This window comes from Akebia trifoliata, chromosome 15, assembly GCF_017979445.1.
Source record: "Akebia trifoliata isolate Shusen 1 chromosome 15, ASM1797944v1, whole genome shotgun sequence".
NCBI classification, from domain to species: Eukaryota; Viridiplantae; Streptophyta; class Magnoliopsida; order Ranunculales; family Lardizabalaceae; genus Akebia; species Akebia trifoliata.
Window position 1 is genome coordinate 481615 of NC_141389.1, and position 70631 is coordinate 552245.

Consider the following 70631-nt stretch of genomic DNA (forward strand, 5'->3'; position numbering starts at 1 on the left):
TATATATATGGGTCCCGTTCAGCACCCTAAGCTTTACCACACACTTTAACAAACGTGTTTTGTCTTACATAGGTTAGAAGTTTTGGAATGGGCTGATTTTTGGTGAGGATGATCTCTATGGTGAGGAGATCATCCTCACCAAAAATCAGCTCATTCCAAAACTTCTAACCCCATCAAAAATGGTTTACAAAAAATAGACGGTCCACAATTTTTCAACGTGTAAACATGGGGCTAAACATTTTGGAATGGGCTGATTTTTGGGGAGGAAGATCTTCTAACCATAGAGATCATCCTCACCAAAAATCAGCCAATTCCAAAACTTCTAACCCATGTAGGACAAAAAACGTTTGTTAAAGTGTGTGGTAAAACTTAGGGTGCTGAACATTTCCCTATATTTATATATATAGATATGTATTTTTTTTTTAAGTTTTGATTTTGGACCTTAAAGGAAAATGTTGTGGGTCCAATGTACGGCTCAGATTTGAAGTTATTCTTGGGTAATTGTTAGAAAATTATTGAACTCGAGTAATATAAGGTCGAGTTCCTATATTTGAAGTCCCTATCCTTCTATTTCCAGGTCTTGGTGCTGGAACAGAGGAGCTAATTGACACACTATTAGAATTAGAAAAGTCAAAATGTATTTTACTTGTGAAACAGTTTTACCAATATGAACATTTCAATTTTTTTTTTTTTTTGACACGTGGAAGAACATGAATTGGTACGGAAGTAGATAGAAGCCATTAATATTGTCTAGTTGACTCCAACTTCAACAAATGTGATCACGAATTGTTTGATTTTATTGATGATTATGGACTATGGTACAACCCACATAATTTATAGGGCTTGACTTGAAGCAATTTTAATGGAGTGTATGAATGATCTAGATTGGTTGGATTCTATTCGGTGAAGATTCAATTTGAGAAATTTTCGTAAAAAATTTGGTAAAACTTCAGATATTATATATAAAATATTTCTACCAAAACTTATCATCTTCAACCTGGGAGGAGTTAGGATTTTTCCCATATGGGGACAATTAAGACTAGAAAATAATTTTGTACGAGCAATAATGACGGATTGTTTTATTCGTTTGCTAAAATTTATCTTAATAGCTCATAAATTTATAGGGTTTGAAAATTCTTTAGGGGCAACTACCCCCACAATCCTCAATGTAAATCCACCCTGATCTTTAACCTCTCTTTAAATCCTATCTTCTTCTTAATGTTTGAATGTAAAAGAAAAAAATTGGGGGTGAAAGGAAATTTTTTTATTGTATTTTATGATTAATTGAGGGTAAAAAATTAAGAGGGCAATTAGCAGTGGAAATGTTTTTTTTTTTTTTTTTTTTTTTGGTGTGGAGGTAATAATGACAGATTTTTTTATTCGTCGCTAAAATCTGTCGTAGTAGCTCACAAATTCATAGACTTTAAAAATTCTTTTAAGGGCAAGTGCCCCCAATGTAAATCCACCCCTGTCCTTCAACCTCTCTTTAAATCCTATCTTCTTTTTAATGTTTGAATGTAGAAAGAAAAATTAGGGGGTGAAAGGTAAAAATGTTATTATATTTCATGATTAATTGAAAGTAAAAAATTAGGGAGGTAATTAAGAGTGAAATTTTTTTTTTTTGTGTGGAGATAATAGTGGCAGATTTTTTTATCTGTCACAGTAACTCACAAATTCATAGACTTTGAAAATTCTTCTAAGGACAAGTGCCACCACAACCCCCAATGTAAATCCATCCATAATCTTTAACCTCTCTTTAAATCCTATCGTCTTCTTGATGTTTGAATGTTGAAAAAAAAATTGGGGGTGAAGGGTAAAAATGTTACTATATTTCATGATTAATTGAGGAATTGTCGATTAATTCATCAAATTAATCGATAAACTCTTATTTCAAAGAATTTTACGAATATTTTAAAAAATTTGGAGAATTTTGTGAGTATGGCTTGTAGAGCGCACATTAACAAAACACATATATAATTATTAAAATTCTACGCGTCGATTTGTCGTCTTAAGATAGAAATTTCTTTGTCACATATATGGCACCTAAGTGGAAGTTGGAAGGTTGAATGTGTATTGCGTTTGGCAATTTGCAATATTATTGGCGATGACTCTTTCTCTCCATAATTACATTTACGTGTTGAATGCGTCACACAATAATAATTAATAACAATAACATGTTGAGTGAAGAATTTAACTTAGAAAGACTTTGTTTCGTGTATCTTTATTTAGAGACTAATGGACGCGTTTACTTAGACTTCTTTGGTTGAAATGTTGCACAATAGTCCTTTTAAATCCCTTTCATTCCCCATAGAGACTTAACGCATTTCAATTTTTCTTAGAAATAAATAGACTAAAAACCTTTTCATGTCTCTCCTAAATAGACTAAAAACCTTTTCATGTCTCTCCTCCTTTTTTTTTTTTTTTTTCGAATCGTGATAATCTGACTATCTCACGTGACAAATTCAATCGACTATCCTGATGTGACAAGTTCGAAACCGTAGATCTACGCTCCTTGAGATACATGGCTGAACTTCCCCACAAGAAAAGTATATCCCAAGTTCTTGAACTTGACACATTAGGTAGTCGATTGAGTATGTCATGTAGGGTAGTTAGATTATCATGATTTTTTTTTTTTTAAATCTCCAAAGATAAAATATTTATTCTTTAATTACCAAGTCATGAAATTACATAACATAATATTGTAGCTTATAAACCGTTCAATCATACAATTTGATTCAGAGTCGTGTTTTTCTGACTCGAAAATTTTTACTCGATTTGTGCACGAATAATGTTGCAAGGGCACAAAACTATAGATATTTTTCTTCGGGATAGACAAGGAAAAGATCAACGATTTTGTACCCTTGCAACATCAGCTGAGTACAGATTGATGAAAATTTTCGAGTAAAAAAATCATTAGTATTTGAAAATGAGTCGTGCTGGAGTAACATTGAAATTGACATCGTTTCACACTTTGGTGTGCACAAAAGCATAAATGCTTCTCACTTGTATCTCAACAGAAAACATTTATGGTTCCATACACACATCCATGTCAACAATGTGTGAAACTATGTCAATTTCAATGTAACTTCACCGTTTTTCCTTTTAAAATACATGTGAAACTCACATGACTTGAGCAAGTCATACCAACCTTAGAGGCAATTGGGAGAGATGGTCAATGTGAATCGTCCAATGGATTTATTCGAGACTCGAGACAACATATGATATTTTTAAAATATCAACCAAATCAATCTTGTTTTGTTTCTTTTGATATAATATGATTAATTTATTAATAATTTAAATCTTGGTTATATATATTGGAGAGTGGCACGTGAAAATGCACATCATAAGGACCAAATTGTAATTAAAATATTAATTAAAAGGCGATTTGATTAAATTGATCTTGATTATATTAAATTTAGATGTAAAGGTAGGGGCATTATAATAGTAAAGATATGTAAAATAAAATTTTGAAAGAAAAATAATTATATTTTTTAAATTATAATTATATGTTAATAAATAATTTTAAATTCATTTAAACAATTTAATAATATGATACTAGTTGATTTCATCAAGTCAACTCAATATCCATGGATCTAAGTCAACTTCTGATATTGAATAAAGGGCCAAGATCCCTTGACTCCTAAGAATGACTCGAAAAAAACACATGATCCAAACCCTTTTAATGCAAAATCCAATGGTTGAGATTTATTCTAGGGATAAGTATCTCTGAGATTTGTGTTCTCAAGATACACATAAATCTCAACCACTAGATTTTGTGGTTAAAAGGTTGGGATCATGTGTTTTTTTTTCATAAATCTTTCTTAGGAGTCATGATCAAAATTTTAGACTATTTTAACAAAATAACTTTCAGAATTTTTTAGTCTCTAAAAGCACTTTAGTTTTTAAATTTCAGTTTTGTAATATAGTTGGTTATTTTTTTATTTTTATTTTTTATAATTAAACGTATAAGTTGAAAATAGAATTAAAGTAAAAATTATCTAAATAATATTTTTTAGCATTTGTGAGAATCTGATAGAATTTTAAGTTACAATTTTTCCTATTAACAATGCCCTTATTTATGATTAAAATATCTTTAGAATGTTGCTTGGATAATTATCTCAATGATCAAAAATCCAAAAATTTTAATATAATTACCAACATGTCCGAAAAAGTGATTTTCTAGAAAGCACTTTTTAAATACATATCACCAATTGATTAAAACATGCAACCATGGTTCGAATGGAAGTGCACCTAATCAAAGTGTCATAAGGCCTAATTGTTTCGCAATCCTTTTAAGGGAAATATTGAATTTATTGGTATTTTAATAAGATTTCTAAATTCTAATAGAAAAGAATGGGTCATGGAACCCTATTTCATTTCATATGTCATTATTATTAGACTTGTGACTTTCTAATGCCCCCTCTGATACACAATTGATGATTTTCTAACTCTCTATTTCCTTGGGATACACAATTGTACATCCCCATAAATGTGTAGTTGTGTATCCCAAAAAAAAGAATCTATGATTCTAACACATGCCATGTTAGGGGGCATATGGTGTGTGTGTGTGTGTGTGTGTGTGTGTGTGTGTGTCATAGGGAGTTTTAGAAAATCATTATTATTATTATTATTATTATTATTATTATTATTTTGATAACCGGTTATATCGCTATAGATAGTGGACTGAGTCTTATCTGGATTCTGCCTAATCCATAGATCATGGTCTTGTCCAAGGATTAGTCTTGGGGAACGTGCAATCCCTACACATCACACACACCAGGTAAGTGAGGGTGCACCCTTGTCGGTGGCCCCTGAAGAATTAATGTTTATTATTATTATTATTATTATTGTTATTATTATTAAAGTAATTTGAAAACTAAGAACATGTAAGTTTTCAAAGGGGCAGAATGAATGTGAAAACTTAGTTTAGAAGAAAGGGAAAGAGTGGAACCTAGCTAACTTTTCTTTCCTAGTCAAAATAAAAATACTCACCAAATGAACGGCTAAGATTTAAATGTATTAAAAGAGATTTTAAAAATACATAGATCCATATAAAACTCATGTTGATCCCTAGGAATCCAATACTAATCTCTAAGAAACCCGTGTTTTTACAATCAACTTACACCACCACGAAAATCACATAAGGGTTGGTGAGATGGCCAAGAACACACCTTAGGAAGCCGGGTCTTGAGTTTGAATCCCCCTCAGGATCCACACTCAAGGATTTATCCCAAAAATTAACTGGTCGACGGAGAGGAGATTGCACGTTTCCCAAGGGAAATTGGTTAGACAAGTCCCTAAAATAAATCTCAATAGAAAAAGCAAAAAAATTAAAAGTTTTTTTAAAATAAAAAAAATTAATTATATTATTATTTCCCATCATACAAAAGTGACAAACATTATAATACAAGAGAGATCTCCCAACTTTTCTTCCATGAAAAGGAAACTATGATGGAGTCAATGAAGTTAGAGTTGATTGGAATTTTAAAATAGACTTCCAACAAAAAAAAGTAAATTATATTATACATATGGAAGAAAGTATGAGTGTTCATTCCAAGGACCCCATAGATGCTATAGAAACTACTCCACACTTTATAACCCTTAAACTAATCTAAAAGAAATGGATTAGATACTGAAATGATGAGAATCCCTTGTTAAAGTTCTTCTAATTTTAAAGTGAGGAAGAAATTTGATGATTTAGATATACCCCTCCACATTTTGATGAATACTTGAGATACCCTTGTGTTTTCTAGTTGATGAAATGCCCCTGGACCTCGTCTTCCTCTAATATTTTAATAAAATAATCTAAATATCCTCATTTTCAACCTATCACGAAAAAATTCTTGTTTTTTTATTCAATCCTAATATTTTACCAATTCAACCTTTAAACATTAAGAATATGATAGAATTTTTGGAGAAGTAAACAGACAATGAAATTTTGGATAAGAAAATTAAGGGTTTTTGGCAAGAAGTAGAAGATGAGGATATTTAAGTCATTTTTCATTAGTCTATAAGATAAGATTGAGATTGGAAGATATGAAATCAAGAGGTATTCGCAATGACACATTTACAATATACTTTGAAAATACTAACTTAAAGTAATAATAAAAAGTTTAGAAGAAAATTATCGTGATAGATTAACTAAAAACATTTTCTACATTTTATGCTAAAAATAAATAAAAAATTCTACTCTTGAGAAAGTTAAAAAAAATATGAAGAACATGCTTATTTATATATATATTTCACCTACTTTATAAATGTTTTTTTTAACTTTCCTCTTGACTCCAACCTTTCTTCACCCACTAACTCGTAAGTGGGAATCATATTTTTATTAGTTATTTGGGTGATTTAATCATGGCCCTTCATGTTTTAGTCAATATTATTGACTTAGGTTTTCTTGAGACTAATTAAAAATGAATTAAAGGCTCTTATCTTTAATCTCTTGTTGGAATCCCTGACTTTTCTTCGAGAAAAAATTATTTTCAAGTTATAAATCTCTATTTTAACTAGTTCATCATCTTCTTCAATCTCTGGTAGAAAACCTTCTATTTTTCTATCAAAATCCGCCCTACTCCAAAAATTAGAACTTGTTATTAAGATTTGAAGATTGAAAGAGATAGAATTTTAAAATTGAAACGAGTAATGTCTTACAGAAATTCTTAATTTTTTTACACAAAAATACATCCTATTTCTCCCAAGTCTTATTTCTTATTCAAGAGATGTGAAGGTAGAATGAGATAATATCTTAAGGTTGAATAGAGGGCAAAAAACTTTAATCTAGGGTTGAAGAGAACTCTGGGTTTTAGGAAGAAAATCAAGAAGTTTTTAGTTAGAGGTAGGCATTTAAGTCATTTATGTTAATCTTTCAGACAAGACCTAGTTCAATTCTCCGAATTTTTCAAAACAATCATAAAATTCTCCAAATTAGGGGTTGGCTGATTAATTCAAAAAATTGATGAATTAGTCAAAGACTCCTTAATCCATCATGGAATGTGATAACATTATTAGCTTTCATCTCAAAAATTTGTAGTTTTTCCAATATTCAAACATCAAGAAGAAGGCAAGATTTATTGAGAGATTGAAGATGATAAGTTTCGATAAATAAATAAAAATCCAATAAAATAATTTGTATAAGAGTCGGGATAATCTGACTTAGGCAAGTGGCATACTCAATCGACTTACCTGACATGATAGGCTCAAAAACTGTTAATTTGCTCTCTTCGAGACACAAAACTGCACCTTTTCAAGAAACTGTGGTTCTATATCCTGAGGAGAGCATATCTACGATTCCCGAGCCTATCACGTCAAGTAAGTCGATTAAGTTGCCATGTGCTTAAGTCAAATTATCAACACTCTTTGTATAATCTTCGAAATTTTGCCAAATTTTTAACGAAACTTTTCCAATTTTAGCCGAATTGAAGCCCGACCGAAAAATTATCGAATCCAAACTTTGGTACTATGAACAAAGGAGAGTATCTCTAAACAGAGGGAAGAATTAATATATGGTTTATTATCAGGGAGGTAAGTCTAAAAAACTCACAACAACAAGGTTTTTTTTGTGAAAAAACTCACATCTACCGTTACGTGCACCACCACATCTTTGTGTCACCTTTGCGTGTCCGTTGGTGTCATTCCAGCATTTTCCTTAAACAAAAAGGTTTTCCTGTGTAAATATCAAAGGCAAATTAGTCTTATTTTAGAAGAAAAGGAGAATGACATTGAATCGAACATCGTTTCACACATTGCTGATGTGAAGTGCATGTATGTTTGGAACCATAGATTCATTTCATCGAGATACGAATGAAAAACATGTATGGTTCTGCTCTAATTATTGTGTGAAACGATGCCAATTGTAATGTCACTCCAGCACGACTCAGAAGAGAAGATAAAGTGGTCCTTGTGGAAAAAGAAAGACAGAGGGTACTCCTCAGGACGACAACATCATCTTCCTAGTATATAAGTTTCTTTTTCGTCTCGCTCTCTCTCTCTCTCAAATCCATGCCTATCTTTTCACTCGTCATTCGGTTGTTTCTCTCTCTAAGTCTGGGCCGGCAGTGAGTCTCTCTCTCTTTCGTCCGTACGAGAGTCAAATTGGATCGATTGATCTGATCGTCTTTTGAGGCTTGAGGAATCGTAATTGTGAAGTTTCGATCTATCAACTGTTCATCGATTCGCTCAATTTAATTTTCTTTTTATGCGAATTATCGATTTCTGATCAGTTAAAGCTCGAATCCTGATAGATCTTTCAGTTTCGATTGAACAAAATCGAGGTTTTGGAATTTGGAACGCGTTTTAGATCTGTTGATTTGGCTTTGAGTAATCAAAGCTTGATCTGATCGGCTTGCTGAAGGTTTTGCGAGCAGGTTCTCATCAGATCCCTTCTTTTGATTGTGTTTAGTGATCGGATCAGGAGATCTGCTGGCGATGTTATGATCGAGGTTTTGAAGTTTTATGTCTTTGAATTGGTGGAGAGATCAGTTTTGGTCGCGAGATCTGTTTTTTAATTTGCTGAATTTTGATTATTATTACTTCATGATTGATTTGGATAGAAACTGAGGTCAAAATTAGTTTTTAGCAAATCTGCGATTTATATAATTCGCGTACTTTCGATTTCTTGTTTTAACATACAATTTGATTGCGGTTTTGGATTGAGTGATCGAGAATTTTGAATAACAGGATCTCATATTTGCTCAAATTATAGATCAAGTTCGATCTATTACCAGTTGAGTGCTCGAGAATTTCGAATAAGTCCTCTTATTTACTCAGATTTTATCAAGTTGTTGATTTGCAAAAGAATTAGAATCTCGGATTATTCTGAAGAAATTACCTTACTGTGGATTCGTTTGCCGACAATTTCAATGGTTGATTGCCGGAGTTTAATTGAGTTCTGCAGAGCTTTCGAGCAACACAAGAACACAGCGAATTCATCGGTCATGTCGGATCAACGAAACAATCACAATCAGTCTCGTAGTAAGAAACATATCAATTCCTTAAACCCCTTATCGTATCCGTTTTGCGACCACTCACCATTCGCTGCTATCGACATCATCCTATTATTTATGGCACTCGGTGCATTGGGGGTTCTAACTGTTCCCTACTTTGAATTCATCTTTCGTGAAGCTTCCGAGCTTCTTCCCGCAGCTTCTGTCCTCATCGGCGATGTTATATCCACCGCACCTATTGCTTACATGGTTGGAGTAATCGTAGCATTTGTTACTGTAATTGTTACTTGGGAGATTGTGAATCACAAAGCTAGAAAGTGTGGGAATCCTTACTGTAAGGGTCTTCGTAAGGCCGTGGAGTTTGATATTCAGCTTGAATCAGAAGAATGTGTGAAGTACTTGCCGCCTACACCAGAGGATATATATGGGGCACAGCCGCTTGAATTAGGGCAAGATCACAAGGAATTGGAAGCAGAGTTGAAACGAATGGCACCGCTCAATGGCCGTACGGTTCTTATCTTTCGAGCCCCTTGTGGATGCCCTGCAGGTAGAATGGAGGTTTGGGGGTCTAGGAAAATTCGTAGAATTAAAAAGTAGATTAGTGTATGTTTTGTTGCCAACTTTTTTTTTTCTTTATATTAATAAGGTATAATTATGAAGTATTTAGATGGTTCATCGACTAGTTTTTCCCCAATTTCATAATAAATGACTTTAAAAGTATGTTCTAGGTCATATCTGATGGGGAATCTTCTATCTTTGCTACATTTCATGATATAGAAGGACCATAATTAGCACAAATTCAGTTTCAAATGGTTATTATTGTATAAGAAGTTAATTTTAGTTATGTATAGTTGGAGTATTAAAATGACTTTTATGCTTGTTATAGTTCCATCTTTGTTTACATTTTAGATGTTTTGTGCTTAATCATGTTAGTAAAAGCAAATCATTTGACCTGATTTTATTGCGTTTTGGAGATTTTAGGTTTTTATATCAACTTTTGCTATTGTCTGATTCAGTAACCTTGAACTTGGCTATCAATAATCCCTTTTAAAGAATTTGATTGTTATATTGGTAAGTACTGATTTAGTTATCTATAAGTTTTATTAATCAATAGTAATCTTTTTAATTTCTAGAAGAGCGAGGAAATCTTAAAAAAATGTGGATTGAGATTTTGAAAGTAGATATGAACACACTTAGCAATAATAGAAGACTTCGGCTCTAGACAAGATTGAACAGAGGAATAGGATTCGTTCAGTCAACCCAAATTTTAAAACTTACAAGTCCTCCTTCATTCATTTTAAATGTTGTTCGTTTGAATTCTATACTCTCTTATCATTGGCTTCCTTGTGTCGAGTCTTGAATTATTATTGAATAGGGAACTATCTTTATTATTTATATGTTCAAGCAAATGTTTTCTTTCACTTATCAAGTTCTATTCCCAAGTTCTTCTCTGATTTTTTTTTTTTAAACAAACACCTTTGTTCAGTAACTCTCAATAGAAATGGCAATAAATAGCTCGTAAAACCTAATAAAGATTAATCACATTGTTTTCCCCCCTTTTCCTATCATTCTTTCGATTTGAAAAGGAGATCTTAGGATAGGGTGAACCTTAACTATTTACTGAAATTGAAGGAGCTTCTTTTTCGTCTTAGAGGGTCAAATTTAATTTCTTCCATCATTGACTTCTCTCATTTTTATAATTACACCGAGTTTTACTTTTCTGTTTTTTACAATTGATTTTTTTTATCTAAAAATTCTATTGTATATACTACTTTTTGGGGACTCTTTTAAAACATCCTAATTCCTACGGGCTTTAACTCGACTTTTTTGAATGTTTAATGTTTTAGATTTGATGTAATTTAGTAAACTATAACATTTTACTGGTGTTTCTGTGTCAGATTAGTGTTTTGAAACAACTTCATTACTCGTAATCTAGATCTCGACCTAACTTATTGAGAAGTGTTCCCTTGCAATTATCTCTACTATTTATTTTTATATGTAAACCCAATGATACTCACTCCATTTATTCTTTCTTAATCTTACCTCATTTTCATTTTTATCGAATCTCTTCTTCTTCACCATGTATATATATATATATTTGCCTTCTTTCTCATTTACTATGTAGCTTCTTAGCTTCATCTAATACCATTCAAGTCAAATTGTTTGCAACTTGACACATCTTCATTTTATTTCATCATCTTCTTTGTGTCTCCTCATTGAAGGAGGAAACCTTTTCTTCTTATTCAAGGTCTCTAAACCATGTTAGTTCAATATAGGGTGTTCTAGAAAACTGTTCTCAAGAACTTGAAGTTCCATTGGAAACAAGGATGATTTTAAACATTATGAGTTTTTTATTTCTTGACTTAAATGCATATTAACAAAATGTATAATTTATGGATGTTATATACAAAAACATATACCCATTAAAGATACTCTCTGTTGTAGTTTTTCATCATGTTAAGGGGTTATTTACATTATAGTATGTCAAGTCAAGTTATAAAGAACTCTAGACTCTTGCATAGTTTTTTTTGCAATAAGTTTCTAATTCTCATAGTAGTTTGGGTTTTGTGAAGTTATGAAGATCTCAAGATTTTCAGTATACAATTTCATATTTTCATATTGTCCTTCACCACAAACTGTTCATCTAGCCTTCCCTGCACTTCGATTTGTAAGTTTGTTATTGCTTTTTTCGATGACTTTTTTATGCTTTGAGCCGGAAAAGCATGTTTGTTGGTAACGACTTCTACAACAATAGCTTTCGCGGAAATCCAAAATTGCATTTTTGATAAGTCTTGTTGATGTTGCTTTCCCACGCGAGCTACTATGAGAAGCCAACACTGAAAAAATACTTGTTCGCGCGCGAGCCACCATGACAATTTCACCCCTCATTCTTCTTAACTCGTCAATCAATCAAATAACATAATCAATTAGATCTCTCTCTACTACTACATCAACTTTTGTAACAAACAAGATTCTCCCGGACGCAGTTTCCCAGTTTTTGGGCTTATGCTTCTCCCAAATACAAAATCTTGAAGTAAATGCTGGAATTTGTAACAAACAGATCCTTAGTTTTCGTAGCATATAATGGCCGAAGCTTTTGACTGAGATTTTGGGAAGCTTTGTAATGTATCTAAAGATGGTATAAACTCTTTACTCCATGCTTTGAGGCAATGTTTGGGTCATCTCGATCTAGACATTTTGAAACATTCAATGTTTGGGATCAATGTTTTGTACATATTTCAAGATTATGCGAAACTTCAAACCATTATTTAGATTATAAAAACTTAGTTACTCTACAGTCAAGTAAATTCCAAAGTCCTAATTATTGAACACTTTCCATACTTTGGACAACACTTGTTATCATTGTCAAAGCCTTATCTTGAAAATTTGGGGTCAAATCATTCTCGGACTGAACCCCAAATTTAAAATCCCCTGTACAACTTTTTTAAACACATCACATTGCAATTTGATTCAAGAATAGATCCAAAAGAGCTTTAACGATCTCTCATTTTGGATCAAGAACCTTATTTCCTAACGGAATATAAGAATTTTTTGCTAACCAAGTGCAGATGCCTTTCACACTGCATTGATGTGAATGTGTGCACGGAACCATAGATACTTATCAATGATTCCATTCACACATCCACGTATGTGCAGTGTGAAATGCAATGTCTTAGACAGTCACCCTACCATGACTCTAGAATATTCTACTAACACCCCCACCACACCACCACCCAAAATTGACTGTTAGATTCCATTATCGATCTAACATGCATGGTGTGCATAGATTTCTAGATGTATGCATGTGTAAAGGACCAATGCAAATCTTTTGAAAATCAATTAAAAAGAAAAAAAAATTTAAGTGTCCCAGAGGGATGGTTTTGATTTGAAAATCAAACTCAGTTGAAAATATTTCTTTTGAAAACTTTCTCCCAAAAGATTTTCAATTTGATAATAGGGGTGTCCAGACTTACGTTCAATTAGGGGGATCAAATGAGTCAGGACCGGAACTAACGCCTACATGGGACCCTCCCCCCACCATGTGCATCAGGTAAGTGAGGGAACGCCCTAACAGGTGGCCCCGAGGAAATAGTGCTCATATATGGTTTTTTTTTTTTTTTAATACTCTCTTGCAGGACCTTAGGATCTGTATGATTGCATAAATGAAAATTGACATAAATAAAATTTCCCCATAAAAATTTTAGGTGTATAATTACACATTTTCTCAGGAAAATCATATCCACGTCCCAAACAATTTCTCTCCTCTTTGCAAGAAAATGCTTCTGACCCAACCCCCCAAGGGAGAATAATTTTCCCATCTCTTGATGCCAATCTCTCACAAATACCATACCCCAAAATAAAAATCCAATTCTCTTTTTGACATTTTTGTATATTTGGTTAAATATCGCCCAATTCATTTTTCGATGATTATTTTTGGAGAATTTTTCTTTTTAAATGTTTTCTTTACAATCATACAAAACCTTATATAAAAATTTTAGTGAATAAAAAGGAGCCTAAATGATAAAGCTATCAATGTCAAGATACGAATATTATATACTTCAAATTTTGCCTTATGAATTTCAAGACCCAAACCCAATTCCTATTGATTTAAACGAACCAAATTAAAATCGATTCCAAATAAAGTAAGTGAGCTACTATTGGAACCCCAACTTTTACTTAGTATAATAAAAGTAAAAAAAATAATAATAATAAAGAAAATAAGTGAATGGTTGGGAATAAGTAAAAGTTGAGGTGCTAATAGAAGCTTTATCATTTTATTTTGTTAGATTTTTACTTTTTGGATTTAAGATTTTATATGAGCCTAATCATAATTGTAAACAACTACTAAAATTGTTTGAACGAGTATTATAATATCTTGTAATGTTGAGATTATAATTTGAGCCAAACCTTCGTAATGTTTGAAGAGTTCTAATATTTACTTGGGGTGTGATAACTAATTTAACAAACCAATATCCATTAAACCCAAGCATAGGGCTTGGCAATGATCTGATTTTATTCTGGTATCCCATCCAAAAAAAGAAGGATCCGAATATAGAATTTGAGCTTTTGGAACGAATTCATATCAAAACATGGAAATCTGATGAAATCTTGGATTGGCTCTGAATATTTTCAAATCAATCCAATTTTTTTTTTGTTTTGTTTTGTTTTGTTTTTGTTTTCGATGAAACACATTCGTTCTCTCTCTCTCTCTTTAAAAAAATAAAAAATAAAAATCCCGGGTGGGGGCCACATGAGAGGTTAGGAAGTCTGCAACTTGATTTTTAAAGACTTTGCCCCTATAATTTTTTAAGTTGTGTTGGGAGGGACATAGGATTTACTGTGATTCTCACAATTCTGACATGGACATGCATACATAACCATAGATGATTTTTACTCGTATCACGAGAAAACACATTTATGGTTATGTGCACATCCCAAGTCATACTTGTGAGAATCGCACTAAATACTTTTTGTCATTTCGGCATTTTCCTAAAATTTTTAACTTTGAAGGACTTTTTCATAAATTTAAATTTCTTAGGATCTTGAAAGGACCTTGCCCCCACAAAATTTTGTAAATTTTGAAGGAGTTACTTATAAATTAAAAAAAATAAGATCATCAACGAATTTACCCCGCCTCACAAAATGTTTTTAAATTTTGAAAGAGTTAATAGTAATTTTAATTTTTTTTTTATAATAACAACGCATCATATTAGAATTTTACCCCCACGAAGACAAAATCCTGGCCCCACCCTACAAAGAACCATCCCAAAATCCTAAAACCATCTTCAAACTCCTCCGCAACGAGAGCTCACTGTGACGGTTGGATGGTGAAGACTCCACCTCTCTCTTAAATCGGATTTGGGTTGAGGAAATTCTTAACCAGATCGGATTCGGTTTGAAAATTTATTGATCAGATCGACCTGGATCATAGGCTAAGGATTTCAAATCGATAGCGGATGGGTATTGATCCGGTATTGAACCGATCCATTGCCAACTCATCCATGCATGCTAGGGCGTTGGATGAGAGGCATTACATTACACGTGGTAAATCAGACCCGAATTTTGGGCTACCTTTGACCACTACATATAGTGTGGTTTTCTGGAGTGACACCACTAATCTCTTTACTGTATTAACACAAAGTTGCATCCCAGGCCCATTAAGAATCTAATATCCAATATATTTTGCTACTTATAATCATCCCTCCACATGGCAATTTAAGGGCATGAAACTTAATTACATCATCATCCACGTGGCAAGAAGTACCTACTAATTCCAAAACAAAAACAACAATTTATAAGCGACCCTCCAGAGTCCGGACTCCAGAAAACTCCTTTTTTATATCGGCCAGTGCCACAATACAACATGGCTTGTAGAGAAGAGGACTGAGGAGGGGTTTATAAAGGGTTTTTCAGAGAGGGTTGCAACAGAGGAAGGTTTCTTTGCTTTGGTTTAATGGAAAATTCAAAGCCTCCTTCTCCAAGATGTCCTCACTGTGCTGGTCCTCTTTCCAAAGAAATAGTACCCATCTCTCTCTCTCTCTCGCTCGCTCGCTCTCTTTCTCGCTCTTTTCTTCTCTGTGTTAACTTTGTCGATTAAATTGCAGGAAACAAGTAGTTGGACTGTTGCCCCATTTATCAGAGACAGTTTTTCTATGGTAATATCTCTCTGTCTCAAATTCCTTTGTTGGGTTTGATTCTGAATTTCGATATTAGATTCTGTAATATTGTTAATCTCTCTTTTCTTAGTTAATCTGAAACTGGGTCTTTAAGATTTCTTCTAATTATAATACACGATATTTTACTTTATTTGTAGATTTTTTAGATTTTCACCTTGTATTTTATTCTAAAAGTTAGAATTTTATTGCAATTTAGATTGGTTCTGCTGTGGGCGGTACTGCAAGCGCATTCTATGGATTCAACCATGGTATGTTGATGCTTTGTGTTATTCTCTCTCTCTTTGTTTAATTATGATGGAATAATTATTATTGTTAATTGGACAATTTGGTATGTCAATCTACTGGTTTGATGTGATTTTTTTTATATTATAGATTAATCACTAATTCGATATTGTTCTATAAAACCCATTGTTAACTATCCCGTTATTCAAGATTTTTATTCACTAATTCTTTGCATGGGTTCAAAGGGATAACAATGGAAATTGGAGCGTGGCTTGAAAAATTGATTTGGAAATTCTTCGGAGTGTTAAGGATGGAAATCAAATAATTTGCTTTGTTTGATGAAAATCGATTTGCAAGCCAAAGATTCAAGGGGTTTGGAAATCAGGGAATTTAGAATTATGAGTGCAACGCTATAAGGAAAATGGTTTTGGAGATTTGGGCTTGATCATTCTAGCTTTTGGAGGAAGGTTATTTTGTCTCAATATTCAAAATTTTCTTTTGGATGAGAAAGTGGGGCTTTGAGAAATTTTTTTGGTGGTGGGGTGTGAGAAGTTTTTTCCAAATTTCTTCCTAACATCCGTAAAATTGGCCTTCCAGTTAGGTTTGGGGTCCAAGGTTAGATTTTGAGAGGATCAATGGCATGGAACTGTTGTCCCCTTGAAGAGAAATTTCCAACTCTATTTTTTCAATCTCAAGGAAGAAACTAAGGCGGCCCATTGCTGATTTCTTGACTTGGGTAAGGGATGAGATATGATGGGATTTTTTATTTAGCAGGAATTTCAATGATTAGGTGATCAAGTCTATAGCTAGTTTCATTGGTTTGCTATCTAGTAGTCCCATCTTTCTTGAGGAAGAAGATTAAAGGTCTTGGACTTGTTATTGTGGTGCATGATTTTCAGTTAAGTCATTCTATCATTCCCCGAGTCTTCGTCAATTCTCCTTGTTGGAATTTCTTGGAGCATCTAGTTAGGATGCAAAAGTTTCATCGAATGTGTTTTTTTTTTTTAACATGTGTTGTCACTTTGAACATAATTTTATGGTCAATGTCAGTGCCTAGAAAGTTATCTCTATCAATCATAGTTCTCTTTGCCTTTAGTGTGGAAAGTTCATCAATCATTGTATTTTGCATTATAGATTTGGGCACATTTCTTGTCTCTATTTTGTTATTCAGGTTTTTTTTCCGTCTTTGATTGTTTTGCTGTTTCAATCTTGGAATCGTAGGGTGTTCCTAGGTAGATAGATGATGGAGTGTGGTCCCTTCAATTGTGTGTTGGGGCATTTGAAAGGAGACAAACTGCATGTTCTTCTAAGGAAGTGAGCATTCTTTGCAAGAAGTCATTATTAGTTATAGTTTTGGTATATATGAAGGAATTTAAGCAATTTTTTTTGAAAGAATTTTTGTTTCGGTGGGAGGCTTTTTGTAAAGATTATGTTTTGTATTTTTTGTTTTTGTATTGTGGAGATCATCTCAACCTGTTTAGTTTTTTCTCTTTCAATAAATTTTGCTTTGTCTATCCCCTAAAATAGAAAAAAAGAAAAAAAAAAAGAAATCTAACTTCATGAAAGTATCCCAAATTCAATATGTCTACGGGAGAATACTAATTTCAATCGCACAATAACCTAAGAGGAGACACTCTCGAGCATGAACTTTCTATGGAGTTAGATGAAAACCATAATTTTTTTTTTTTAGCAAGATCAATAACCAGGTGATGATGGGAATTAAACCCAGATCTATGGTATCATCACCCATACATTTAACCAACTAAAGAGCCTAGCATCTTCGTGATAAGAGCAGTAATTAACTACACCAATATCTGAATTTTCTGTTCACTAAATCTTTTCATAGATTTGAAGGATTGAATCTTTGATGAATTCTAACTTCATGGAAGTATGCAAGGGTAGTCTGCAATTTTTTATGGGCCACATAAATAAAAAGAAGAAAGAAAACATGAACTTCAAAGGGGTGTGCAATTGCCACCCTTTTGGCAATTGTAAGCTAATATTATCATTTCTCTTAGTACTTTCCTGCCTACCTAGGTTTAGTTATCCAATTGCAGTGCTACACACTTGAGTTACTATAGCATCTAAAAAATTATGCTCAAGAGTTTTGAATGTCATGTCCCAATGGAAATTTATTAGTAGTTTGGAGATTTTAGGACATTAATGCACATTCTTCTTAAACTAATTTATGCTGATTTGTATTGACCATTCTTACATGATGTGGGAATTATTGATAACGTACAAGGCTGCTAATGTTTCTCTCCTTCCCTTGTCCTGTAAGTTGCATGATCTTCTAGGTTACATGTCATTAACAGGGATCAAATGCAAAAATGGAAAAATGATCTTCCAAGCACAAAATAGTGAAAAATGTATAAGGGTTACTCCAATGTTAATTTTTAGAGAAAAATAGTTTAGACCTTTAAGTTTCTTTGCAAAGTCATACTTAACTTAGGGAAAGGATTAGGTTTAAAATGGCATAGTGGTAAGTGTAAGATGTTAGTAGGCTTTATCCTTTTGTAGCTGCAAACATGCATTTGTGGGAGAGACATCTTAGCTAGTGATTGTTATTTTAACTAGGATGGGAAGGTTACTTGAGGTCTTTTTGTTTTGGGAGTAATCATGGAGAAGACAAGATTCAAAAGTGTTGAATTGCAAACGTCCGTATCTTTTTGGGTCATTCATCATTACCTTATTCCAACTATTTGGGGTCGGCAACGTGAATCTTGTTCCACCATGCAATTTTATACATACAAACTTCAACATCCTAGCAAGAGTTTGAATGGGTGGCTCAAATACTCTTGTTCTTAGTGTTCATTATATATTGTATATAAATGTATTGGGATTGGGGGACAACTATTTGTTACAACATTTTTTACATTGGTTGGATGTCATACATTTTACAAGATCCAATGGAATTTGGCGGTGTTGTAAAAGAAATTGAAGAAATGGACGGCATCCGGATGGTGTTGTGAAAATCAATTTAAAATACATTTTTCCCCTGATCCTAACACTACATATAATTTATTAGTTCTATAATAATAATATCATTATTGCATTTTTTTTTAACAAATCTTGCATTTTGTTTGTTATGATCATATAGACTGATTGGAGAACATGGACTAAATTCAATATTTGAGTGGTTCTGACTTTGTTTCCTCTTTTCTTTTTCATTTATTTGCAGCGATGCCAATTGTTCAAAGGTGGATAAAGGGGCCAATGTGGTTGCATTTCCTAGTTGGTGTAAGTATTCAATCCATTCGATTCTGTTGAGTTATCAATATGCTTGGGATAATCTTTCTTTACCACATTGTAGTTCTCTTTCGATCTCCATTCAATGGTCACTTATCAGATTTCAGAATTCCTATATTGGATAGAAAAATATTGATATTTGGCTATATCCTTGCTGGAAATTAAAATGACTACACCCTTTGGACGACTATATTACCAAGTTCTGTAGTTATTTTCGATATGAAGTAGTGAATATTTCTATAAAGCTTTATGTCATAGCATTCTTCTTATGAGTATGAAAATTTTGGTATTAGCAATTCAATTCTGTCAAAAGATTTGATAATCATTTTAGTACTTATCCGAAAGATTTGGGCTTGGCTATGCAATTCTTGTTCTTCCATTCAAAACTGTCGAGGGCTACATCTTCTGTTATTGAAAATGTGGTTATATTCGCTTTCACTAGCTTAATCCACGTTCTTTTGAGACTTCCTTTTGCTCTTTTGGAATCTTCAACTTGTATATGCCTTTTACTAGAGCTGTAATCAGCCTTCGTCGAACGTCAAACCATCTCAATTGAATTTTCTTTGTTTATCTCTAATTAGAGTTACTCTTACATTTTCTCAAATGCGTTCATTTTTAATTTTATCTTTCCCAATCTTTCCACTCATATATCTTAACATCCTCATTTTTGCTCAATCTATAAACATGGTGCTTCTTGACTGCTCAACAATCAGCCCAGTTATAGAATTTTCATTTTAATTTGATTATAGTTCACTTATACCGATTGTAGGAAGTTATATGTATTTTATGTCAATTATTATTATTAAAGGGTTATCCCAACATCATTCATAATTATAGACTCTTCAATTATTAAAATAAAAAATAAAAAAATAAATGTTTTAGGACTGTTTCGTTGTGGTCCACCACTTGGAAATTGAAGTATTTCAATATGTTGTAGAGTTCTCGGGAATTTGGATGGATATGTGAATGATAAAATCTACAAATCACTTTAAAATCCCAGTGTGTTCGTGCATGGTCTAGGAGGTCTGTTCCTTTTTATCCATTAGGGATTTGAAGTATTTCAATTGTACGGAAATTTGTCAAAATTTAATAACACTTCGCATTGTAGCTGGAGATATTTTCATATTTGAATGATAAAAGTCATAATGGGTTTTTGCATGGTGTTGGAGGGAAGTATAATATATCTTTCCATTAGAAGACAAGTAGATGGCACAATTTTTATACATTCATCATCTATACTTATATCACCTCCAACTTTAGTTGAATACAATTTGATACCTTATTTTTTTACCATCGTTTCCCAAATAAGTTGTCTTATTTTATTAGAATACAATTTCATTGTCTTGTTTCATGGTCTATGGGGTTTTTCTAAATGTGAAAATTTTGCAAATGCTTTCTGGATGGAAAAATAAGTTCACCATTTCTGTTACTTCATAAGATTATGTTTTAATATGTGGACTTCATATGGCATATCTTGACGTGAATGTAGATAGGGACCATAGGTGCTTTTTCACTTGTATCTTGAGGAAAGCATCAATGGTTCCCATACGCTTTCACGTCAGGGTGTGCGATTTGAGGTCAGCATTATTCTTAATATATTGTGGTAGGCTTACTTTAAGAATTTGTAGATATAGTCAGCATTTCCAATGGTGACAATTTGTTCTTCTTTCCCCATTGTGAATGCAGGCTCCTCCTGTTATAGTATTCTCTTCAGCTTGCGCTGGGTTGACAGGTTAGAGATTTTTTTCCACGCATATTTATATTTTGGAATTCTATTCTCTTTGGTCAATATCTACTCTTCGTTTGTAGCAAATTGATATATAAATTCGATTTTTTATTTTTTATTTTTGGCTGGCCCGCCTACAATTTTACATTTAAGTGAACTCAATTTATGGTTCTCACACATTTGCATTAATTGGTCGGGATCCGGAGACTCATGAAAAATGAACCCATATGTGCACACACAATCCCCACCGTCTATGTATGAGATCCAACAGTTGGGATAACAGATGTATCCCAAGAATGAACTACGGGTCTCTAATATAAATCTCAACCGTTGGATCTCACTTATGCACAGTCGAGATTGTGTGTGGACAAATTATAATAATTAGTGTGGCAATATCAATCTCTAACAATATCTCTACGCTTGGTATTCTATAGGTGGTGCTATTCCGGCTCTAGCCCAACTCATGTCATCATCTTATCATGCGGCGATCTCATCTTCATCACAGCCACCATCCACTTCACAGAATGATAAAATCCACAAATCAACCACCTCTTCTATCTTGTGAGTGCTACAACATATAGTTTCTTAATGCTTTATAAGAGTCTCAGCTTATGAATCAATCAAACCAGTCTGGGTATGTAAGTGCTCAACACACGAACTACTCTGCTCAGTATCTCGATGTGAATTTTTCTTCACCATAATTTCATTTTATTTTTCAATAACGTTCTTTTCATAGCTTATTATTCGTCGCACATCAAGTCTTAATATTGAGATTTTGTTATTTTGAGCAAAGTTATTTTTGCAATATTGAGTGCAAATGATTGGACTTCGGATGCATGCAGTATATTTGTGATTAACGAGCTCGGTTTTAAAAGGCTGAGGTAGGGTCGTGCTGGAGTGACCTCAAGTTTGTACCTCATATTGCACATCCTGACATGAAAAGTGGAACCATAGATGCTTTTTCCCATGTATCTCGATGAAAGCATCTATGGTTCCTATACACTTTCACGTCAGGATGTGCCGTGTGAGGTACAATCTTGAGGTCACTTCAACATTATTGAAAACTAAATAAATGGCTTTCTAAAATCGAACAAATATTTTGAAACAAGGGTTGGGATTCGTTCTACTCGTGAAATTATACAAATCCAATGGTGGGGACTTCCCTAGTATATGTGTTGTTACAAGCATTGGATTTTATTTTTTTTAATTGTTGAGTATTGTTGATGCAAATTCACATTAATTAATTTTTTAAAATTACAAAAATAATTCATGAATTATTATTATTATTATTATAAGAGAAGGTCAAATATGCCCCTCTATCCCATCACATAATCGTAGATCATTTGCCTTAGGATATGTAGAATCATAAATCTTTTCTTGTGTATCCCGAGATATATGATTTACGATTTTGTGATGGTGGGTCAAATTATCACGACTCTATAATTAAATCCCACCAACTCTAATAACACTTAAAACTTTTTAGCTTTTTAAGATTATATAAAGCATCCCTTTTATTATTTTATCTTCAAAATAAAATAAAAAAGCTTTTTAATGTATTAAATGATATTAAATTATTTTATTTGTTTAAATTTTTTTAAGTGATTATTAAAAATTGAATCATGTATAGATTCCCATTTTTGTAGTACATGTGCATTTGCACATGCCACCTACTAGTTATATTAATAGACACAAATTGTGAATATTTTCTATTTGAAAATTAATATCTGACATTAATTAATAAGATAGTTCCAATCTTACACTAATTTTTCATTATTAAAAGCCAGGAACAACAGAGAAAGTGAAAACAAGTGTGATTAAGACGGACGGACACAGCTAGATTTGGGTCAATATTTGAGATACCCATGTTCTCAAGTTGATGATACCTCAGTCCTCTCTGTGAGACCAACAGAAAATAATGTGGATGCACTCATCTAAAGCTTCTCGACGATGATTGTTGAATTTTTTTTCCCCGAAAATGTCATCTTTGGCCTCCACGGTCACATTTTTTACACTCGATCTCCAACCTCAAGATTTTATCTCCCAACAATTTCAAAGCTCAAAAACATAGGATGTTAAGGTTGAAAGATGGATTGAGAGGTTCCATAAGAATTGTTTCTAAAAGAAACAATTTCAAGAACCCATTCAAAGGGTAGTAGAGTAGTAGTGTTGTAAGAAAAGTTAAAAAGATGTACAACAAGATAAAATTAATTGGAACTAAGATTCATGAAGTTGGCCCCAACATTTGGAGTTAAGAGATCGATGATTATGAGGCTATTCCCATGGCAAACAAATATATAAGTCCATATGCATATATGCTAATAAAAATGAAACCAACTCTCATGCCCTCCCAAGTCAAAAGAAGATAAATAAAAAACATCAGATATTAACAGGCCATGAGAATATTTAAAAGTTTTTCTATTGTTTAAACACCATTTGTTGCGAGGTAGGCAATGAGAAGGTCTTGTGACATATGGGATATGGTAAAAAATCTCAAGGAATGTGTCAAACTTCAAATGTACGAAAATTTCAACCAAAAAACAAGACTCCTTCCAATAACCTTAAAATATGAGTCATCATTTTCCGACACCCCTCTGACATACACCCCCATAAGATTTCTGATGCCCCCATAAATATGTGCAGTTATGTGTCCCAAGGAAAAAGATCTATGGTTCTAGCACATGCCATGTCGAGGGATGTATGGGGGCATATGTCAGGGGGCATAAAAAAATCATTATTCTTAAAGAGCACCACATCTCGAGCTCGTGTGTTAGAAAGGGGCGACCCAAGAAAGGGCAACCTTTTTTTTTCGATGGGGTAAGCTGGACTTGAACCCATGACCTCAAAGTTGCTTTGCAATGTGTCAAACCAACTGAGCTATAGGTCTAAGCCCAGGACCCAATAAGGGTAATAGAGTGAAAGCGTCGCAAAAAGTCCTAGGAAAAGACCACCTCAAGGACCGAAAAGAAAGGTATACTAGAATGAAAGCTACCAAAGAGTGGTAGTGGGATGCTATGGACGTTGTTTGTGGAGGGTCATGGTGTGTAACTCTTCTCACCATGTATTTTAGGTGTAAGGATTATATTTTTCGTATCAGAACTCCGCCTGTGTAGTGTCCCCTTTTACATTTTGTCCATCCGATGCCCAAATAAATGAGAGGGTTGTGTCAGTTTGGCATCGTATGTAAAAATTCACCACCCCCTCGCATGAATTTTGATCAAACATTTCATTTCATTCACGCTAGCATATGACCTAGTGATAGCAAACACATATTTCAAAATGAGGAAACAATATTTAATTACTTTTATGAGTAAACCCAATAAAAGCCAGATATAACTTTTTTATAAAAGAGAAATAAACGATCAATGTGCAAAGACTGTAAGGTCATCCCAAGAGATGGTCCAACTTTTTACATTAAAATATAGAAGAGAAGGGATTAAAACAAGAGATGTTGAAGAACAATGTGGTGTAACCTAAAATGAGAAAAATGTTGGTTTTTCTTACAAATAAAATGATAAAAGAATAAATATGAAACTTAGAACCATATAACAGAGTGATAGCGATGAAGTAGCTAAAGGCATTAAGAAAATAATGTCAGGAGTTCCTTGAAGAATCTATGTGAAAAATCAGACATATAAGGAAGAGTCGTGCTAGAGTGACCATAGCGGGGGGGCACACAGGAGACACCTTGACGTGGTGGCACGCACATGTTTGTAGATGCGTTTTACTTATATATCGGAGAAACACATTTATGGGCATGAGCGCGCCACCGTGTCAAGATGTCCCCCACTGAGATCACTCCAGCATTAATCTATAAGGAAATGTGTAATGCTGACGTTCAAGAGATCATTAGGGGAAAAAAAATTATTATAAATGTAAAAATGTAAAATAAAAAAAAAAGAAGTGAAGCGAAACATATGGCACACGATGAAATATACAAGTGATTGGGTACCAAAGAAGGTGAGAAAGATGTTGAAAATTTCGTGCAAATTAGGAAAATAAATTTTAAGATTTAAATAACATTAGGTTGGGTGCATTAAAGATGAAGATGAGTGTGCGCTAATACAAGATATAGAGATTGAGGAAAGGTGGAGTTAGTTTCAAAAATTATTAAACAAGGACCATCAAAGAGACTTGGGGCTAGCAAGATATACAAAAAATATATTTAAGAGCAAACATACTTCCGTAAATTTAGGGCTTCAAACCAATCTTTTCATGACCATGGACCAACTATCAAACCAATCTTTTCATTTAGATGAATGATGGAGAAGTGTATAGAAACATGGAAGAACTGTCACATGATTTTTACCAATGTAAAAAAGAGAGTCCCAAATGTATGCATTTGACATAATTAAAGACATGCATGTGTGCATTGTGACTAGTATGAGAGCAAATGGAGAGGTGACGAATGAATCTTCCGTTGCAATTTCATTTGTTGCTTTAGTTATAAATGAGTTAATTGCTCATATTCAAGAGCACATACCTTGGGGTATCTTCTGCGTGAATGACGTAATAGTAGTTGATGAGACTAGAAAGAAAACCAACACAAAATTAGAATTATAGTTCAAGGGCGTTATAATAAGTAGAACCAAGACCAAGAATGTGTACGGTAAATTTAAAGCTAACACTCAAAAGGAGATGATTTAGAAATATCCCAAGACTCGGGATCCAATACGATGTCTCATTCCGATAAAGGTGTCTACATGGTGCGCCTAACCAAGCCGTGCATGCAGCCCAATGTGTTTACTCATCAAAATGTGCCACGTGACACCATTCCTATCTATAGGCAACAATCGCTCCTATAGAAGACAAAAACTAAGATGAAGTAGATTGCGATAGTTTGGAGATGTTCAACAAAGCTCGATTACAGTAATATTTGCAAAAGAAATAATTCGTTTAGCCAACCCCAAATCTTTGCAATAAGACTTTGTTATTGGTATATTTTTAACCGAAACAAAGAACCATGAACCACCCAATTGAGCAAATCAGATTCCACTAAACTTTCAAACAACATATAATCTAAAGATAATGGACTAAAGGAAATACAATTATTTGTTCCAATATCTCAGTTTAGTAAATAAAAAAAACTACACACATCAAGAACTAAAATGCAAGTAAGACAGTGAAGAAGACAACGATGGATGGCACCTGAATATCTTCAATTCTCATCCATTGTCTACGATGACACGAAGAACCGCTATACTTTGAGATCCTGATAAAGAAAAACAACCATTATAAACGCCACGGAAGGGAAACCCGAAACCATCTCCCATTTCCATTACCACCTTCTCCACCTCTCTCTCCACCATTACTACCCACACCACCATTACTACTATTCCCAGACCCATCTGTATTAGTTACCGATTCGGTTGGCATTTGAAACCTACAAACAGGACAAGAGCTATGAAGCTCAAGCCATGGAAGAATACACCCACCATGGAACTTATGCTTACAAGGCATCTCCTTTCCTTCCCCACCAATCTCAAAATCCTCTAAACACACTGAACATTGCAAATTTTCCCCAATTTTCACAGTGGGCATAGCTTCAATTGCTTCTTTCTTTGTTGGTGGAGACCCATATCGATTCGGATCGTTCTCCGTCAAATACTGTAACAATTGCTCCAAATCAGGCTCACCAAAAGGACCTGAATCGCTCCGATTCTCACTTTGGGACTGGCTCGCATCGAAGGAGCCTTGAATAATCATTGTTCGACTAAAGGGATTGATCAGAATTACGCGTTCTCGCTCTGTTTCTTGCTCTGTTTCTCTCTCTGTTTCAGAATTCTCAGATTCAGAAGCAACTACACCTCTTAGGGTTTGAAGTAAATTGAGGATTCCTGGTGACCTTCTTCTCCTCCTAATCCTCCTATTGAGGAACGATTCAAATTCTTGATCGAGCTCAGATTCTCCTAGTTGACTCTCCAGTTGTTCTTGTTCTTGATCTTGATCTTCTCTTGGTGGAGGAGGGTTAGTACCCATCATGTTGAGGAAGATCTGAGCCCATGGAGAGAGTGTTGGATTGATCCCCAAATCAGTTTCTTGGTCTCTTCTGCCCTCCATCTCTTCTACAAACCCACTTAAGCAATATGGGCATTTGATCTCAACTTCCATAACTGGATTCACCATTTCAGAACACATGTAACACCAAAATCTACCACTCAACTGAGCTTCACCCATCTCTCTCTCTCTCTCTCTCTCTCTCTAGAACAGTACAAGTTTCTCAAAATTTCAAAAACCCAATTTACAGATAATTCTTCTTCAACAACAGATTTCCCCAAACAAACACTAAAAAGTTAAGACACAGATCAATCAGAAACTTTTTTTTTTAATTATTTAAAGGAGAAATCTTTATGGGATTTCCCGAAATGTTACAACCAAAGGAAAATTTTACAATCTTTATGAACAGAGGGATGACCACAAAAAAGAAAGAATGAAAATGAAATACTTCTTCGTTTTTTAAAAAACCCAATTTAAAACGAGTCCGATTTCAAATTTTGAAGCAACCCTCCTCGTAACAAGACACGTGGCCTCTTGAATTATTTCACACCCTATATTTCTTCAAAATTTACAATACCTCCTTAAAAATGCCACGTGTAACGCAGTGGTCTATGGAGAGGGTTTCTTCAAAATTTTTTTCCCATTTAAAACTCATACCACAAATCTCATGGGAACTCACAGCCTCACAAATAAAAATGATCAAATCAAACAAAATCTATTTTTTAATTAATTTCCTTAAAAGAAAAGATAGGGAAAGATTTGAGAGAATTTTGAGTGAGAGATTCTAGAATAGATTTATTTAATGCTATTTGATTGAGAAGATGAGATTGACACGCCATTTAACATTAAAAAAATAAAAAGTAAAAAAGTAAATTAACTATTCACCCTTTTTAATTTGGGAAATTTAGATATATCCCTCTTATTTTGGGGAATATTTGAGATACCCTCTGTATTTTTAAATTGATGATGTACCCGTTGACTGATGTCTTCTATCAGAGACTTAAACAATGACCAAATTACTTCTTTGTAATAATCCTTCATCCACCAAAACCTATGATCCTCAAGACTCCTCAACCCTTGGTTTATTTGGCAAACTGATTAAATTAAAAAATAATTAGTTATTTTCTTCCCATTAATTTAGAAGATTAAATAGTAAAGAAAATCAAGTAATTAATCAACTTGAGCAGAGAATAAGTGGCGATCTTATCACTATAATCTAAGATTAAATATGAAAGGTTATCGAGGAGTCATTCTAGGGTTTTGGGCGAAAGGTTGAAAATGGTGATTGTTCAGACATTAGTTGTCAATATTTCGTTGAAGACCATGGTCATGGGGTATGCCGTTAGATTGAAAATGCAGGGGGTATCTCAAACTTTTGACATTGACTCTCTCTAGTTGGTTGGTTAAATAAGAAATTTTATCCAAAGAAGTTGAAAATGGATTGGTTTACGAAGAAAAATCCAAGTTTTTAACTAGAGATTAAGGAGGGCATTTGAGTCTTTTTTTCCATTAATTTATTTAGACAACTGAGGTCAGGTGTGGGGGCATGTCTAAATCACCCAAAAATTACTTAAAAGACCTTGATGGAGAGATCTATTTTTAAATAATCCCTAAGTTTTGAGCAATAGATTGATAGCACATTTAGTAGAATTTTATTTCTTAATGATCCTTTATTATTGGCAAACACACTGTTTTTTTTATTTATCGTCGAGTTCATAACTTTTATAGTCGACTTCACCACTAATAAAACCCACCCATTTTCAATTTTTGAGTTTTTCAATAAAAATAGGTGGAAAGATCAACTAAAAGCTAGACATAACAACTTCTTTAGATGATTTCAAACAAAAAAAAATCATTCTTGATTGATTTTCATCCAAAAATTAAGGGAAAAGAAAAAAGAAAAAAAGTGAAAAATCATAATTTTATACATACAACTTCAAAATATTTGAAAAAAAATCCTTGAAAATGACTTCTTCCATCTTAAATCCTTTCTAATGGAATGAAGTATTCATTTGAGATGCCAAAAATCCAAAAAAAAATTATGAAAACGATGAGTTCAAATGGTTTGAGTAACAAAAATAAGCAAAATCCACGTCTGTGGGGTTGGGGCGTACAAATCTAACAACTAAAATTCTCCAGTCAAGTATAATGTTCAAGTCTAGATCCACCTTGTATAGCTTCTTCTGCAAAGAATTTTCATAAAACCATGGAAGTGTCTTCATTTCATGACCTTATTTTCATCTCATGCTCTCCACAACTCCACAAGCTAATTTTTTTTGACTGATTATGAAACCCAAACTGGGTTTTCACCAAAACCAAGTTATTATAAACAATATCTGTTACAAATTAAATCAACTATGTTCTACATCTTGAACAAAAACAAACTAAACTTAAGTTTATGTAGCAGATGGAGTTGTTGCAGCTTCAACTTTCTCCTCAAGCGAAAATGGAATCGGTTTGGTAGGGGCAGGTAAGCGGCCGATACTATCAACTTTATCACGCTGCTTTGGGGGAGGCCTAGCTGCTCTTGGCAGTAATCGGCCCTTCTTTTCAAACCATTCAGGCTTAAGCAATGCCCGAAAACCCAATTTGTTGTAATACACCTTCCTGACAGACCCACCAGCAGCTTCAACTGCTTCCTTTGCTCTAACTGTCACCCTTGACACCTGCAACACCACCCATTCATGTTGGTTGATGTTTGTATTGAATGAAAAATATGGCAGACCAACACATATTACATCATGGACCTATGTTACGTGGTCCATTGGTTTGCTCGCTACAAATTAAAGTTCACGTTTCGGAGTTCACCACTCTTGGACAAACCCAGTTCATGGGGGATATTTAAGTCATTTATGTTAATCTCATAGAAGTCATCTCAGGTCAAGGGGGTATATCATTAGTTTAAAAGCAAAGGGGTATGAAAAAAATAAGATATAAGTTGAGAGGTTTGGTGTTAAATAGTAAGAAGTTGTTAAAATAAAGATTACCTCGAGATGAATGGGCCACGTAATCTGTTCAGCACCACGACCCATCAATCTTACTCCATCTTTAATCTGCTTCCCTACAGCCCCGGTGTCCTATTGTCACATAAATAATTAGTCTCAACCAAAGCCAATGAAAATTAAGGAATTGTTTTTCTTTTCTTAGTTTTAAGGTGAAGGATCACAGGGCTGTGATATTATCATACACAGATTTACCAGCACACCAAGGTGGCACCTTGGGTAAGGGATTCTCAAAGAATACGATTATGAAAAAAAAAATCAGTACCTTTAGAGTTTTCATTGTAATCAATTCTGAAGAATCAATCTTTCCTGCATTTATGAGTTTTGCAATCTTTCCCAATCCCACTGGCTGCCACAAAGAATATAAGAATAATTCATCAGAAAGAGACATCTCAATAGTCCTTACGTATCAAAAAAAAAAAAAAAAATTAGTCCTTTCTCTGAAAGGTAAAAATATGAAATCCAAAAATTAAAAACAAAATAAAATGAATATTTTGTGCATTCTTCTTTATTCACACCGATGAACTGAACTAAAGACAGATATGGAATAAATGTCCAATATGGAAATCAAATGGATATAAGAACTTGGACAAAACCTAATGACTCATCATGCGAAGTAGGGCTTTTGAGGGCCGAATATTTGAGGCATGTGTATGCGAGATGAAGAGACAGTGAACCATTTGCTAGTTCATTGTGAAGTGGCTAAGGAGGTGTGGGCTATTTTTTTGGCTCATTTTGGTGTGGATTGTTGCCTCCAAAGTTCAATGAGAGGCATGTTTGTTAAATGACTTCAATTGGGGGGGGTGGGGGGCTAGCTTTCACTTTTTTGAAGAGGTTGATTTGGAGTCTTACTCCTTTTGCTAACCCTTGGGGTGTTTGGAAGGAAAGAAACACAAGGACTTTTGAAGGAAAGTCGAGTTGTATTCAAGAGGTTGGTTTGGTGATTCTGGGCCTTTTATTCTTTTGGTGTAAGATCTTCAAGGAGTTCAAAGGGATCTTTTTTGAAGACTTTTTAGTTTGTTGGGAAGTTGTTTGTAACCTCTCTAACATTTAGGTTCCCTTTTCCTGCTTTCTGTTTTTCTTTTTCTTGGTGGGTGATCATTACTTGTTTTCATTTCCAATTATCTATCCAAAAAAAAAATTCAGACGAAGTAAAGGAATAAACTCATTCTTGATTTCCCTATTTTCTTAATACATTCACATGGTTAAGAAATCTCCAAGTAGGACACTTAATTGAATGAACCATGTAAATCCTTAGATATATGATCAAACCATACCAATAGAGTGCATACAGGAAGCAGATAGTCCATTCAGCAACAATGGCTATAAGGTCCATTACCACTTGCTAAGGTTCTAATTCAGTATGTGAGGCTTTCAAAAGATATATAAAGTGGGGGCCCATTCAAAAATCTTTACCAACTCTAACGTTCCATGAAAGTAGAATCTTAAACTTCTCGAGAGTAGCTTTTTTGGTCTCAAGATCTGACTTCAGTGAACTTCTTGGTCTCATGAGACAATCTTGAAGATAAGTCAAGGAGAGCCTTTTGGTCAAGATAGTCCCCTTTACATAGAGAGCACCCTCACAAAAAGATTAACCCTCTTTGAAACTTCTAACCCAATCAAATGTGAAATTCAATTTTTAATGGTGTAGAGGGTCAAGAATTTTTTTCAACTTGCATCCACTTTTGACAGTCATAGAAATGTTGTAATGAGCTGATCTTCAGTGAGAGTATGATCTCCATGGCCCTATGATTCATCTCCATGACAAGGATATCATACTCATAAAAAACTAACTATTATTAGATCCAAGAATATGAAATTCCATAGAAGCGCTACTACAGAATTTGTCTTGTTTTGATGGGTTGCTATTGGTCGAGAACTTGAAAATTGAAAGCAGATTGACAAAAAATGTAGAAGTTCAGCAATGGTTAGCTTGATCAGAACTAGATTTGCAGCTACTAAGAGAAGAATAACCATACCCTTAAATAGAAGATCCATGATCTTCTTACATCATCAAAATTTTGGATTTTTTTAGTGTAAAATGCAGATCAAAACAGACCCAAACATTGAGGATTATTCTTAAGTTTAAAATTCTAGAATCTTTTTTCTAATTAATTAAAGATCAACTCATCCCAAGTTTACAGCTTTCCTGTTTCGATTCTACTTGTAATTCTTCAACAAAACAAAATCATCATCTTCTGACATAAATACAACAAAAAATAAAAACAAAGCTACATTTAAACTTAAATCAATCCAAATTCCAAACTGAACAAGAAAAGATAGAAATTTTAAGTAGGAGTACCTGAAATGTGAGGCTAAAAGGATTCTTAAACCCTCGTTTTGGCAATCGACGACGAAGCGGAGTCTGACCTCCTTCGAACCCAAATTTCATGGTTCCTCTCGCTTTCTGACCCTTATGACCTCTCCCTGCAGTCTTACCCAATCCAGAACCAATCCCACGACCTTTCCTCTTCTTCTTCTTTCTTGCTCCTTTGTTGTCTCTTAGATCATTCAAACTAAGCAGACTATAAGCCCTAATTCCATGTGAGAATAAAATGTCATTAGGGTTAGGTTTAGGGTTAGGGATTGAGAGATGAAGAGAGTGAAATGGAGATGTTGATGAGATTGTAGCATAGGTGAAACTAGGTCTACTGTAGATCGAACAATGGCGGATTGTCGTTGTTAATAACGATGATAATCTTCTCATCGACATCTTCTTTTTACAGGGTTTGATCTCATCAAAGGAAATCTAGGTTTGTTGCAGAATCTAGGGTTTTCTTTTCCTGAGATGTGAGAACTGAGGAGTGAGGACAGTGAGTCAAGAGGGAGGGTTTAAGGATCCTGGTTATCTCGGTCGATTCATCAAGTCTTAACGAGTCAATTCTGTTATGACTCAAACCAATGCTCCAAAACTACCTACGTGGTTAATGGAATGAAAAGTTTGTGTTAACCTAACGATCGTAACATAATCCCACCCTTCAAAACCCTTAAATAATTTTTGATATTTAAGATGAATTGCGATAATCTGATAATCTGACTACCCCATGTGGCAAACTCAATCGATTACTTGATGTGACAAGTTTGAAAGTCGTAGATGTGAATTCTTCGAGATACACATTTTTATGGGGAAGTGCAGTCGTGTATCCCGAGGAGTGTAGATCTACCGTTGTCGAACTTGTCATGTCAAGGTAATCGATTGAGTTTGTCACGTGGGGTGGTCAGATCATCACGATTCATTTAAGATACCTCTTAGACATCACTCATTTAATAATTGTATTAGACAAGTCAACACTATTATGATCCAAATCCATTAATTTTTGTCTTGTATTCGTGGATCGTGTTAAGATTGTCACCCTTACATTAGACATTATGTTATCGTAGGGGTGCGCATAAAACCATTTTTTTTTTCATTTGTATCTCGAGAAAAATAATTTATCGTTTAACACGCACCTCCACATCAACATTTATTCTCGAATTGGTTCGATTCGATACATGCCTTAAATCGAGATTCAAACCAAGTGATTGGTTCTACATTTTCTTAAATCATAATTGAACGAAAAGTAGTTCCAAACCAAATCAAACCTCAAAACTATTAGTTTGGTTCAATTCTTAGTTTTAACCAGACCAAGTCGCACCTCAACTTGTAAATATATTGGAGTGCTCTTAGTAAAAATTAGAGTGGCAATAGAAGCTCTCATAAGAAAATAGAGCTATTATTGGCACCTCAACTTTTATTTATCACATTCCAATTAAAAAAAATAAAATGATAAAGGAATATAAAGTTGGGGTGCCAATAAAATTAACAATGTTGCATTTGAATATAAGTTGCACACGTTTGCGAGAAATCCCTTGTAATATTGAGACATTTAACTTGAGTCAAACCTGAGTGCGTTTAATAATCTTTAATTGGTGTGTGATGAGTAATTTAAGAAATTGGGATGTGATAAGTAAAATATTGGGTTGCCAATAGCATCTCTCTATATAAAGGATGGACTAACCCTAAAACAATCTCATTCACTACTTGATCTTATCTGAGCAGTGGTAGCATCCTTTCTCTCTCTTCAAGGGCAAGTCGCTTGAAACGGTTGCGGAGCCGTTTGAAATGCTGCCCCCCTTAGCGGCGGCTGGTAGCGCTTCTTTTGGCTCAAACGCGCCGTTTCGTTCTGCCCGCGGCCTGCCCTGGTGAGATGATGATGGGGTTTTGCCTGCGATGAAGACTGCCCGCGGTCAGAGCTCCCTCTTCTTAGAAGGTGCGATGATGGCCACGCGGGCTTAAAACACCACAAATTTTCTTTTTCCTCTTGTTTGAGTTTTGACTCGTTCGAGTTTCGTTGACCCGTACGAGTGACCATAGCACAAAAGTACTGAAGCTACATGTGTTACGTGGTTACACATGTTGCCATATATCGGTGTGCAAATAGTAAATGTGGGGATCCGCTTTGCAGCTTAGATTGAACAATGTTTTTGCTGCCTGTAATGCCCCTACACTTCCAGTTCAGTCTCCTACAAAGTCTATTTAGGGTTGTGTTGTTGTTGTCTATTTTGGGTATTTCAATTTATGTGTGGGTGATTCTCACTCAATTATTTATTAGAGAGATTTTATTGTCATACGAAGTTTTTTTTACTTAAAACACACCAATTCTTTTGAAAATAAATCAATATATACTTATAGATTGGTGTGTTATAAGAACAAGTTGGCATGTTAATAGAAATTCTAGGTTAGTTTTTATTTCTCATTTCTTTTACTTTTATCTTACATGTTTCCAAATAACTTGCAAACTTATTCTCTATTAGAGAAGGGGACAAAATTGGTATTTAAAATATGTTCCATGAAAAGGGGTCAAAAATGAGATTTATGAAAAAAAAGGAGATAATGCCATGGTTTTAAAATCTCGTTTGATTTGTCACCAACGAGATGGATAGATAAGTCATCTCAAACCCTAAAATATGCTAAAGAAACTTTCCATTCTCTCAAATTTCTCCATCGATCTATATTTGGAGATGTTAATAGTGATTTAGAAGCACTTTCTCTAAAGTAGAGATCATTTGAAGTTAGGTTTTGATGTTTCTATCTCTAAATCTAGAGTTTTAAGGACAGGAAATGTTCAGCAACAAACATTTTGGCAAACATTTTTCAAAACGTGGGTTAGAGGTTTTGGAATGGGCAGATTTTTGGTGAGGATGATCTCTTCGGTGAGGAGATCATCATTACCAAAAATCAGCCAATTCCAAAACTTCTAACTCCATCAAAAATGATTTACAAAAAATGGATAGTCCACGATTTTTCAACTTGTAAACTGAGGCTAGAAGTTTTGGAATGGGCTGATTTTTGGTGAGGATGATCTCCTCACCGTAGAGATCATCCTCACCAAAAATCAGCTCATTCCAAAACCTCTAACCCATGTTTTGAAAAATGTTTTGCCAAAATGTTTGTTGCTGAACTGGACCCTTTAAAGACTAGTTGGAGTTGCTTTCGGTTCAATGACTTTAATTGTTCCTTAAGAGCAACTCATCGGAGACTCTTACTTTATTGTCCTCTTTTTTGGAGGAAAAAAAATCTAGGTACTTATGTTGAAAATAAGTCAATTTTGAAAGTTTTATATCTAAATTGAATTAAACAATGTATAGGTAGCACGGTTGGAGTGTGTATCTCATGGATACCCATAATTACCATGCATAACCACTAAAATGGGTATAGGTAGAAAAGTTGGAGTTGCTACAAGTAATTGTTATTTTATTATTTCTATTGATGATTGTACTCATGCAATGTTGTTAAATAACATATACAATCACGTACGACCAATACGAATTGTTCGCATATGCGGTGGTATATGCTAGAAAAAAAATATATTGATCGTTGGACAATATGTCATCGCATATTATTGATTGTCATTCTTGATATATCTTGATTTCATGATTTCAACTATATTACTCAACTCTCGATATCTTACATATGCCAAGCGTTTGTTCTATCTTTCGTTTTTTGAAGCCCCCTTACATGACATGTGTTAGAACCATATATCTATCTTCATCAGATACATAACTGCACATATTTATGAGGGTGTGCAGTTGTGTATCTGAGGAAAAAAAATTGTGGTTCTAGTCCATGCCACATCAGGGAGCATATATCAGAGGTGGTGTCAGAAAATCACAACTCTTCTTTTATTTCGTATCAATGGTATGGATTGACACACATAACATAAATGCAAGAAAAACCATATCTCAATTTAAACACACATACCATAAATGCATGAAAATGAAAATGCAGGATTATTCAAGATGTTGATGAACATCTTCATTCGGCTTAAAGATACATAAACATGAACTATAAGTCCCACTCAGTGCTAGAGATCATAATTGTTTCATTTCGATGAGGTTGATTGGAGTCGTATCTCTCGGATGAGTTGAAACTTGGTAACTAGTTTAGATCGAGGTGGCCAAGTATCTTTAATGATTGGAGAGGTTGAGAAATTCTCCATCCATGATGATAGTAATGGAAACTTTTCTTCATCGATAATCTTCAAACCGAGAATCTCCTCTAAGACGCTGATCAAGTTTGCAGTCCAACCAAGGATAATATCTACTAGTCCAATCGCTTCCCCACCAAAAAAAACCTTCCCCTTGAGCTGTTCTTCTAAGATTTCCAAGTTCTCCATGGTTGCAACTAAAGCTTCCTCATGTTCTTTCCCTTGTTTCAAGAAAACCCCCCATATTGAAGGCACCAACTACATTTTGAAAAAATTTAGGAAAAATGGTGCACTCTATGACTCTCATATAGGTTAGATGAAGATGATAATCTATGGGTACAATAGTAACACACTAACTTTTGTTTATAACACACCAGATGTAAATATCGGAAAAGAATTTGAATGTCATAATATCGATATATACAAAAGAAAAGGCTCTTTATTGATTCAAATTTTGTACCTATGGGACATAGGAAGATGAAAAAATCAAAGATTTCATATTTGACATGTTTTTATTTTTGTTTGATACCTTACAAAAAGGAAAAAAAAATAGTCGTGATAATCGAACTCCCCCACGTGGCATATTAAAAATACTTTCCTGACGTGGCATGTACTAGAACCATAGATTTATCTTCGGGATGCACATTTTCATATCTCAAAAAATATGTATAATTGTGTATCCTGAGGCAAAAGATCTATGGTTCTAGCACATGCCACATCGTGAGAGTATTTTGAGTATGCCATGTGAGGGAGTTAAAAAATCATTACTCAAACAAAACAAAAAAAAGTCGTGATAATCTCACTACCCCACATGGCACACTCAATCAACTCTCTTAACATGACAAGTTTGGGAATGGTCAATCTGTACACCTTAGGATACACGGTTCCCTTAGGATACACATTTTTATGAGAAAGTGCAATTTTGTATCCCAAGGCATACAGATCTACAGTTCTCGAATTTGTCATGTCAGGAGAGTCAATTGAGTGTGTCACATGGGGTAGTCACAATATCACAATTCAAAAAAATAATGGGGAGGTTTATTCATGTCCTCCACATTTTAGTAAATATTTGTGGTACAAAGTGATCACATATTGCCTTTGACTATGTAGGGCTGGCAATGATCTGAATTATATTCGATGTCCGAATCGATCTAATCCAAAAAATATATGAAAAATCAGATTTTTGGATGTACACCAATTCAATTCAAACATATAAATAAAAGGGCATGTGATTGGATGTACACCAATCCAATCCGAACATATTAAGATTTTTCTTAATTTCATATAAATACATTTAGATAAAATATTTTTGTCTTTTTTATTTCTCTCTATATTTGTTGTAGGAAAGTAGATTTTTAAAAAAATTTGAACATTGATAATTTTAAAAATAAGACATGCATTCGGATCGGATTTGGTTCACATATTCATTAATCCGTTTGGATCGGATCAGATGAGAGTGGCACTGATTCGGTATTGAATTGATCCATTGCCACGCCTATGTGATTAATAAAAATGATTGAAAACCCCCCATTCTTAAATAATTTACCAAAACTCCCTAAGAAATTCCATCTTATTCAGACTTCAAATTATAGGGTGAAAACTTTAATCTATTTGGCATCCTCAAAGTCTTATTCCATGGATTTGAGGTCGGCTAAACGAATCTTGTTCTTCCATTTGTCTCTACTCATAATCATGTCTTATGTTATTAGAATTTTCAACTAAAATATTTGGTCTAATTATGACTAAAAATGGTTTTTCTTGAACATGTTGAAATCATCTTCAACTTTATTTTTAGGGTAAGTAAGTTGACTTGAACCCATGATCTCAAAGTTATTTTGCAACGTGTCAAACCAACCGAGCTATGGGTCTAAGCCCATATCAAAATCATCTTCATCAATTTTATGCTTCTTGACAACTTGATTTTTTTTTTCTGAAACACTCTTCCAATTTTTTTCCCTCTGAAAACTCCATCATCTTCTAGCCTTGATTTATTTTGCAAAGCCATCTACGATTAAACCTTCATCGGGTCGTGATAATATGACTTCCTCACGTGACATACTCAATCAATTCCCCCCAGACGTGGGGTGTGCCAAAACCAGACTTTGTGCGGTTGTGTATCCCGAGGCATAAAGTTTATGGTTTTGGCACACCCCGACGTCAGAGAGTCGATAGAGTATGCCACGTGCTTAACATGGATAACCCTTGTTTGGTGGATCTATTTTCTTAATTTGTGTAAAATAAATTTCATTAATTTGGTGTGTTATAATCAAAATTTAGTGTGTCAATATAAGAACATGTAAATACTCATAACAATTACTAAAATTTATTACCTTATCATCCCCGAATTTGGCCCAGAAACGTGCCATGGCTCTCTCATAAGGATCATTAGGCAGTATTGGATTCTCCTTCCACGTATCGTCGATATATTCGACGATGACGAGAGATTCACAGATGGGTTTTCCATTGTGGACAAGAACTGGGATCTTCTTATAAACAGGATTATATTGGAGAAGAAGATCACTCTTGTTTGAGAGATCTTGTTCGATGAAATCATATTCGATTCCCTTCAGTTTCAATGCCCAAACAACTCTCAGATTGAAAGGGCTTGACCATGTCCCTAATAGCTTCACTTCTTCCTTCTCCATTGATGCAACACACACCATATGTTACATGTATTTATAGACTTATTCAAATTAAAAAAATAGAGTAATTTAGAGATACCCCTTTGGATTTTGATGAATATTTTGAGGTACCCTTACGTGTTTCAAACTTACGAAGACAATACACTTTGCTTTCTCGAGAAAATATGTCATATTCAAACTCTTTAGTGTTAATAAATTGAACATAGTAAACCACGAGGGGTTGGCCCAATGGCAATTTCGGATCATTTAGTAATTAATGCCTATAGGTAGGCAGGTCGTGAGTTCAATACCCAATATGAGTATTAATTCCTCAAGAGCCACTTGCGAGGGCGCACCCTCACTAACCCAATATGGGTGATGTGTGAGTATTGCTCATGCCCCAGGACTAGTCCTTGAACAAGACCATGGTTTATGGATTGGGCAAAAGCCAGTACGGGTGATGTGTGAGAATTGCTCATGCCCCAGGATTAGTCCTTGAATAAGACCATGGTTTATGGATTGGGCAAAAGCCCAGATACGTGCCCGATCCCTTGTCTATGAAAGAGCATGATTGATTACTGACCCAAATCTTTGGATGAGATTTTTATTGTTTGTATTTGAAGTTTTCAATGTTTAGAGGAACTTTCTTTTTAACCTATTTAACCTCAATATATGTCGTGAAACTTTCAAAAAACTTCAATTTTCCTAAAATTCCTATTTTATTAGAAGTTGAAAATGAGGGTATTTATGTCATTTTCATTTGTCTATAGTAGAAGATGAAAGGTCAAGGGGTATGCCAACTGTTTGAAAAATACGGAGGTATCTTAAAAATATATCAAAACTCATAGGGGTAGTATCTAAATTACCCATAAAAAATGTACTTTTCTAAGGGAGGAAACTTCTTCTTAGGCGTTGCTCGGGCCCACTGTCCTTATCGATGTGGTCTGCATAGTAGGCTAATTTGTCTGATTGATTGTCCACTAAATAGAGAGCAAATATATCTAATAATTAGGACCACAATTTTTAGGCTATATGCTCCTACATTAAAAAGTCGATTACAATCCCTACTAGAAGAAAATATGGGGAATTACCAATTTGTGAGCTGAAAATGAGTTATTTACGATTTAAGCTATCTGTTCATTTTGATTATCTAAACGTGAATGATTGCATTTTCGTTATAAAAAAAAAAAATTTAGAATAATAACGAATTCAATGGTTTTAAAGTACTTATTTTAGTCACTTTAAACCTGCGAAATAATGACGTTATCGTTCACGTTTTGGTAATTAAAATGAACAATTGGTTGGAATCGTAAATTCGTCGAAAGTTAATCACTTTTTTGTAAATATCCCAAAAAAATATTAAAGATGAAAATCCTATAAAATTATGAAAATCTAAAAGAATGTGAAAGCAAACGTGAACTCAATTTCAATAATAGAAGATTTGACTCTAGAAAAAAGTGGTATAGTCGAACAAGACTTATTTAGGCGACTCTAAATCTTTAAGATAAGACTTTGTTGTTGTCGATTGTATCATGAGAGATAGTATAGTTCTATTGGTTTTGAAGTCTCTGAATTTGACGAATTTACAATTCTGATTCATTGTTCTTTTTAATTACCAAAACGTGAACGGTAACAAATTCATAGGTTTTAAAGTGATAATTTCATAGGTTTAAAGTGACTATCTCGCAAAAAATAGCAAAACTTGAAAGATAGTCACTCTAAACCTTCGAAATTGTCACTTTAAACCTTTTGAATTTGTTACCGTTCAAGTTTTGCTAATTAAAATGAACAATGAGCCGAAATCGTAAATTCTTCAAAAGTTGATCATGTTTTAGTATATATCTCTTCTTTCATTTCTCTCGTTGATGACTAATGACGTTTATATTTAATGAATGAGCATGCAAGAAGAAGAAAGTAGTCACAATAGGAGAACAAATGGGTAAGAGTAGAAGAAACGCATCACATTAAAGGGCACAAGTCAAAGTGCAATAAGTACACCTTGGGAATAAGTCTTCTGGGGTAATTTGGTAAAAAAAAATTGAGGGTATTTTCAGAACAAATATTAATTTCTCAAGTGTATTATTGCACTCTAACGCGTGCCCTATTAACAAGACCTCGCATTAAATTACATACATATATTTGGGTATGTTTGATAACAACTCACTGGGACCAACGGTTGTCAACTCCCGTAAGTTAGTGTTTTATAATTGAGTTCTCCCACAAATAATACTCCCTCTGAATGTGGTTTGCTTAAAAGAATCACCCCTTAAAGCATAGATTCCTTGCTCACCAACAAAGGTCAATTTCAATGACATATGGTAATACGTATTAGGTTAGACTAAATGGCATGGATGCCCCCACATATTTAATCTACTTTGAAGGTCATGGAGAAGCGTAGTAAGGATATTTATAAAAAAGTGTAGAGTTTAGTCCCACATCATACACAAATTGTCTTGTCTCTCTCCTTATAAACTCCTGGGCCTCTCCACTCTTTGCCAGTGAATTTTGAGTAGGACCCCTAAATTTATCAAAAAGTGGTCAACTTTTGACAAATTTACCAAAACGTGAATGATAACGAATTCAGAGGTTTCTAAAGTGACTATCTTTTTAACGAAAGCGTGATCATTCACGTTTCGGTAATTAAAATGAACAGTTAGCCAGAATCGCAAATAACTCATTTTCAGCTCACGAAAAGTTAATTCACACAAGGTAGTACATACAAGGCACATATTTTAAGCTTCCCTTTTCTTTCTTAGTGTAAAAGCCATATCTCAATTTAAACACCCATAACACACAGCATGAAAATGTAGGCTTATTCTAGATGTCGTCGATGAACATCTTTATTCGATATACATCTAGCCAACATGAACTATAGGGTCCCGACCATCGCAACTGCTTCATTTACATGATGTTGATTTGAGTCGTGTTTCTCGCAAGAGTTGAAACTTGGTAACCAATTTAGATCGACTCGGCCAAGTATCTTTGATGATTGGAGAGGTTGAGAAATTATCCATCCATGATGATAGTAATGGAAACTTTTCTTCATCGATCATCTTCAAACCACTAACCTCCTCCATGACACCAATCAAGTTTGCGGTCCAACCGAGGAAAATATCAACTAGTCCTATCGCTTCCCCACCAAAATAATTCTTCCCCTCAAGCTGTTCTTCTAAGATTTTCAAATTCTCCATGGTTTCAACAAAGGCTTCCTCATGTTCTTTCCCTTGTTTCAAGAAAACCCCCAATACTGATGGTAGTAACTGTATTTTGAAAAATTAGGAATTAAAAAAAGTGAAAAGAGATGAACTCTATGAGTTCTTAGATGATAATCTAATGGTTACAAAACAGAAAGCCTATACTAACACACCAAATTTAATTTTGTTTATAACACAACAGATGAAGTTGTGTGTTATAATAAAAAATTGGTGTGGCAATATAAGAGCTTGTCATACCCACTTTCTTCCTCTATTATGCTCTTATTTTATATGAATAAAATTTCATTAATTTGACATGTTATAATCAAAATTTGGTGTGGCAATATAAAAATATGTAAAAAACCAAAAAAACTTATAACAATGACTAAAATTAATTACCTTATCATCCCCGAATTTGGCCCAGAAACGTACCATAGCTCTTTCATAAGGATCATTGGGCAGTATTGGATTCTGCTTCCACGTGTCGTCGATATATTCGACGATGACGAGAGATTCCGAGATGGGTTTTCCATTGTGAACAAGAACTGGAATCTTCTTATAAACAGGATTATATTGAAGGAGAAGATCACTCTTGTTTGAGAGATCTTGTTCGATGTAATCGTATTCGATTCCCTTCAGTTTTAATGCCCAAACAACTCTCAAATTAAAAGGGCTAGACCATGTCCCTAATAGCTTCACCTCTTCTTTCTCCATTAATTGTTTCGGGGCGGAGCCAGGATTTTCTTCAAGGGGGGCAAATTATATATAAACAATTATAATGTAAGTAATTGATTTACCACTATGTTTTCGAATTGACGAGATACCCCTTGTCCTTGGTCTTGTCTTATAGATTAATTTTAAATGACTTAAATACCATAATCTTTGATCTCTTCAAGCTATTTAATTTATATGTTAAATTACATTTAATCCATTTAACATTATCTTTATTAATATCAAAGACACAATAGTTTTTTAATCGTTTAGAAAATAATTTGTAAAGAAAAACATTTTTTTTTATTTAATAGTCTGGAATGTATAATTTCGTGAAACATAAGATGATTTCACAAAATGTTTTGGTAGTTGCCACCTCTCAACCCCTCCCCTGGCTCCATTCTTGCCGTTGCCCCTCGACACTCTGGCTTTGCCATATTATTGCAAAACACACACACACAATATGTGTCATTACTGCTTAGGGTCTCTTTTATAGGTATTTATGGACTTATTCAAAAAATATATATTTTTAAAAAGTAGAGTAATTTAGAGATACCCCTTTGGGTTTTGCTAAATATTTGAGATATCCTTATGTATTTTCAAACTTATGAGACAATACACCTTTATTTTATTTGAAAAATATGCTGTATTCATACTCTTTAATGTTAATAAATTGAATATAGTAAAGATGAAGATGTTTAGTTTAATAAGTGGAAAGATTCTCAAAGTTGAAATTAGAAATGAGTGTATTCAAGAAAATATAAGAATCCGACACATTTAGCGAAGGTAACCCATGTTAGGACAAGACATCATCATTCTTGGATTCAGGCAATGGAACAGGTTCACCCAAGAAGGGGAAAGGGAAAGGGAAAGGAATGTAATAGAATAGGCACGTTAACCCTAGAAGAGAAGAGATCAAACATAAGAGCACGATAAATTAAAAGAAAGTTGACTAAGATGATATGAACATGTTCAAAAAAGGTCAATAAAATCTCAAATAAAAGAAGGTATTCAAGTTAAAGATCCTAAGAGTAACTCCTACGCATTCGGGCTCGAGTTTTGCATCATCTCTCAGTGTCACTTTAGAGAGCCAGAGGCCTTTGAATCCACTCCAACGCACTCTACATTAGGTTTTTTACTTAGAAATTTTTTGGAGAGAAGTAAAATAAGAGAGTAAGATTCTCTCTCTTTACTTGTTGGCAGTAAAAAAAATTGATGACAATTGGGAGTCATCTTACTTCAACTGAATTTTGTGTAAAATTATAAATAAATTAAAAATCATTAAAATATTTATGGAGAGTCATTTTGGATAGTACGTTTGAAGTGCAAATCCATTGAATAAGAAAAATGGCTCTACATAATAAAATGCCTAATTATGCCTAGCTAATATGGTTATTTGCGTTGGAGTTGCTGTAAAACATCGAGAGGAAGAGTAAAAATATGAATGATGATATGTGTAGCCTCACTTTTAATAACACGAGACTTGACTCTGTCGAATATTGAAGGAATAAGATTCGATTAGCAAATCCAAATCTTTGTATAAGGTTTTGTTGTTGTGTTCAAAGTCTTCAATCTATATATCATCATAAACCTTTTGCCCAAAATCCTTAATTTTTTTCTTTTTAATTTATAAAATATTCATTGTCTTCAATTCCACTAAAAATTCTATTTTTCTCTTGATGATAAACGCGAAAGGAAAAAAAAAAAAAAAAAAGCTTTCAAGATGTTGAGTGTATATTTTGTTCTACTCTCTCGAGTGTCATACCCCAATTAAGCCCTGTGACCCTATTATATTCATAGTTCTACTGGTTAATGTAGTATTAGAGTTGTAGGTTTGTATGAGTCATGGGTTTCGATTCTTTCTACCCTTATGGGTGAGAGGGAGTATTTTCCTCCACTCTTGGGTGTGTCATAACCCAATTAAGTCCTATGACCTTCTAAATTCATAGTTCTCCACCACTCCAACAAATCAATCTTCTAGAGTAGTTGGGTGGTTAACACAAGAATCGAAGATGACAGGTTTTGGAGAAGATCAAGGGTATTTATTTCATTTTCATTTGTTTCACATAGAAGACTAAAAGTCAAGGGGTATACCATCAGGTTGAACTTGCATATAAGTATCTAAAAAATTTACAAAAGTACGGAGGGTTGATATCTAAATTATTTATAAAAAATTGTATTTTTTTTAAGAGGTAACTTTAGCTTAATTTTCTCCGTAGTGATCTCACGTTACATGCCAAGAGTTGTTGAGTCAACTTTCAATGCCGCCCTCGATATTGACGTCTAAAGTCTAATGTAGAAAACTCTTTTGAGCCCACTGTCCTTTGATGAAACTATGGTAAGAATCTAGGAAATTTTGTGTTAAAATCGAGTTCAAATTTGACAAATTTTTCTTTTGATTAACGCTGAAGTGATCCCGAGGCTTTTCTCGAGATATGAGTAAAAAAAAGTTTATATGGTTTGTATCCACTTCCACATCAAGAAGTGCAATATGAGGTTCCAGAAGATGAATTAGATCTGGACGCCATACACGTCCAAATCTAAGAATGCTTTTGCAGCTGAGTCATGTAAGATCCGACACTGCCCAGATGTGTTGTACCTAAACTTTGTGATCGTCAACTCTACTCATCATGGCATAGCTGAGTCGCGATGAGTTTATGCCCATCCTTAGGTAGGGAGGGGCAGACCAGGAGAGGATAATAGGATGAATGGACCTGTTATCTTTTGAGTTCAAATTGGGGAGGTATAATAATCGTGGAATTATTAAATGAATAGTTTTCTATCATATAAGAGATTACATTAAGAGGCTCAAGGATTTAGAAAGATGATAAGTAGGAATCCCCATGAATAAAAAAAAATGGGGCAGGTGATGTGACAATATGGGTCCTTAAGGAAAGGAAATGATTTATAAATTGAAGTGGAGAGCCTCGAGAGAAAAGACTTTTGGAATGTGATTGAATCTCTTGACTATTATTTTCTATAACTTTAATTCTAATTTGAGCATCAAAGAGTAATTGACAAGTACCACAACAGTGCCCCAACGTGATCGTGGAGAAAGAGAACCTCCCATCAGAGAGATTTGAGTTGTTCGAGGTAAATCAAGAAAAATACCTTTACACCAATCATCTTTTTTAATATTTATAAAAATTGCCATATACTTAATTTCATATTTTTTTTTAAGAACAATATATTTTTCTTGTTATATGGACAATTTGATGAATTTACCTTTTATAGCCATGTGTTGAATACAGGCTCACTAGAAAGGTAAATAAGTAAACAGTTAAAATGAATAATAAGTTAGAATCGTAAATAACTCATTTTCAGCTCACGAAATGGTAATTCACACAAGGTAGTAAATGCAAGGGGCATATGTTAAGCTTCCCTTTTCTTTCTTAGTGTAAAATCCATATCTCAATTTAAACACCCATGACACAAAGCATGAAAATTTAGGCTTATTTTAGATGTCAATGAACATCTTTATGCGATATACATCTATGCTGACATGAACTATAGGGTCCCGACCATTGCAACTGCTTCATTCAGATGATGTTGATTTGAGTCGTATTTCTCGGATGAGTTGAAGCCTGGTAACCAATTTAGATCGTCTCGGCCAAGTATCGTTGATGATTGGAGAGGTTGAGAAATTATCCATCCATGATGACAGTAATGGAAACTTTTCTACATCGAACATCTTCAAACCAATAATCTCCTCCATGACACCAATCAAGTTTGCGGTCCAACCGAGGAAAATATCAACTAGTCCAATTGCTTCCCCACCAAAATAATTCTTCCCCTTGAGCTGTTCTTTTAAGATTTTCAAATTCTCCATGGTTTCAACAAAGGCTTCCTCACGTTCTTTCCCTTGTTTCAAGAAAACCCCCCATACTGATGCTAGTAACTGTATTTTGAAAAATTAAGAATAAAAAAAAGAGAGAAAAGAGATGAACTCTATGAGTTCTTAGATGATAATCTAATGATTACAAAAGAGAAAGCCCATATTAACACACCAAATTTAATTTTGTTTATAACACAACAGATGAAGTTGTTTTTCTATTTTTCTATCTTTTCTAAGGAAGCTCTTGTGTTCTAATTTGAGAGGCCATGAACCAATAACACAATGCCACAAGTCTGGAAAAATAGAAAAGATGGTTGGTTAGTGGTGCGAAAATTGTGAAGTTTTTGAGCGATTTTCTTGCTTGAATTTCACGTTTACATGACACCATTTCATTGGTTCATCATCTTAGCACCGTTTTTCGCTAACATCAAATCTCAATTATTTTAGGGCTTATGAATTTTTTTATTGGGTAATTTAGACATATTTCTCTATGTTTTAATGAATATTTGATGTACATTCACAGTGTGAAAAAAATCCATATTCGACAACCCTAGATCATCAATTTTTTATTGTGGAATTTGTTTTTTCAACAGACTGAAACCATCAAATTAATGGAGGACGGAATAAATTAGACGGCTCTAACCCATCGAATCGAAGAACATCAAAAATTCCAACAACCTGGGCCATCGAAATTCGATTTCTAAAATTTGTGGGCCTTAGCCTGACAAATTTTCCTGTTGAATTTTCCAATTTTCATATAGTGATTTAAGCCTATATTAAAAATGATTGAAGTACTCACTTCTTCAATATTTTACCAAAACACTTCAAAAAAAATATTCTATCTAATTTGGTTTCTTCAAATTACTAATTAGGGTGAAAACTTTTTTATTTGGCATTCTCAAAACTTTATCCCAAATATTTGTGGTCAACTAAACGAATCTTGCTTCTCTATTTAACTTTGTCCATAATCACGTCTTATGTTATTGGAAGTGTTCGTATTTGCTTTTACCATCTTCATCCACAATCTTTTGGAATTTCTTCTTGCTCTTTTTTAACTTAAATATTTCTCTTAATTATGAATATTATTGGCCTTTGTTAAATATGTCAAATTTTTGCTCACAGTCCAACATCGATTTGACTTGTGGCGCACATGATGTAAATAATAAGAAAGTCATTTTCTCTCTCCTACCCATTCTGGAAAAACAAAAGAGTCGTGATTTTCTGACGCCCCTCTAGTACACGCCCCCTGACATGGCATGGGCTAGAACCATAGATTTTTTCTCTTGGGATACACGATTCTACATCTTCATAAATATATGCAGCTGTGTATCCTGAGAAAAAGAATCAATGGTTCTAGCACATGCCACGCCAGGGAGTGTATAGGGGCGTCAGAAAATCATTACTCAAAACGAAATTGCTTGCTAAGAACACCTTGTGTCATCCAAAACATGATCCAATACCAATTGTAAAGGACGGAATTCTATGAATTTAAAAAAAAAAAAAAATCATTTTCACCTTGAGATTTTAAAATGTGATGCATTTAAAAAATGCACTCTTTTTATTAGAAAATCCCCATTTCCCTCCCGTGTGGTGGTGGTGGTGGTGGTTGTTGTTGTTGTTGTTGTTGATGATTATAATGATGTTGATGTTGATGTTGATAAGTAATAGCGTATCACTATGACAGAAGGCCTAAAAGAAAAAAAAAGAACATAAAAGAGATCCTAACAAGGCAAGTTAGACATTATTAGTGATTGTTATTCTTGATGTATCCTGATTTCAACAATATTACTCAACTCTTGATGTCTAACATATGTCAAGCGTTTGTTCTATCTTTCCTTTTCAAATAATGATTTTTAAGCCCCCTTACTTGACATGTGTTAGAATCATAGATTTTTGTTCATCGGGATACACAACTGCACATATTTATGGGGATGTGCAGTTGTGTATCCTGAGGAAAAAGAACTGTGGATCTAATCCATGCCACGTCAGGGATCATATTGGGGCGTATATCAAAGGGGCTGCCAGAAAATCACAACTCTTCTTTTATTTCGTATCAACAGTGTACATTGACAGACATAACATAAATGCATGAAAATGAAAATGCAGGCTTATTCAAGATGTTGATGAACATCTTCATTCGACTTAAAGATACATCTACATGAACTATAAGTCCCACTCAGTGCTAGAGATCATAATTGTTTCATTTCGATGATGTTGATTGGAGTCGTATCTCTCGGATGAGTTGAAACTTGGTAACTAGTTTAGATCGAGGTGGCCAAGTATCTTTAATGATTGGAGAGGTTGAGAAATTCTCCATCCATGATGATAGTAATGGAAACTTTTCTTCATCGATAATCTTCAAACCGATAATCTCCTCTAAGACGCTGATCAAGTTTGCAGTCCAACCAAGGATAATATCTACTAGTCCAATCGCTTCCCCACCAAAAAAAACCTTCCCCTTGAGCTGTTCTTCTAAGATTTCCAAGTTCTCCATGGTTGCAACTAAAGCTTCCTCATGTTCTTTCCCTTGTTTCAAGAAAACCCCCCATATCGAGGGCACCAACTACATTTTGAAAAAATTTAGGAAAAATGGTGAACTCTATGAGCTCTCATATAGGTTAGATGAAGATGATAATCTATGGGTACAATAGTAACACACTAACTTTTGTTTATAACACACCAGATGCAAATATCGGAAAAGAATTTGAATGTCATAATATCGATATATACAAAAGAAAAGGCTCTCTATTGATTCAAATGTTGTACTTATGGGACATAGGAAGATGAAAAAATCAAAGATTTCACATTTGACATGTTTTTATTTTTGTTTGATACCTTATAGAAAGGAAAAAAAAAATAGTCGTGATAATCTAACTCCCCCACGTGGCATACTAAAAATACTTTCCTGACGTGGTATGTACTAGAACCATAGATTTATCTTCGGGATGCACATTTTCATATCCCAAAAAATATGTACAATTGTGTATCCTGAGGCAAAAGATCTACGATTGTAGCACATGCCACATCATGAGAGTATTTTGCATATGCCATGTGAGGGTGTTAAAAAAATCATTCACATGGCACACTCAATCAACTCTCTTAACATGACAAGTTTGGGAATCGTAAATCTGTACGCCTTAGGATACATGGTTACCTTGGGATACACATTTTTATGAGAAAGTGCAATTTTTTGTATCCCAAGGCATACAGATCTACAGTTCTCGAATTTGTCATGTCAGGAGAGTCAATTGAGTATGTCACATGGGGTAGCCAGAATATCACAATTCAAAAAAATAATGGGGTGGTTTATTCATGCCCTCCACATTTGAGTAATATTTGTGGTACGAACTGATCACATATTGCCTTTGACTATGTAGGGCTGGCAATGATCTGAAATATATTCGATGTCCAAATCGATCTGATTCAAAAAAATATGAAAAATCAGATTTTTGGATGTACACCAATTCAATCCGAACATATAAAAACAAGGGCATGTGATTGGATGTACACCAATCCAATCCCAACATATTAAGATTTTTCTTAATTTCATATAAATACATTTAGATAAAATATTTTTGTCTTTTTTATTTCTCTCTATATTTGTTGTAGGAAAGTAGATTTTTAAAAATTGTTGAACATTGATAATTTCAAAATAAGACGTGCATTCGGATCAGATTCGGTTCACATATTCATTAATCCGTTTGGATCGGATCAGATTAGAGTGGCACTGATTCAATATCGAATTGATCCATTGCCATGCCTATGTGATTAATAAAAATGATTGAAAACCCCCCATTCTTAAATAATTTACCAAAACTCCCTAAGAAATTCCATCTTATTCAGATTTCAAATTATAGGGTGAAAACTTTATTCCATTTGGCATCCTCAAAGCCTTATTCCATGGATTTGAGGTTGGCTAAACGAATCTTGTTCCTCCATTTGTCTCTACTCATAATCATGTCTTATGTTATTAGAATTTTCAACTAAAATATTTGATCTAATTATGACTAAAAATTGTTTTTCCTGAACATGTTGAAATCATCTTCAACTTTATTTTTAGGGTAAGTAAGTTGACTTAAACCCATGATCTCAAAGTTATTTTGTAACGTGTCAAACCAACCAAGCTATGGGTCTAAGCCCATATCAAAATCATCTTCATCAATATTATGCTTCTTGACAACTTGATTTTTTTTTTTTTTCTAAAACACTCTTCCGATTTTTTTTCCCGTTGAAAACTCCATCTTCTAGCCTTGATTTATTTTGCAAAGTCGTCTATGATAAAACCTTCATCAGATCATGATAATATGACTTCCTCACGTGACATACTCAATCAACTCCCCCCAGACGTGGGGTGTGCCAAAACCAAACTTTGTGGGGTTGTGTATCCCGAGGCATAGAGTTTATGGTTTTGGCACACCCCCACGTCAAAGAGTTGATTGAGTATGCCACGTGCTTAACATGAATAATCCTTGTTTGGTGGATCTATTTTCTTAATTTGTGTAAAATAAATTTCATTAATTTGGTGTGTTATAATCAAAATTTAATGTGTCAATATAAGAACATGTAAATACTCATAACAATTACTAAAATTTATTACCTTATCATCCCCGAATTTGGCCCAGAAACGTGCCATGGCTCTCTCATAAGGATCATTAGGCAGTATTGGATTCTCCTTCCACATATCGTCGATATATTCGACGATGACGAGAGATTCACAGATGGGTTTTCCATTGTGGACAAGAACTGGGATCTTCTTATAAACAGGATTATATTGGAGAAGAAGATCACTCTTGTTTGAGAGATCTTGTTCGATGAAATCATATTCGATTCCCTTCAGTTTCAATGCCCAAATAACTCTCAGATTGAAACGGCTTGCCCATGTCCCTAATAGCTTCACTTCTTCCTTCTCCATTGATGCAACACACACCATATGTTACATGTATTTATAGACTTATTCAAATTAAAAAATAGAGTAATTTAGAGATACCCCTTTGGGTTTTGGTGAATATTTTGAGGTACCCTTACGTATTTTAAACTTACGAAGACAATACACCTTGACTTTCTCAAGAAAATATGTCGTATTCAAACTCGTTAATGTTAATAAATTGAACATAGTAAACCCCGAGGGGTTGGCTTAATGGCAATTACGGATCAATTAGTAATTAATGCCTATAGGTAGGCTGGTCGTGAGTTTGATACCCAATATAAGTATCAATTCCTCAGGAACTACATGCAAGGGTGCACCCTCATTGACCCAGTATGTGTGATGTGTGAGTGTTGCTCATGCCCCAGGACTAGTCCTTGGACAAGACCATAGTCTATGGATTGGGCAAAAGCCCAGATACGTGCCCGATCCGTTATTTATGAAGGACCATGATTGATTACTAACCCAAATCTTTGGATGAGATTTTTATTGTTTGTATTTGAAGTTTTCAATGTTTAGAGGAACTTGCTTTTTAACCTATTCAACCTCAATACATATCATGAAACTTTCAAAAACTTCAATTTTCCTAAAATTCCTATTTTATTAGAAGTTGAAAATGAGGGTATTTATGTCATTTTTATTTGTCTATAGTAGAAGACGAAAGGTATGCCAACTGTTTGAAAAATATGGAGGTATCTTAAAATTTTATCAAAACTCATAGGGGTAGTATCTAAATTACTCATAAAAAATGTACTTTTCTAAAGGAGGAAACTTCTTCTTAAGCGTTCCACGGGCCCACTGTCCTTATCGATGTGGTCTGCATAGTAGGCTAATCTGTCTGATTGATTGTCCACTAAATAGAGAGCAAATATATCTAATAATTAGGATCACAATTTTTAGGCTGTATGCTCCTACATTAAAAAGTCGATTACAATCCCTACTAGAAGGAAATATGGTGAATTACCAATTTGTGAGCTGAAAATGAGTTATTTACGATTTAAGCTATCTGTTCATTTTGATTATCTAAACATGAATGATTGCATTTTCGTTAAAAAAAAAATTTTTAGAATAATAACGAATTCAATGGTTTTAAAGTACTTATTTTAGTCACTTTAAACCTGTGAAATAATAACGTTATTGTTCACATTTTGCTAATTAAAATGAACAGTTGGCTGGAATAGTAAATTCGTTGAAAGTTGATCACTTTTTTGTAAATATCCCAAGAAACTATTAAAGATGAAAATCCTATAAAATTAGGAAAATCTAAAAGAATGTGAAAGCAAACGTGAACTCAATTTCAATAACAGAATATTTGACTTTTGAAAAAAGTGGAATAGTCGAACAAGACTCATTTAGGCGACTCTAAATCTTTAAGATAAGGCTTTGTTGTTGTTGATTGTATCATGAGAAATAGTATAGTTCTTTTGGTTTCGAGGTCTCTGAATTTGACGAATTTACAATTATGATTCACTGTTCATTTTAATTACCAAAACGTGAACGATAACAAATTCTTAGGTTTTAAAGTGATAATTTCGTAGGTTCAAAGTGACTATCTCGAAAAAAAAATAGTGAAACTTGAAAGATAGTCTCTCTAAACCTCTGAAATTGTCACTTTAAAACTTTCGAATTCATTACCGTTCAAGTTTTGATAATTAAAATGAACAATGAGCCGAAATCGTAAATTTTTCAAAAGTTGATCATGTTTTAGTATATATCTCTTCTTTCATTTCTCTCGTTGATGACTAATGAAGTTTATATTTAATGGATGAGCATGCAAGAAGAAGAAAGTAGTCACAATAGGAGAACAAATGGGTAAGAGTGGAAAAAACGCATCACATTAAAGGGCACACGTCAAAGTACAATAAATACACCTTGGGAATAAGCATTCTGGGTAATTTGGTAAAAAAAATTGAGGGTATTTTTGAAACAAATATTAATTTCTCAAGTGTATTATTGCACTCTAACGCGTGCCCTATTAACAAGACCTCGCATTAAATTACATACATATATTAGGGTATCTTTGATAACAACTCATTGGGTCCAACAATTGTCAACTCACGTAAGTTAGTGTTTTATAATTAAGTTCTCCCACAAATAATACTCCCTCTGAATGTGGTTTGCTTAAAAGAATCACCCCTTAAAGCATAGATTCCTTGCTCACCAACAAAAGGTCAATTTCAATGACATATGGTAATACGTATTAGGTAAGACTAAATGGCATGGATGCCCCCACATATTTAATCTACTTTGAAGGTCATGGAGAAACGTAGTAAGGATATTTATAAAAAAGTGTAGAGTTTAGTCCCACGTCATACACAAATTGTCTTGTCTCTCTCCTTATAAGCTCCTCGGCCTCTTCACTCATTGTCAGTGAATTTTGAGTTGGACCCCCAAATTTATCAAAAAGTGGTCAACTTTTGACAAATTTACTAAAACGTGAATGATAACGAATTTAGAGGTTTCTAAAGTGACTATTTTTTTAACGAAAGCGTGTTCATTCACGTTTCGGTAATTAAAATGAACAGTTAGCTAGAATCGTAAATAACTCATTTTCAGCTCACGAAAAGTTAATTCACACAAGGTAGTAAATACAAGGCACATATTTTAAGCTTCCCTTTTCTTTCTAAGTGTAAAAGCCATATCTCAATTTAAACACCCATAACACAAAGCATGAAAATGTAGGCTTATTCTAGATGTCATCAATGAACATCTTTATTCGATATACATCTATGCCGACATGAACTGTAGTGTCCCAACCATCGCAACTGCTTCATTTAGATGATGTTGATTTGAGTCATGTTTCTCGCAAGAGTTGAAACTTGGTAACCAATTTAGATCGACTTGGCCAAGTATCTTTGATGATTGGAGAGGTTGCGAAATTATCCATCCATGATGATAGTAATGGAAACTTTTCTTCATCGATCATCTTCAAACCACTAACCTCCTCCATGACACCAATCAAGTTTGCGGTCCAACCGAGGAAAATATCAACTAGTCCAATTGCTTCCCCACCAAAATAATTCTTCCCCTTGAGCTGTTCTTTTAAGATTTTCAAATTCTCCATGGTTTCAACAAAGGCTTCCTCACGTTCTTTCCCTTGTTTCAAGAAAACCCCCCATACTGATGCTAGTAAATGTATTTTGAAAAATTAAGAATAAAAAAAAGAGAGAAAAGAGATGAACTCTATGAGTTCTTAGATGATAATCTAATGATTACAAAAGAGAAAGCCTATATTAACACACCAACTTTAATTTTGTTTATAACACAACAGATGAAGTTGTTTTTCTATTTTTCTATCTTTTCTAAGGAAGCTCTTGTGTTCTAATTTGAGAGGCCATGAACCAATAACACAATGCCACAAGTATGGAAAAATAGAAAAGATGGTTGGTTAGTGGTGCGAAAATTGTGGAGAAAATTTTTGAGCGATTTTCTTGCTTGAATTTCACGTTTACATGACACCATTTCATTGGTTCATCATCTTAGCACCGTTTTTCGCTAACATCAAATCTCAATTATTTGAGGGCTTATGAATTTTTTTATTGGGTAATTTAGACATATTTCTCTACGTTTTAATGAATATTTGATGTACATTCACAGTGTGAAAAAAGCCCATATTCGACAATCCTAGATCATCAATTTTTTCATTGTGGAATTTGTTTTTTCAACAGACTGAAACCATCAAATTAATGGAGGACGGAATAAATTAGACGGCTCTAACCCATCGAATCGAAGAACATCAAAAATTCCAACAACCTGGGCCATCAAAATTCGATTTCTAAAATTTGTAGGCCTTAGCCCGACAAATTTTCCTGTTGAATTTTCCAATTTCATATAGTGATTTAAGCTTATATTAAAAATGATTGAAGTACTCACTTCTTCAATATTTTACCAAAACACTTCAAAAAAAAATATTCTATATAATTTGGTCTCTTCAAATTACTAATTAGGGTGAAAACTTTTTTATTTGGCATTCTCAAAACTTTATCCCAAATATTTGTGGTCAACTAAACGAATCTTGCTTCTCTATTTAACTTGTCCATAATCACGTCTTATGTTATTGGAAGTGTTCGTATTTGCTTTTACCATCTTCATCCACAATCTTTTGGATTTTTCTTCTTGCTTTTTTTTTTAACTTAAATATTTCTCTTAATTATGAATATTATTGGCCTTTGTTAAATATGTCAAATTTTTGCTCACAGTCCAACATTGATTTGACTTGTGGCGCACATGATGTAAATAATAAGAAAGTCAGTTTCTCTCTCCTACCCATTCTGGAAAAACAAAAGAGTCGTGATTTTCTGACGCCCCTCTAGTACACTCCCCCTGACATGGCTTGGGCTAGAACCATAGATTTTTTCTCTTGGGATACACGATTCTACATCTTCATAAATATATGCAGCTGTGTATCCCGAGAAAAAGAATCAATGGTTCTAGCACATGCCACGTCAGGGGGTGTATAGGGGCATCAGAAAATCAGTACTCAAAATGAAATTGCTTGCTAAGAACACCTTGTGGCATCCAAAACATGATCCAATACCAATTGTAAAGGACGGAATTCTATGAATTTAAAAAATATATATATCATTTTCACCTTGAGATTTTAAAATGTGATGCATTTAAAAAATGCACTCTTCTTATTAGAAAATCCCCATTTCCCTCCCGTGTCGTGGTGGTGGAATTGCTTGCTAAGAACACCTTGTGGCATCCAAAACATGATCCAATACCAATTGTAAAGGACGGAATTCTATGAATTTAAAAAATATATATATCATTTTCACCTTGAGATTTTAAAATGTGATGCATTTAAAAAATGCACTCTTCTTATTAGAAAATCCCCATTTCCCTCCCGTGTCGTGGTGGTGGTGGTGGTGGTTGTTGTTGTTGTTGTTGTTGATGATTATGATGATGTTGATGTTGATAAGTAATAGCTTATCACTGTGACAAGAAGGCCTAAAAGAAAAAAAAAGAACATAAAAGAGATCCTAACAAGGCAAGTTAGACATTATTAGTGATTGTTATTCTTGATATATCCTGATTTCAACTATATTACTCAACTCTTGATGTCTAACATATGTCAAGCGTTTGTTCTATCTTTCCTTTTCAAATAATGATTTTTAAGCCCGCTTACTTGACATGTGTTAGAATTATAGATCTTTGTTAATCGGGATACACAACTGCACATATTTATGGGGATGTGCAGTTCTGTATCCTGAGGAAAAAGAACTGTGGATCTAATCCAGGCCACGTCAGGGATCATATTGGGGCGTATATCAAAGGGGGTGCCAGAAAATCACAACTGTTCTTTTATTTCGTATCAACAGTGTGCATTGACACACATAACATAAATGCATGAAAATGAAAATGCAGGCTTATTCAAGATGTTGATGAACATCTTCATTCGACTTAAAGATACATCTACATGAACTATAAGTCCCACTCAGTGCTAAAGATCATAATTGTTTCATTTCGATGATGTTGATTGGAGTCGTATCTCTCGGATGAGTTGAAACTTGGTTCATGCAAGTTGAAACTTGGTTCATTAGACTTATTCAAATTAAAAAATAGAGTAATTTAGAGATACCCCTTTGGGTTTTGGTGAATATTTTGAGGTACCCTTACGTATTTCAAACTTACGAAGACAATACACCTTGACTTTCTCGAGAAAATATGTCGCATTCAAACTCGTTAATGTTAATAAATTGAACATAGTAAACCCCGAGGGTTTCGCTTAATGGCAATTACGGATCAATTAGTAATTAATGCCTATAGGTAGGCTGGTTGTGAGTTTGATACCCAATATAAGTATTAATTCCTCAGGAACTACCTGCAAGGGTGCACCCTCATTGACCCAGTGTGTGTGATGTGTGAGTGTTGCTCATGTCCCAGGACTAGTCGTTGGACAAGACCATAGTCTATGGATTGGGCAAAAGCCCAGATACGTGCCCAATCTGTTGTCTATGAAGGACCATGACTGATTACTAACCCAAATCTTTGGATGAGATTTTTATTGTTTGTATTTGAAGTTTTCAATGTTTAGAGGAACTTGCTTTTTAACCTATTCAACCTCAATACATATCATGAAACTTTCAAAAACTTCAATTTTCCTAAAATTCCTATTTTATTAGAAGTTGAAAATGAGGATATTTATGTCATTTTTATTTGTCTATGGTAGAAGACGAAAGGTATGCCAACTGTTTGAAAAATACGGAGGTATCTTAAAATTTTATCAAAACTCATAGGGCTAGTATCTAAATTACTCATAAAAAATGTACTTTTCTAAAGGAGGAAACTTCTTCTTAGGCGTTCCACGGGCCCACTGTCCTTATCGATGTGGTCTGCATAGTAGGCTAATTTGTCTGATTGATTGTCCACTAAATAGAGAGCAAATATATCTAATAATTAAGATCACAATTTTTAGGCTGTATGCTCCTACATTAAAAAGTCGATTACAATCCCTACTAGAAGAAAATATGGTGAATTACCAATTTGTGAGCTGAAAATGAGTTATTTACGATTTAAGCTATCTGTTCATTTTGATTATCTAAACGTGAATGATTGCATTTTCGTTAAAAAAAAAAAAATAGAATAATAACGAATTCAATGGTTTTAAAGTACTTATTTTTGTCACTTTAAACCTGTGAAATAATAACGTTATTGTTAACGTTTTGCTAATTAAAATGAACAGTTGGCTGGAATAGTAAATTCGTTGAAAGTTGATCACTTTTTTGTAAATATCCCAAGAAACTATTAAAGATGAAAATCCTATAAAATTAGGAAAATCTAAAAGAATGTGAAAGCAAACTTGAACACAATTTCAATAACAAAAGATTTGGCTTTTGAAAAAAGTGGAATAGTCGAACAAGACTCATTTAAGCGACTCTAAATCTTTAAGATAAGGCTTTGTTGTTGTTGATTGTATCATGAGAAATAGTATAGTTCTTTTGGTTTCGAGGTCTCTGAATTTGACGAATTTACAATTATGATTCACTATTCATTTTAATTACCAAAACGTGAACAATAACAAATTCTTAGGTTTTAAAGTGATAATTTCGTAGGTTCAAAGTGACTATCTCGAGAAAAAAAAATAGTGAAACTTGAAATATAGACTCTCTAAACCTCTGAAATTGTCACTTTAAAACTTTCGAATTCATTACCGTTCAAGTTTTGATAATTAAAATGAACAGTGAGCCGAAATCGTAAATTCTTCAAAAGTTGATCATGTTTTAGTATATATCTCTTCTTTCATTTCTCTCGTTGATGACTAATGAAGTTTATATTTAATGAATGAGCATGCAAGAAGAAGAAAGTAGTCACAATAGGAGAACAAATGGGTAAGAGTGGAAGAAACGCATCACATTAAAGGGCACACGTCAAAGTGCAACAAATACACCTTGGGAATAAGCATTCTTGGTAATTTGGTAAAAAAAATTGAGGGTATTTTCGAACAAATATTAATTTCTCAAGTGTATTATTGCACTCTAACGCGTGCCCTATTAACAAGACCTCGCATTAAATTACATACATATATTAGGGTATGTTTGATAACAACTCACTGGGTCCAACAGTTGTCAACTCACGTAAGTTAGTGTTTTATAATTAAGTTCTCCCACAAATAATACTCCCTCTGAAAGTGGTTTGCTTAAAAGAATCACCCCTTAAAGCATAGATTCCTTGCCCACCAACAAAGGTCAATTTCAATGACATATGGTAATACGTATTAGGTTAGACTAAATGGCATGGATGCCCCACATATTTAATCTACTTTGAAGGTCATGGAGAAACGTAGTAAGGATATTTATAAAAAAGTGTAGAGTTTAGTCCCACGTCATACACAAATTGTCTTGTCTCTCTCCTTATAAGTTCCTGGGCCTCTTCACTCGTTGTCAGTGAATTTTGAGTTGGACCCCCGAATTTATCAAAAAGTGGTCAACTTTTGACAAATTTACTAAAACATGAATGATAACGAATTTAGAGGTTTCTAAAGTGACTATTTTTTTAACGAAAGCGTGTTCATTCACGTTTCGGTAATTAAACTGAACAGTTAGCCAGAATCGTAAATAACTCATTTTCAGCTCACGAAAAGTTAATTCACACAAGGTAGTAAATACAAGGCACATATTTTAAGCTTCCCTTTTCTTTCTTAGTGTAAAAGCCATATCTCAATTTAAACAGCCATAACACAAGCATGAAAATGTAGGCTTATTCTAGATGTCGTCAATGAACATCTTTATTCGATATGCATCTATGCCGACATGAACTATAGGGTCCCAACCATCGCAACTGCTTCATTTAGATGATGTTGATTTGAGTTGTGTTTCTCGCAAGAGTTGAAACTTGGTAACCAATTTAGATCGACTTGGCCAAGTATCTTTGATGATTGGAGAGGTTGAGAAATTATCCATCCATGATGATAGTAATGGAAACTTTTCTTCATCGATCATCTTCAAACCACTAACCTCCTCCATGACACCAATCATGTTTGTGGTCCAACCGAGGAAAATATCAACTAGTCCTATCGCTTCCCCACCAAAATAATTCTTCCCCTTGAGCTGTTCTTCTAAGATTTTCAAATTCTCCAAGGCTTCAACAAAGGCTTCCTCATGTTCTTTCCCTTGTTTCAAGAAAACCCCCAATACTGATGGTAGTAACTGTATTTTGAAAAATTAGGAATTAAAAAAAGTGAAAAGAGATGAACTCTATGAGTTCTTAGATGATAATCTAATGGTTACAAAACAGAAAGCCTATACTAGCACACCAAATTTAATTTTGTTTATAACACAACAGATGAAGTTGTGAGTTATAATAAAAAATTGGTGTGGCATTATAAGAGCTTGTCATACCCACTTTCTTAAGCGCTTATTTTATATGAGTAAAATTTCATTAATTTGACATGTTATAATCAAAATTTGGCGTGGCAATATAAAAATATGTAAAAAACCAAAAAAACTTGTAACAATTACTAAAATTAATTACCTTATCATCCCCGAATTTGGCCCAGAAACGTACCATAGCTCTTTCATAAGGATCATTGGGCAGTATTGGATTCTGCTTCCACGTGTCGTCGATATATTCGACGATGACGAGAGATTCCGAGATGGGTTTTCCATTGTGAACAAGAACTGGAATCTTCTTATAAACAGGATTATATTGAAGGAGAAGATCACTCTTGTTTGAGAGATCTTGTTCGATGTAATCGTATTCGATTCCCTTCAGTTTTAATGCCCAAACAACTCTCAAATTAAAACGGCTAGACCATGTCCCTAATAGCTTCACCTCTTCTTTCTCCATTAATTGTTTCGGGGCGGAGTCAGGATTTTCTTCTAGGGGGGCAAACTATATATAAATAATTTATAATGTAAGTAATTGATTTACCACTATGTTTTCAAATTGACAGATGCCCCTTGTCCTTGGTCTTGTCTTTCGGATTCATTTTAAATGACCTAAATACCATAATCTTTAATCTCTTCAAACTATTTAATTTATATGGTAAATTTCATTTAATCCATTTAACATTATCTTTATTAATATCAAAGACCCAATAGTTTTTTAATCGTTTAAAAAATAATTTATAAAGAAAAACATCTTTTTTATTATTTAATAGTCTGGAATGTGTAATGTCCCGAAAAATAAGAGGATTTCACAACATGTTTTTGTAATTGCCCCCTCTCAACCCGTCCGTTGTCCCCTCTCAATCCTCCCCCACCCCCCTCTCGACACCCTGGCTTCGCCATATTCTTGCAAAACACACACACAATACGTGTCATTACTGCTTAGGTAATTATGGACTTATTCAAATTAAATAAAAATAAAAATAAAAGTAGAGTAATTTAGAGATACCCCTTTGGGTTTTACTAAATATTTGAGATATCCTTATGTATTTTCAAAATTATGAGACAATACACCTTTATTTTATTCGAAAAATATGTCGTATTCATACTCTTTAACGTTAATAAATTGAATATTAGAGATGAAGATGTTTAGTTTAATAAGTCGAAAGATTCTCAAAGTTGAAATTAGAAATGAATGTATTCAAGAAAAAATAAGAATCCGACGCATTTAGGGAAGGTAACCCATGTCAGGACGAGACATCACCATTCCTGGATTCGGGCAATGGGACAGGTTCACCCAAGAAGGGGAAAGGGAAAGGAATGTAATAGAATAGGCGCGTTGGCCCTAGAAGAGAAGAGATCGAACCTAAGAGCACGATAAATTAAAAGAAAGTTAACTAAGATGATATGAACATGTACAAAAAAGGTCATATAAAATCTCAAATAAAAGAAGGCATTCAAGTTAAAGATCCTAAGAGTAACTTCAATGCATCCGGGCTCAAGTTCTACATCATTTCCCAGTGTCACTTTGGAGAGCTAGAGGCCTCTGAATCCACTCCAACACACTCTACATTAGGCTTTTTACTTAAAAATTTTTTGGAAAGAGATAAAACAAGAGAGTGAGATTCTCTCTCTTTACTTGTTGGCAGTAAAAAAAACGATAACAATTGGGAGCCATCTTACTTCAATTGAATTTTGTGTAAAATGATAAATAAATAAAAAAAATCATTAAAATATTTATGGTGAGTCATTTTGGATAGTACGTTTGAAGTGCAAATCCATTGAATAAGAAAAATGGCTCTACATAATAAAATGCCTACCAATTATGCCTAAGCTAATATGGCTATTTGCGTTGGAGTTGCTGTAAAATATCAAGAGGAAGAGTAAAAAATATGAATGATGATATGTGTAGCATATATGAACTCACTTTTAATAACACGAGACTTTACTCTGTCGAATATTGAAGGAATAAGATTCGATTAGCAGACCCAAATCTTTGTATAAGGTTTTGTTGTTTGTCTTCAAGGTCTTCAATCTCTAGGGCAAATTCTTTTTTAACCTATTTGACCTCATCTTCAATCTATGTATCATCGTAAACCTTTTGCCAAAAATCCTAAATTTTTTTCTTTTATAAAATATTCATTGTCTTCAATTCCATTAAAAATTCTATTTTTCTCTTGATGATAAAGGCGAAGGAAAAAAAAAAAAATTCAAGATGTTGAGTGTATCTTTTGCTCCACTCTCTCCAGTGTCATACCCCAATTAAGACCTATGACCCTATTATATACATAGTTCTACCCCTCTCCAACAGATCGGTCTTTTGAAGTAGTTGGTTGGTTAACATAGTATTAGAGTGCTAGGTTTGTATAAGTCATAGATTTCGATTCTTTCCACCCTTATGGGTGTGGGGGAGTGTATATTTTCCTCCACTCTTGGGCGTGTCATACCCCAATTAAGTCCCATGACCTTCTTAATTCATAGTTCTCCACCACTCCAACAAATCAGTCTTCTAGAGTAGTTGGGTGGTTAACACAAGAATCGAAGACGACGGGTTTTGGAGAAGATCAAGGGTATTTATTTCATTTTCATTTGTCTCACATAGAAGACTAAAAGTCAAGGGGTATACCATCAGTTTAAACATACATATAAGTATCTAAAAATTTTACAAAAACTCGGAGGGGTGATATCTAAATTATTTATAAAAAATTGTATTTTTTTTAAGAGGCAACTTGAGCTTAATTTTCTCCGTAGTGATCTCACGTTACATGCCAAGAGTTGTTGAGTCAACTTTCAACTTTTAATTTTCTAAAGTCTAATGTAGAAAACTCTTTTGAGCCCACTGTCCTTTGATGAAACTATGGTAAGAATCTAGGAAATTTTGTGTTAAATCGAGCTCAAATTTGACAAATTTTTCTTTTGATTAACGCTGAAGTGACCCCGATACTTTCCTCGAGATTCAAGTAAAAAAGTATTTATGGTTTGTATCCACTTTTACATCAAGAAGTGCAATATGAGGTTCCAGAAGATGAATTAGATCTGGACCCTATACACGTCCGAATCTAAGAATGGTTTTGCGGCTGAGTCATGTAAGATCTGACGATACCCAAATGTGCTGTACCTAAAGATTGTGACCGTCAACTCTGCTCAGCATGGCATAGTTGAGTCCAGCTGAGTTTATGCCCATCCTTAGGTAGGGAGGGTCAGATCAAGAGAGGATAGTAGGACGAACGGACTTGTTATCTTTGAGTTCAAATTGAGAAGGTATCCAGATAACCTTGGAATGATTAAAGGAATAATTTTCTATTATATAGAAGATTTACATTAAGAGGCCCAAGGTTTAGAAAGATGATAAGTAGGAATCCCTTTGAATAAAAAAATGGGGCAGCTGACGTGTGGCACCACAATACGGGTCCTTAAGGAAAGGAGATGACTTGTAAATAGAGGTGGATACCTCGAGAGAAAAGACTTTTCGAATGTGATTGAATCTCTTAACTATTATTTTCTATAACTTTAATTTTAACTTGAGCATCAAAGAGTGATTGGCAAGTACCACATCAGTGCCCCAACGTGATCGTGGAGAAAGAGAGCCTCGCGTCGGATAGATTTGAGTTGTTCGAGGTAAGTCAAGAAAAATACCTTTACACCGACCATCTTTTTTAATATCTATAAAAATTGTCATATACTTAGTTTCATAACTTTTTTTTAAGAACAATATATTTTTCTTGTTGTATGGACATTTTGATGAATTTACCTTTCATAGCCATGGGTTGAATACAGGTTCAATAAATAAGTAAACAGTTAAAATGAACAGTTAGCCAGAAATCATAAATAACTCATTTTCAACTCACGAAAAGGTAATTCACATAAGGTAGTAAGTGCATGGGGCATATGTTAAGCTTCCCTTTTCTTTCTTAGTGTAAAAACCATATCTCAATTTAAACAACCATAACACAAAGCACGAAAATTTAGGCTTATTCTAGATGTCAATGAACATCTTTATTCGATATACATCTATGCCGACTTGAACTATAGGGTCCCGACCATCGCAACTGCTTCATTTAGATGATGTTGATTTGAGTCGTGTTTCTCGGATGAGTTGAAGCCTGGTAACCAATTTAGATCGACTCGGCCAAGTATCTTTGATGATTGGAGAGGTTGAGAAATTATCCATCCATGATGATAGTAATGGAAACTTTTCTTCATCGAACATCTTCAAACCAATAATCTCCTCCATGACACCAATCAAGTTTGCGGTCCAACCGAGGAAAATATCAACTAGTCCTATTGCTTCCCCACCAAAATAATTCTTCCCCCTAAGCTGTTCTTCTAAGATTTTCAAATTCTCCATGGTTTCAACAAAGGCTTCCTCACGTTCTTTCCCTTGTTTCAAGAAAACCCCCCATACTGATGCTAGTAACTGTATTTTGAAAAACTAAGAATAAAAAAAAAAAAAAAAAGAGATGAACTCTATGAGTTCTTAGATGATAATCTAATGATTACAAAAGAGAAAGCCTATATTAACACACAAAATTTAATTTTGTTTATAACACAACAGATGAAGTTGGTTTATTATTTTTCTATCTTTTCTAAGGAAGCTCTTGTGTTCTAATTTGAGAGGCCATGAACCAACCACAAGTAAGGAAAAATAGAAAAGATCGTTGGTTAGTGGTGCGAAAATTGCGGAGAAAATTTTTGGGCAATTTTCTTGCTTGAATTTCACGTTTACGTGACACCATTTCATTGGTTCATCATCTTAGCACCATTTTTTGCTAACATCAAATCTCAATTATTTGAGGGCTTATGAATTTTTTATTGGGTAATTTAGACATATTTCTCTATGTTTTAATGAATATTTGATGTACATTCACAGTGTGAAAAAAACTCATATTCGACAACCCAAGATCATCAATTTTTTCATTGTGGAATTTGTTTTTTCAACAGACTGAAACCATCAAATTAATGGAGGACGGAATAAATTAGACGGCTCTAACCCATCGAATCGAGGAGCATCAAAAATTCCAACGACCTGGGCCATCGAAATTCAATTTCTAAAATTTGTAGCCCGACAAATTTTCCTGTTGAATTTTCCAATTTTCATATAGTGATTTAAGCTGATATTAAAAATGATTGAAGTACTCACTTCTTCAATATTTTACCAAAACACTTCAAAAAAAATATTCTATCTTACTTGGTCTCTTCAAATTACTAATTAGGGTGAAAACTTTTTTATTTGGCATTCTCAAAACTTTATCCCAAAGATTTGTGGTCAACTAAACGAATCTTGCTTCTCTATTTAACTTTGTCCATAACCACGTCTTATGTTATTGGAAGTGTTCGTATTTGCTTTTACCATCTTCATCCGCAATCTTTTGAATTTTCTTCTTACTCTTTTTTAACTTAAATATTTCTCTTAATTATGAATATTATTGACCTTTGTTAAATATGTCAAATTTTTGCTCACAATCCAACACCCATTTGACATGTGGCGCACATGATGTAAGTACTAAGAAAGTTATTTTCTCTCTCCTACCCACTATGGAAAAATGAAAGAGTTGTGATTTTCTGATGCCCCCTCTAATACACGTCCTTGACATGGCATGGGCTTGAACCATATTTTTTCTCTTAGAATACACGATTGTACATCTTCATAAATATATGTAGCTGTGTATCCCAAGAAAAAGAATCAATGGTTCTAGCACATGCCACATTAGGGGGTGTATAGGGGCGTCAGAAAATCATTACTCAAAATGAAATTGATTGCTAAGAACACCTTGTGGCATCCAAAAACATGATCCAATACCAATTGTAAAGGACGGAATTCTATGAATTTAAAAAAAAAAAATTATTTTCACCTTGAATTTTAATTTTTAATTGGAGTGCTCAGTCGCCATCCATTTGCAACACCTTAGATCAAACTCGGAAAACTTTGGTTTTTATTTTTTATTTTTTACCATAAGTTTTTTCATGAAATCTACAAGATTGTGATGTAAAAATTGCCAACTTGATATTTTTTCTAAAAAACTATGACTTCTTAAAAAAAAAAAAAAAAAACCATCTTCTACCATGTGGAGCAAGGGTTTTTGAAATTTCATTAAGTTGTGTGTTATAAACAAAAATTGGTGTGGCAATATAAGAGCTTGTCATACCCACTTTCTTCCTCAATTTTTTCCTATTTGTCTTAGAATCATTGTTGGTGTTTTTATGTTCTTATTTGATATGAATAAAATTTCATTAATCCGACATGTTATAATAAAAATTTTGGTGTGGCAATATAAGAATATATAAAATAAAAATAAGAACAAAAAAACTTATAACAATAACTAAAATTAATTACCTTATCATCCCCGAATTTGGCCCAGAAACGGACCGTAGCTCTGTCATAAGCATCATTAGGCAGTATTGGATTCTGCTTCCACGTGTCGTCGATATATTCAACGATGACGAGAGATTCCGAGATGGGTTCTCCATTGTGAACAAGAACTGGAATCTTCTTATGAACAGGATTATATTGAAGGAGAAGATCACTCTTATTTGAAAGATCTTGTTCGATGTAATCGTATTCGATTCCCTTCAGTTTTAATGCCCAAACAACTCTCAAATTAAAAGGGCTAGACCATGTCCCTAATAGCTTCACCTCTTCTTTCTCCATTTATTGTTTCGGGCGGAATCAGGATTTTCTTCTAAGGGACAAACTATATATAAACAATTTATAATGTAAGTAATTGACCACTATGTTTTCAAATTGACGAGATGCCCTCTTGTCCTTGGTCTTGTCTTATAGATTAATTCTAAATGACTTAAATACCTTAATCTTTAATCTCTTCAAGCTATTTAATTTATATGATAAATTAAGGGTTGAAGGTTGAAATAGATATAATATCTTAAGGTTGAAGATGATTATTTTTTAAGAAAAAAAAAAAAAAAAATCAAAGGGTTGAAAATGTATTTGATTTTGAGGGGGAAAAATAAGGGTATTTCAAATCTTAGGATATCATGGCCAAAATTGATATTTTGCACAATATTAATATTGAAGGCATGATAGTTTTTTAATTGAATATAGTAGAGATGAGGATGTTTAGTTTAATAAGTGGAAAGATAAAATTAGAAATAAACTTATTCAAGAAAATATAAGAATCTGACATGTTTAGAGAAGGTAACCCATGCTAGGACAAGACATCACAATTCCTGGAGTCAAGCGATGGGACAGGTTCACCCAAGAAGGGGAAAGGGAAAAGAATGTAATAGAATAGGCGTGATAGCCCTAGAAGAAAAGAGATCCAACCTAAGAACACGATAAGCTAAAAGAAAGTTGACTGGGATGATATGAACTTGTTCAAAAAAGGTCAAATAAAATGCCAAATAAAAGAAGGTATTCAAGTTAAAGAACCTAAGAGTAACTACAATGCATTTGGGCTCGGGTTTTGCATCTTCTCCCAATTGTCACTTTGGAGAGCCAGAGACCTCTAAATCCACTCCAACGAGCTCTACATCAAGCTTTTTACTTTGAAATTTTTTTGAGAGAGAGGCAAAAGAAGAGAGTGAGATACTCTATTCTCTCTACCAGTTAGCGATAATAAACGATGACAATTGAGAGCCATCTTACTTCAATTAATTTTTTTGTAAAATTATAAATAAATAATTATTAAAATATTTATGAAGAGTCATTTTGGATAGTACAATTGAAGTGCAAATCCCTTGAATAGGCAAAATGGCTCTACATAATAAAATGCCTACCCAATATGGCTATTTGCATCAGAATTGCTCTAAAAGATCGAGAGGAAAGGTAAAAAAATATGAATGATGTGTAGCATGTATGAACTCACTTTTAATAACACAAGACTTTACTCAGTCGAATATTAAAGGAATAAGATTCGATTAGCAGACCCAAATCTTTGTATAAGGTTTTGTTGTAAATATTCAAAATCTTCAATCTCTAGGGTAAATTCTTTTTTAACCTATTCGACCTTATTTTCAATCTATATATCATCGTAAACCTTTTGCCAAAAATCCATAATTTTTTTCTTTTATAAAATATTCATTGTCTTCAATTCCACTAAAAATTCTATTTTTCTCTTAATGATAAAGATGAAGGAAAAAAAACTTTCAAGATGTTGAGTATATATTTTGCTCTACTCTCGTAAGTGTCATACCCCAATTAAGCCCTATGTCCCTCTTATATTAAGAGTTCTACCCCTCTCCAAATGATCGGTCTTTTGGAGTAGTTGGTTGGTTTTTGTAGTATCAGAACGCTAAGTTTGTACAAGTCATGAGTTTAAATTCTTTCCAGCCTTATGGGTGAGGGGGAGTATATATTTTCCTCCACTTTTGGGTGTGTCAAACCCCATTTAAGTCCCATGATCGTCTTAATTCATAGTTCTCCCCCACTCCAACAAATTGGTCTTTTGGAGTAGTTGGGTGGTTAACACAAGAGTCGAAGATGATGGGTTTTGGAGAAAATCAAGGGTATTTATTTCATTTTCATTTGTCTTACAAAGAAGATGAAAAGTCAAGGAGTATACCATCAGGTTGAACATACATATAGGTATCTAAAAAATTTACAAAAACTCGGAGGGGTGATATCTAAATTATTTACAAAAAATTGTATTTTTTAAAGAGGAAACTTTAGCTTAATTTTCTCTGTAGTGAGCTAACATTACACGCCAAGAGTTGTCAACTTTCAATGCCGCCTTCGATATAGACATCTAAAGTTCAATGTAGAAAACTCTATTTGGCCCACTCTCCTTATCGATAAGCTAATTTGGCAGATTCTAATAGTTAGAAAGGATGGACAACTTGATGGAAAAATGAGTCATCTTAGATGAAACTATGGTAGAATCTAGAAAATTTTTTGTTAAAATCGAACTCAAATTTGACGAGTTTTTCTTTTGAATAACGTTGAAGTGATCTCGATGCTTTTCTCGAGATATGAGTGAAAATATTTATGATTCCTATCTACTTTCACATCAAGAAGTGCAATATAAGGTTCTAGAAGATGAATTGGGTCTGGACCCTATACATATCCGAATCTAAGAATGGTTTTGCGGCTGAGTAATGTAAGATCTGACGTTGCCCATATGTGTTATACCTAAAGGTTTCGATCGTCAACTCTGCTCAACATGGCATAGCTAAGTTGAGTGGAGTTTCTACCCATCCTTAGGCTAGGAGCAGCAGACCAGATCAGGATAATACGATGAATGGATTTGTTATCTTTGAGTTCAAATTGTGAAGGCATCTTGAGAATCTTAGAATGATTGACTGTGTCAATCACGTTCTTTCTTAAAGGAAAAATTTTCTATTATATTGGAGATTTACATTAAGAGACTCAAGGATTTAGAAAAATGATAAGTAGGAATCCCCTTGAATAACGAAATGGGGTGGGTGACGTTAGAACATAGGTCCTTAAGGAAATGAGATGACATATAAATAGAGGTGGAGACCTCGAGAGAAAAGACTTTTGGAAGGTGGTTGAATCTTTTAGCTATTATTTTCTACAACTTCAATTCTAATTTGAACATCAGAGGATGATTGGCAAATATCACACTGGTGTCCCAACGTGGTCGTGGAGAAAAAGAGTCTCGCATCGGAGAGATTTGAGTTGTTCTGGTAAACCAAGAAAAATATCTTTATACCAACCATTCTTTTAATATCTATAAAAATTGCCATATACTTAATTTCATAACTTTTTTTTAAGAATAATATACAGTTGTTGTATGGACATTTTGATGAATTTACCTTTTATAGCCATGAGTTGAATACAAGTGCACAAGGATGGTAAATAAGTACACATAAAATGTGAATGTATCAATATTCTAAAAACCAGAGAAAGCTAGTCTGTCGGACGGGATTGGACTAGATCTTGTAACTTCTAGTGGTTGAGCCAATAAAAAAAAATTCAATTTTAAAAATCAATCGGTTTGATCGATGACCTAGCTAGGTCTATGAATGGAGCGATCCAATTTTTTGATGATATTTAATAGAAGCGGATCCTCTGTAGCATATGGTTCCTGTAGCAACCGTGTAGCACACTTTAAAATGATGAAAGATAGGTATTTAAAAAAAATATATATATTTAACATCTCAACCTCGTGTGATCATGACTTGAATCTGATTTAAAAAAATCCAAAAACAAGGTTTTTTTATGCAAATCCATGTCTTTAAAAATGAATGGCTACTAAACTCCACAAATTATAAGTGTGAGATCTAATTTAATCATTGACGTGGAGGTCTTCCGACCGTTTA

At 33.9% G+C, this 70631-nt stretch overlaps 9 protein-coding genes across 10 annotated transcripts; 2 read left to right on the plus strand and 7 right to left on the minus strand.

Annotated features, from left to right (window-relative positions):
• The first annotated feature begins 7983 nt into the window (after positions 1–7983).
• LOC147383735 (uncharacterized protein At5g19025-like) lies at positions 7984–9831 on the plus strand. Its single transcript, XM_086425040.1, has one exon. The coding sequence runs from the start codon at positions 8859–8861 to the stop codon at positions 9537–9539; it is 681 nt and encodes a 226-aa protein (XP_086281166.1). The 5' UTR covers positions 7984–8858; the 3' UTR covers positions 9540–9831.
• A 5450-nt stretch (positions 9832–15281) lies between these two features.
• On the plus strand, positions 15282–21554 carry LOC147383736 (uncharacterized). Its single transcript, XM_086425041.1, has 6 exons — positions 15282–15462; positions 15548–15598; positions 15816–15867; positions 19023–19081; positions 20777–20822; positions 21251–21554. The coding sequence occupies exons 1-6, from the start codon at positions 15397–15399 to the stop codon at positions 21379–21381; spliced, it is 405 nt and encodes a 134-aa protein (XP_086281167.1). The 5' UTR covers positions 15282–15396; the 3' UTR covers positions 21382–21554.
• A 4223-nt stretch (positions 21555–25777) lies between these two features.
• LOC147383737 (E3 ubiquitin-protein ligase SIRP1-like) lies at positions 25778–27245 on the minus strand. The gene has a single exon (XM_086425039.1). It carries the CDS (start codon positions 26988–26990, stop codon positions 26046–26048), a length of 945 nt encoding a protein of 314 aa, XP_086281165.1. The 5' UTR covers positions 26991–27245; the 3' UTR covers positions 25778–26045.
• A 1711-nt stretch (positions 27246–28956) lies between these two features.
• On the minus strand, positions 28957–32705 carry LOC147383738 (Ribosomal protein L18e/L15 superfamily protein). The gene is made up of 4 exons (XM_086425762.1): positions 32115–32705; positions 30078–30161; positions 29798–29887; positions 28957–29476 (listed from the first exon to the last, which is right to left on the minus strand). Exons 1-4 carry the CDS (start codon positions 32523–32525, stop codon positions 29207–29209), a joined length of 855 nt encoding a protein of 284 aa, XP_086281888.1. The 5' UTR covers positions 32526–32705; the 3' UTR covers positions 28957–29206.
• A 3311-nt stretch (positions 32706–36016) lies between these two features.
• On the minus strand, positions 36017–38940 carry LOC147383739 (putative glutathione S-transferase). Its single transcript, XM_086425763.1, has 2 exons — positions 38610–38940; positions 36017–36537 (listed from the first exon to the last, which is right to left on the minus strand). Exons 1-2 carry the CDS (start codon positions 38922–38924, stop codon positions 36175–36177), a joined length of 678 nt encoding a protein of 225 aa, XP_086281889.1. The 5' UTR covers positions 38925–38940; the 3' UTR covers positions 36017–36174.
• A 2640-nt stretch (positions 38941–41580) lies between these two features.
• LOC147383740 (putative glutathione S-transferase) lies at positions 41581–42848 on the minus strand. Its single transcript, XM_086426948.1, has 2 exons — positions 42494–42848; positions 41581–42160 (listed from the first exon to the last, which is right to left on the minus strand). Exons 1-2 carry the CDS (start codon positions 42806–42808, stop codon positions 41798–41800), a joined length of 678 nt encoding a protein of 225 aa, XP_086283074.1. The 5' UTR covers positions 42809–42848; the 3' UTR covers positions 41581–41797.
• Positions 42849–48659: 5811 nt separating this feature from the next.
• LOC147383741 (putative glutathione S-transferase) lies at positions 48660–51555 on the minus strand. Its single transcript, XM_086426696.1, has 2 exons — positions 51238–51555; positions 48660–49203 (listed from the first exon to the last, which is right to left on the minus strand). Exons 1-2 carry the CDS (start codon positions 51550–51552, stop codon positions 48841–48843), a joined length of 678 nt encoding a protein of 225 aa, XP_086282822.1. The 5' UTR covers positions 51553–51555; the 3' UTR covers positions 48660–48840.
• An 8082-nt stretch (positions 51556–59637) lies between these two features.
• On the minus strand, positions 59638–60883 carry LOC147383742 (putative glutathione S-transferase). The gene is made up of 2 exons (XM_086426828.1): positions 60538–60883; positions 59638–60212 (listed from the first exon to the last, which is right to left on the minus strand). The coding sequence occupies exons 1-2, from the start codon at positions 60850–60852 to the stop codon at positions 59850–59852; spliced, it is 678 nt and encodes a 225-aa protein (XP_086282954.1). The 5' UTR covers positions 60853–60883; the 3' UTR covers positions 59638–59849.
• A 3334-nt stretch (positions 60884–64217) lies between these two features.
• Positions 64218–67100, minus strand: LOC147383743 (putative glutathione S-transferase). 2 transcript variants are annotated; one of them, XM_086426894.1, is made up of 2 exons: positions 66727–67100; positions 64218–64824 (listed from the first exon to the last, which is right to left on the minus strand). In XM_086426894.1, exons 1-2 carry the CDS (start codon positions 67039–67041, stop codon positions 64447–64449), a joined length of 693 nt encoding a protein of 230 aa, XP_086283020.1. In that variant the 5' UTR covers positions 67042–67100; the 3' UTR covers positions 64218–64446. The 2 variants fall into 2 exon arrangements, with proteins under 2 accessions (XP_086283020.1, XP_086283021.1); XM_086426895.1 differs by having other exon boundaries at positions 64218–64809; positions 66727–67085.
• Positions 67101–70631: the final 3531 nt, after the last annotated feature.

What these genes read in the sequence shown, in the direction of transcription:
- LOC147383739 (XM_086425763.1), bottom strand. Translation starts at nt 38,924, where the DNA reads ATGGAGAAGGAAGAAGTGAAGCTATTAGGGACATGGTCAAGCCCTTTC. An exon ending in CCAAATTCGGGGATGATAAG is followed by an intron (nt 36,538 to 38,609) that starts GTAATAAATTTT and finishes TTCAAAATGTAG; the next exon opens with TTGGTGCCTTCAATATGGGG.
- LOC147383742 (XM_086426828.1), bottom strand. Translation starts at nt 60,852, where the DNA reads ATGGAGAAAGAAGAGGTGAAGCTATTAGGGACATGGTCTAGCCGTTTT. An exon ending in CCAAATTCGGGGATGATAAG is followed by an intron (nt 60,213 to 60,537) that starts GTAATTAATTTT and finishes TTCAAAATACAG; the next exon opens with TTACTACCATCAGTATTGGG.
- LOC147383743 (XM_086426894.1), bottom strand. Translation starts at nt 67,041, where the DNA reads ATGGAGAAAGAAGAGGTGAAGCTATTAGGGACATGGTCTAGCCCTTTT. An exon ending in CCAAATTCGGGGATGATAAG is followed by an intron (nt 64,825 to 66,726) that starts GTAATTAATTTT and finishes TTTTATTCTTAG; the next exon opens with TTTTTCAAAATACAGTTACT.
- LOC147383737 (XM_086425039.1), bottom strand. Translation starts at nt 26,990, where the DNA reads ATGGGTGAAGCTCAGTTGAGTGGTAGATTTTGGTGTTACATGTGTTCT.
- LOC147383735 (XM_086425040.1), top strand. Translation starts at nt 8,859, where the DNA reads ATGGTTGATTGCCGGAGTTTAATTGAGTTCTGCAGAGCTTTCGAGCAA.
- LOC147383738 (XM_086425762.1), bottom strand. Translation starts at nt 32,525, where the DNA reads ATGTCGATGAGAAGATTATCATCGTTATTAACAACGACAATCCGCCAT. An exon ending in CTTTTAGCCTCACATTTCAG is followed by an intron (nt 30,162 to 32,114) that starts GTACTCCTACTT and finishes TCTTTGTGGCAG; the next exon opens with CCAGTGGGATTGGGAAAGAT. An exon ending in CGTGGCCCATTCATCTCGAG is followed by an intron (nt 29,477 to 29,797) that starts GTAATCTTTATT and finishes GTGGTGTTGCAG; the next exon opens with GTGTCAAGGGTGACAGTTAG.
- LOC147383741 (XM_086426696.1), bottom strand. Translation starts at nt 51,552, where the DNA reads ATGGAGAAGGAAGAAGTGAAGCTATTAGGGACATGGGCAAGCCGTTTC. An exon ending in CCAAATTCGGGGATGATAAG is followed by an intron (nt 49,204 to 51,237) that starts GTAATAAATTTT and finishes TTCAAAATGTAG; the next exon opens with TTGGTGCCCTCGATATGGGG.
- LOC147383736 (XM_086425041.1), top strand. Translation starts at nt 15,397, where the DNA reads ATGGAAAATTCAAAGCCTCCTTCTCCAAGATGTCCTCACTGTGCTGGT. An exon ending in TCAGAGACAGTTTTTCTATG is followed by an intron (nt 15,599 to 15,815) that starts GTAATATCTCTC and finishes ATTGCAATTTAG; the next exon opens with ATTGGTTCTGCTGTGGGCGG. An exon ending in AGCTTGCGCTGGGTTGACAG is followed by an intron (nt 20,823 to 21,250) that starts GTTAGAGATTTT and finishes GGTATTCTATAG; the next exon opens with GTGGTGCTATTCCGGCTCTA.
- LOC147383740 (XM_086426948.1), bottom strand. Translation starts at nt 42,808, where the DNA reads ATGGAGAAAGAAGAGGTGAAGCTATTAGGGACATGGTCTAGCCCTTTT. An exon ending in CCAAATTCGGGGATGATAAG is followed by an intron (nt 42,161 to 42,493) that starts GTAATTAATTTT and finishes TTCAAAATACAG; the next exon opens with TTACTACCATCAGTATTGGG.